This window comes from Brienomyrus brachyistius, chromosome 14 (assembly GCF_023856365.1).
Source record: "Brienomyrus brachyistius isolate T26 chromosome 14, BBRACH_0.4, whole genome shotgun sequence".
NCBI lineage: Eukaryota > Metazoa > Chordata > Actinopteri > Osteoglossiformes > Mormyridae > Brienomyrus > Brienomyrus brachyistius.
Genome location: NC_064546.1, coordinates 25,346,204 through 25,418,292, shown reverse-complemented (window position 1 = coordinate 25,418,292; position 72,089 = coordinate 25,346,204). Strand labels below are relative to the sequence as shown.

The 72,089-nt window shown below is 41.3% G+C and overlaps 2 protein-coding genes and 1 long non-coding RNA gene across 8 annotated transcripts; 2 read left to right on the top strand and 1 right to left on the bottom strand.

Moving 5' to 3' along the window:
• Window positions 1-23,045: 23,045 nt before the first annotated feature.
• Window positions 23,046-30,992, top strand: nkx2.2a (NK2 homeobox 2a). Of its 4 annotated transcripts, none has more exons than XM_048974827.1 (3): window positions 23,046-23,120; window positions 28,911-29,216; window positions 29,848-30,992. In XM_048974827.1, the coding sequence occupies exons 2-3, from the start codon at window positions 28,961-28,963 to the stop codon at window positions 30,402-30,404; spliced, it is 813 nt and encodes a 270-aa protein (XP_048830784.1). In that variant the 5' UTR covers window positions 23,046-23,120; window positions 28,911-28,960; the 3' UTR covers window positions 30,405-30,992. The 4 variants fall into 4 exon arrangements, with proteins under 4 accessions (XP_048830784.1, XP_048830783.1, XP_048830785.1 ...); XM_048974826.1 differs by lacking the exon at window positions 23,046-23,120 and adding an exon at window positions 23,138-23,171; XM_048974828.1 differs by lacking the exon at window positions 23,046-23,120 and adding an exon at window positions 23,639-23,654.
• Window positions 30,993-64,600: 33,608 nt separating this feature from the next.
• nkx2.4a (NK2 homeobox 4a) lies at window positions 64,601-66,181 on the top strand. 3 transcript variants are annotated; one of them, XM_048974972.1, is made up of 3 exons: window positions 64,601-64,970; window positions 65,356-65,810; window positions 65,880-66,181. In XM_048974972.1, exons 1-3 carry the CDS (start codon window positions 64,601-64,603, stop codon window positions 66,018-66,020), a joined length of 966 nt encoding a protein of 321 aa, XP_048830929.1. In that variant the 3' UTR covers window positions 66,021-66,181. The 3 variants fall into 3 exon arrangements, with proteins under 3 accessions (XP_048830929.1, XP_048830928.1, XP_048830927.1); XM_048974971.1 differs by having other exon boundaries at window positions 65,383-66,181; XM_048974970.1 differs by having other exon boundaries at window positions 65,356-66,181.
• Window positions 66,182-68,628: 2,447 nt separating this feature from the next.
• Window positions 68,629-71,224, bottom strand: LOC125707872 (uncharacterized). The gene is made up of 3 exons (XR_007382385.1): window positions 71,093-71,224; window positions 69,534-69,734; window positions 68,629-68,655 (listed from the first exon to the last, which is right to left on the bottom strand). It is a non-coding gene; the product is annotated as an uncharacterized LOC125707872 (long non-coding RNA).
• Window positions 71,225-72,089: the final 865 nt, after the last annotated feature.

The window sequence follows — 72,089 nt, the reverse complement described above, 5'->3', positions numbered from 1 at the left end:
CCGGGGAGGCCATGTGCGTCTTCCCTGGCAGGGTTCCTTGGGGTCAGTGTGGTGAGGGAGCCAAATACAAGCCTACGCTTAATGGTGGGTGGTCAGCGCTGGAGACAGGCAGGGCACGCTTCGGCCGATTCTAAGCAGATTATAGCCCGGATGAAAGGAATGTGAACGTAGCCCAAACGCAGAGCTCGGGTAAGACACCCACAGGGGGATGCCAGAAAGCTGGCTTTTCATTAAAATCCAAGCGTGCAACTCACCACCAGGCTGGCCTGTCACTGACAGCTCATATTGTTTCATCTTCGTTCTCCCCAAGCGACGGTGGTTTTGCTGTAAGCCTTCTTTATGTAACCAGTATTGTTATTCTCTACCCACCCCCCCCGTATTATTTAAAACATGGAGGCACCGTTGGTAAATTTAAAGATTTGGGGGTTTTTTTTGTGATTACAAATCTCCTGATGTCTAAGGTAAAAGGTCTCGCAACCTTTTAAAAAATATTTGCAGGCGTATTTTTTAGCAGGGAAGTTGAAGGAAACCCTGCCCTAATATTTTTATTTCTGCATAAGTCACGGTCAAAAAGGTCATTGATGCTTAGTGTATTCCAGATCCCGTGTCCACCCGTGGCCGGGAAGGACTAAGGTAGCTTTCTTGGGGGGGGGGGGGGTTGTGTGTGGACCCTTGGGATAAGCTGATCTAAGAATGACCTGGAAGCGATTAGGGATCCAGGAAATTTGTCCAGGGAGTACAAACCTCCAGGGATGCTGTGGACGTTCGCTAAATGTCAGTGCCATGCTGACTGTCGGCACCGGGAACATCGCTGGACGTGTGGAATCATTCCCGTGAATCTGGTGCACGGTTTAGTGGAATGTGGTAACCCTCAGTGCGACCTGGAGTCGTGCGGTGGTGACCCTCCTCTCGCACCATCAGACGCATGATCACACCTTTCCACAAACTTGCGTTGCTCATTTTTCTTGCATCCCTCAAATAAATAGGCTCAGTAATCGCAAGAGTAGCTTTGTTTTATCATGCAATAGCTTTGTCTGAATGTGTTTTGGTTTCGCATACGAGTCGATTTATCGCCCGGCGGATAAAAGACACTGGTTTACTGTGAATTCCCTCACTGGCTTTTCCTTCGGAAAACTCATCGGACGTGCTTTGGAAATCCAGAAAACGTTCCTGGATGAATCGCAGCTCAGTTGCCGCCGGTGCTCTGCTGTGTATGATCCAGACTGCTCCCATATGCCGCGACGTACGTATCCAAAGAAACGCGCACAAATGGAATTTCACGACCTCGCCGCGACCTTCCCTCCATGCAGAGGGGGAAATTGGAACATCAAATGAAGGGAACTGGAGCGAAGGTGTCATGGTCAGCTAATGGGACCCATGCTGCCTGGATTGGAGATGGCAGCCAAGCAGACCGCCGACATTAATTTAATTTTCGTCTGTGTGTGTGTGTGCGTGTGTGTGTGTGGGTTATGTATTATATATTACATTGTCTGAACTAAATGTCCCCACAATGTGATATAAACCTGTTATTTTGATGTTGTGGGGACCATTTATTTGGTCCCCACAAGGAGACCAAATTTATAAACTCAAACTTATAAAAATCTGTGACTGCAAAAAAATGCCAAGAGTCTCGTATTTTGTTTGGTGAGGGTAGGGTTAGTGGTTAAGGGTGTCATTTTGAGGATGAGGGTTTTTCTTACTGAGAAATGGGAATTGATGGTCCCCAGAATGATATGAATATAAACGTGTGTGTGTGTGCACGCACATGCGAGAGCGCGTACAGTCAGCTTGCAAGCTGAATAATCAGACCGTGCCATTCCATCGTCACCCCCCCCCCATCCTTCCACGTTTTGCAAAATAGATTTAAATATACCCTGAATTAGGTTCCGTTCGGCAAATTACGTCATGCGTGTCACTGAGTGCCGGTGCTGCTGCATTCACAGGCGTGTGCGTGTGGAATTAAATGGGGCCAAACAGCACTGAAGTGGCAGTGCAGAAACTCAGCATCAGTCAAACACCACTGACATCCAAAGCATGTTGTGTTTTCAAGGGCAGAATCTACAGCCACTGAATACCTAAGAAATCCACACGTGTTTTATTGATAAGCCGGTGGCTTTTATCCTTGCTTGCATTGGCAATAAAGCAGTGATTGATTGTGCAATAAAATCAGGCCTGTTTCATTGTAAATTGTCTTACTGGCCTTCCCAAACAGTAATAAAAAGGAATGCATCATTTTAAGGGGATGGAGGAGGGCAGTGTGTAAACGACAAGGAGCGCAAGCTGCGAGGTTTGACCCGAAGCCAAACCCCCGACCAGACAGACCACCGCTTTCTGGCGAAGTTGGAGCCGCCGATTTCAAAAGACCGCAGAGTCCGGGAGAATTTGCTCTCTACCCCTGCAGCAGAACCGAGGTCTTTTCCCAGCATGTGAGAAGCTTCTTGCCTACGATTCCCATAATGCAACTTCCTGCTGATCAAAGAGGCAGCCTAATTAACCTTCAAAACAAGTCAGATTTTCCTTCACCCTGGAGTGTGTGTGTTGGGTCTTCCCACCCCTCCCCTCCCCTCCCTCCTTCCTGTACCTCCAAACAGTGGTTTAAATCACCTTTTTTCAGTCATTCTTTACTCTTTACTGTGCCCAAAGAAAAGCAGATGGTCCTGAACTTTTATTCTATATTCGATCAAATTAATGCCATTCCAAATGTTTTATTAAAGCAGCACTATTTACTGTTTATTCATTTCAGTTCCAAAATGTTATACATCAAGTTCAACTTTTTCCAGTAGAAACACTTATGAACTTGGAGGCTTTACAATTTACCGTGCTTCCCCTCATTCTTAATCTTTTTCCATATGTACGACGGAGAAAAATATTTTCAGACGTAAGCGTTATAAAACGAGATGTACTAGCGTGTTATATCTGTTCAGTATTTGTTGACATAAAAGTGATTTATTCCTTCACCAGTACGACTCGTAATACAGGAGGCCCACTGTATTTATGCATATATAAAGCACACATCTCAAATTTGCTTCACTATAGACAAAAATGCAGATCTCTTTAAGAGGGAGAGTGACTTTTCCACCCATTCTTGACTTATCTATGCACATGCGTCATGCGTAATGGGTCAAAGGCACTTTTTGTAATTTCTAACACCTGTGGGAGGTCATCTAAGTTCAAAAAGAAATTACACAAGTTGGAGATATTTTTTTTACAAAGCTGAGTTTAATTAGGGTTAATTATTAGGCCAGATCTCCTGGGCTTTGAGGGTATTCCACAACTCAGACTCTACTTTGTGCTTTGCTTTGCGTGCCTGACTGGTCTATTGCTGTAAGAATGTGTTGCGCTACAGTCCGTGTGTGATCCATCTTCCAACCATTAATCCTGGTGTGGATCTTTGGAAAGGGGGGAGCCCGAGGCCTACAGGCGTACACCCTGGATGGGATGTCAGTCCAGTGCCCTACTGACACTATTGCAGGATCGGTGTCATGGGGAGGCATGTGTGAGCCACGCCCCCCACCCGCAAATGAGCTACTCTGCCTCACTAAACGCCACCCACCTGGGATGTTGTATTTTATATTATTTTAATTTTATTTGTTACATGTATTCGTCCTAAAACAAATAAGCCGGTCTTTGCCGGGGGCATGGCAACATATGATTGTCTGCTTTCCCAAGGCCCCGCCCCCTACCCCTGATTGACAGCTTTTTCCACAGCATTATTGGTGATTTAGATGCCAGTTAGTGAAGGAAACTGAAGCAGCTGGGAAACCCACATAAAATAAGGAAATAAAACAGCACAACTCACAGACCACATGGATTCAAAGGATTCAAAGCCCCAGCACTGCAAAACTGCACCAGTGCAATCCAGCGATGCTCACTGATAATAATGTGCAACAAGACCCTTGTTCTGTACTGCTTTACAGAGTACAGATCATTTGCTGAATTGCTGCATTTCTCTTGCAATTGTTTTATGCAATTTCATAATGTGAGGAAAAAGCACCACGTTTTCACCGCATATGTTTAAATACCTTAATATACCGCCGCATTGTTTTAAGGCTGCATTTGAACTCGGAGGGGCGTTTTATCGCTGTCTGGTTAGGCCCGGGCAAAATGGCGTCTTCGTGCAAAGAGAAACTGGACGAACAGGTTGAAAGCGATACACGTGGACTTGAGGGCCCCTGCTACTAAATGAAGCGTGATATTATTAGCATTCTAGGCTAAAATGTTTGAGTTAAACCAAAAATGGATTTGTCACTGTCTCTCTTTGTCTGCAGATGATTCATTCTTCCAGTAGCTGTTTTTCTTTCACTTTTTCAAAACTGGAGCCAAGGCAAGCACAAGCAGGGCCCGAGGAACGCATTTGATTGGCTGGATTTAATAGTTTTTTTTTTTTCCTTTTCTTCCTACACTCAGGACAAGAAAAGATGATTCTTAGATCCTAAGAGCTGTAGTGGGGGAAGGGCATGCATGCGATTTTTCAGGGTGTAGAAAAAAGGCATTGATTGTGTGACTTAAGTGGAAGTGTGATGTTTTAATGTCTTCTGCTGCGTGTCATGGGGGGATCTGAGGGAACCAGTAATCTCGAAAGTTCCCTCAAGTTTTCGCAGGGCTCTGCGGGCTGCGAAACAGGACTGTGGGAAGCTCGGCCTTGGAACGAAGCCTTTAAATTGGCACCTTGGCCAACATACAATTCTCTACCCTCCCCCATTTTTCCTTTTGCTGAGCTGTGGGTCATATCAAGTTCTTGAGGTGAACTCGGATAGATAGCCGAGATCCTCTCGATAAGGGGGCGCGAAGTGATGACAGGATTGCAAAATCAGCCCCCTAAACAGGGCGGGGCACGCGGGTGAGTTGGGACCTGTCTCCCGGCGCAGGGAGCTCAGCAGTGGTGAGGCCTCGAGGCCAGTGCGACAGGCTGCAGAGTCACTGCCCCACTCCCCCGAGCTTTCAGAATCAAATTTAAAAAGAAACGCATGCGATTTAATCGACCTCCACACCACCCGCTCTCATTTTCACGTGTCGAGTCTGTTTTGCGTTTCCACCACCGTGCCTCTGAAGGCCTGTCTCTGTGTGTCTGAAGGCCTGTCTCCGTGCCTCTGAAGGCCTGTCTCCGTGCCTCTGAAGGCCTGTCTCCGTGCCTCTAAAGGCCTGTCTCTGTGTGTCTGAAGGCCTGTCTCCGTGCCTCTGAAGGCCTGTCTCCGTGTGTCTGAAGGCCTGTCTCCGTGCCTCTGAAGGCCTGTCTCCGTGTGTCTAAAGGCCTGTCTCTGTGTGTCTGAAGGCCTGTCTCTGTGTGTCTGAAGGCCTGTCTCCGTGCCTCTGAAGGCCTGTCTCCGTGTGTCTGAAGGCCTGTCTCCGTGCCTCTGAAGGCCTGTCTCCGTGCCTCTGAAGGCCTGTCTCCGTGCCTCTAAAGGCCTGTCTCCGTGTGTCTCTCAAATGCCTCGGCGGTTGTTCGCTCTGCTAGAGAAGCTGCGAAGCTAAAACCATTAACGGCCAGACTCGTATGCCGTCCGGCTGTGCCTCCACCATGCCGAGACATCGGCTCAGAGATCCGTAACTTGGACTTCAGTGTCGTAACTTACCACGTCCAGCGCTGGGGTTTTGAATCCTGCCCCCGGTTGCTGTGTGCATGTGAAAGTCCCCCCCGCGTTTGTCTGAGTTTCATCCAGGTGTGTATCTATGTATATGTTTTACATATGAAGAATTTACAACAAGCTGTGCAGTGAATGACAGAACTCAGACTTTCAAACTTGTTGAAAATAAAACTGCTGTATAACCTGCATGCGACTTTTTACTGAAGCCTAACATACGAACTCAGGATCACATACTGGGCCGAGCGAAGCTGCTTTCATTTTCTGGAAAATTCCCCATTTGTTATTGCTTCACACCTCTGAGATGTCAGGAGAAGGCATGACCGAAACGTGGCCCCTGATCGACATCAAATGAGTCCCACAGAGATAGATACCATCCTTTAAGTTTATGCATAAACACACTAAACATGCAGGTGGAAATAAGGGTCCAGAGACGTAAATAATTCTAATACTGGTCATCAAATGATATATATGGATGCAAAAAAAGGTTCCACAAAACGTCTTGCATGATTTCTTTTTGCACCCCTTTGCACAATTTTTGTGTGCTTATCTTTGATTAAAAATCACTTACTGCACGATATTTTGACTACAAATTCAATATAAAATGTGGAGGAAACAAACAGAACTTTGACTTAACATATAACACATTTATGTGTTGTTTTGAATGAAAGGAAACTGCTTATTTCACAGACATGTCCTTCGGTTAAACTACTGTAGCTGCTGATGTAGTAATATTGTAGTGAAGCTTAATGTGATTTTCCAAGAGCCTCTCCAAACAAAGTACTGGTTTAAGGACGAATCCTGAACGAAAAGATAAATATTACTTCACACTGTGTGAGTTTCATGTTGGAGACGACAAACTCCGTTTACTCTTACTCAGACTTTTGAAATTCACCCAAAAGTCATTTTGTCTGCCGATGACAAAATAGGCGCCCAGTACGAACTGCGGCATGCGGACACGCTTACATCACCTGTGATGAACAGGCACGTCGGGTGCCAGTCTGGGTGTGACCAAGGAAATATGAGAGCGCCCTTATCTGACTCGCTTATTACTGTAATTATTATTACGTTCTAGGCAAACGGCTCATAGGCACCACCTTCTGGACAGAAATAGAAATTACAGCTAATAATCAAGGGGCTTTTCCCTTCTGCCCTTTGTCTAAATCTATGCTTGAGTCTTAGCCGAATTTGGATGGAACTAAATTCTTTTTGAATAGGTTTTGAACAGAGACTGAAGTGTGGCTTCATTACGCATTTTTATTTGTTTACCTTTCTAGCAGGACGTCCTGACTGTTTAATAAGACTCAACTGGATCCTTCTCAAGTGATAAAAGGAAACGGAGATGTAGTTAATATTAGGATACTGCGTTGTGAATGTGCAATGATGCATAAAGCTAACTGAAAGTTGTTTTAAAGTTTGATAAATTTAATATAGTAAAATAATTCCAAATAATGTTATTAAAATTGCTTCAGTTCGCCCCACTACATAAATGAACTCTCTACCGAAGAAAGTAACTCAAATAATTGCGTTAATAACTCAATCCCAGAGTTTCAGTTCCGCATTTTGCTAAAAAGAAAGAAGAGCCAACACATGTTGCTTTACTTTGCATTCACGGAGACCGTATACATCACTTCCTGGAGACGGCTGGGCTGTTCTTCATTCTTTCATTCTCCAGAACACGCCAGCGGCAGCCCTGACAGAATGGAAGGGACCTGACCCGCTGTTGGCGGGGTGCAGCGTAGCATCTGTGCGCCGCGCCTGTCTGTGATGGGAGGTGCTCTCGGTGTCAGAGACGGCAGGCTGAACACACAACTGCCAGAATATGGTAGGTTAGCTTATAGCCTGTGCTGAGGGAATAGCTCTGAATTAGGCCGTGACGGTCCACCGGAGAAGCTTTCTGAGCGCGTGAAAGACCACAGGAGATACGGCAGGTTTTGTCATCATTCCTATTATTATTATTAGTAGTAGTAGTAGTAATAATAATGCGTTTCAGGTGTCTCCTGACATTCTTATAACTGAGCATCTTGAAATCGTGCCTAATGTCAGTTCTTTAACATCATCAGCCGTATATATAGACAAAGCAATATATTAAGTAATATAACGTTTTTTTTTTTTTGGTGGAAAGTGGTCACAGGCACTGTTGCCGTGATGTTGTTTTTCCACTGCTGCCATGGTGTTAGTTGACCAGTAGATGGTAGTATAGGCTAAAGTGTGGGCCTCTTTGGTTAACTGACATCCGTAAGTGCATGTGTCAGTGATCGGCTGCAGTGAGTGTGGAGCCTTCTCAGGCATAGAGCAGGAGGCGATGTACAACTCCTTGTTCCTGGAATAGATTTACCACGAGCTTGCACTGGAAAAGAGCGTATAGATATTTGATTGGTAGATGGATTACACGATCCCTTCTGCATTATATAGCTAAAGCATATTGAGTGCAATATGCTCATCTGATTTCCCGAGTTTTCCTTCGTTTATCTTGGCTAATTTAAGGACCATTAGTCAATTTGAATGGAATTGTTATATTTACTGATAAGAAATTTCAAGCACCACTTAACTGAGAGTGTCTCGTCTTTACTGTTGTTTTTTTGTCTTAATTTCCTAGGTATTGGTCAAAGGGCTTATAATTAATAAAAATTCACATTTCACCAGAAGGGGGCAGTCTCCCTTGCAATTCCTGGTGTGCTGCCTAAAAGGCATATTACTGACAGCAGAGCACGGGAGTGAGCAGCTGCTTCTCGAGAACGTTTCACTACAACTCAAACCAAGGGAAATTGCAGAGAAGAAAGTCTGCGTCGCGTGCTTTTTATAAAAATCAACTTACAAATCATCACACACAGGTACAGGAGGATGCACTTAGGACTACATCGCGCTACCAATCAACTCTCCTCATCATGCTCATCAGTACAAGGGTATAGGGTTATTAAGAGCCTCACTGCACATCCATTTTTAACCTGCCTGAAGATAACAAATAAACTGAATGTTAATATAAGGGGCAGACTAACCTGATAACGATTACTTGGCCAGTCTGCAGGATAAATGGAACGTTCTAGTACTCGTACAACATGATACAGATGTTCATGAAACTTGCTGGGTTAAGTGAAAGCCACAGTAATACCTGATCAGATGTTTATGTTGCACATACATATTGCACGCAACTCCACCTAACTCTACCACGATGTGCGTATTTCGGTGTACATTACATATAACGTGTCGACAAATAAGAATAAAGAATTGGTGGTTAAACATTTAATAACTACAGGAATTGACCTACAGTTCAGGAATGCTACTGGTCTGCAAAGAAAATACTACCACGTACTGGATGTGTACGACCAGACATTATGTGTCATTATAATTAAGAATATATTAATGTAACAGCACCGGTGTGGTCTGATATGTCCAAATTTCCCTGTGTAAACATTTTACTCTAAATTAGTTACTAATACGGCTTTAGAGGACAAACGACGGGCTTGTACTGGTTTCCGTCATCGCGACCATTCGCTGCATGATGTCCGCTGTCACCTGAAGGGTATAAATCGGGCATGAAATCTGGAAATCGACTCGAATATGCGCAAACACACAAACAAAAGAGGGAGAGAATGAAAGAAAATTTAGCTCCCTTCTGGCAGCAGTTTTCGAGCCGGAGTCACGCGTCGTCCCATTCACGCTGCAGTTTCCATTCCCATCCCCTTCACTTTGAAAGCCGAACAAATGTCACGACATTGATCCCACCCCCCTCACGCCGGCTAATTTCATCTCGCGTGCTGAGCATATCTCTGCCATCCTGACAGACATTTGTATTTACTATTTTCTTTTCACAAGCTAATAAAAGGGGAGCAGTTATTGCATCAGATTATATGAAAAACTGTTTAATGATTCCAATTTATAACCCTACACTGAATAATGATACGTTTAACAGCTGACAGCTGATGATGAATGGAAACTCATATAAAGCCGATCTTCGCTGAAGAACGGCACCAGATGAATTGCACGCTGATACAAACCCGCGATAAAATAGAATAAGAGCCACTAGAAGACTTAATAATATGCTATTCATTTTGAAGTGATTATTGGTGGTTAATAAAAGATCACAAATTAAAAATATATATATAGTACAAAAGACGTTTGGAGGGTAATCTGACCTCCCCCCTCCCATTCTAAGGCTTTCAGTTAAAAATGAAGTTCTCAGTCTCCTGGTTTTCTTCCCCTGAACGTTAACGCTTAGCACTGACGGATCTGCTTTGGATGAATTGAGGGGGCAGAAATCTCCGCCCGGTCCCTGCTGTTTTCTCGTCGGACTCAAGGCTGTCCAAAGTTCAGTGGACAATAGGTTGCAGAGCTGCCATAAAGACCAATAAGGCTGCACTGCGGACTGACCTATGACTTGTGTGCCTTTGGTTTTGGTGACAGGTTATGGCCTGACTGCTGCCGGATGGTGTTGCATTGTCAGCCTCCTAGGTTTTGCAGTGTCACAGCAACCTTGATCATTCAGGCAGGTACTTCCACGTAGGTGGCTGCAGACTCGAGCGCCACACTGCAGGCCTCGTCTCTTTGTTGTTTGCAGGAAAAGGGGCAATAATGTGGAATTTGAATGATAAAAGTGTCCAGCTAATGAGAAAATGCTAATGAACAGAGAGCACAAGCAGGAATTAGCCTCCATTTGGTAAAGAAACGAGGAAAAATTTGAACCAGGATGACGATTCGTCGGACACCTGGGCAGTGGATAAGGACAAAGCTGTGGGGGGGGGGAGCTGGAGGCTGCAGATGGTGTGGGAGCGGTCCCAGGGGATCGCCCTGTCAGGTGACCCCACCTGCAATGGAGGAGACACAAGGTGTCTGAAGTGACCACCGCCGGTTTCTCCACACCCTGAGCGACGGATTCTTCCCCCTGTACGCGATTGTCACTTTGGACGCTTAAATATCTCTTCTGTTTGGCATAGAAAGAAAAACAAATGCAGTTTAAAATGCAGCTCCTGACATACATGCCGACAAACGCTGTCAGAAGGCGGGTTATTGACGGCCGGATTAGCTGTTTTGTGGGAGCAGTGATGTACGCCTTGCTAAAGTGAACTCAAGCTGGCAGGGGTATAGCTAGAAATTCTGCCCCCCTGGCAAAATTCAAAATTTAATCTATTTCAGGGCCTCGATAAAGTGCAGCCCCGCCTGAATGTGCCAAGGTTCTTATCCCCCTACTACACCACTACACCATATTATCTGTTGTTGCCTCGTTCCCCCACCTCAAAGATCTCTGAGAAAACTAGAAAAGCTAAAACCCATCTGTAAATTTTCACCTCTCAGTTGTGGCCACATGGGTGAAGAAGAAAGTAACTCGCCGGTTGTTAACCTGTCCGCAAAGCAACATTCAGAATCCAGCTGCGGTGAGAGAAGTGGAAGCACAAGCCCCCCCACCCCCGCCCCCCAACCAAGGGGGAAAAACACTTCCCTTGTGAAACAGATACACTTGCGTAGCTGCGAAGTCCTTGTTCGGTGCCGCGATGGCCCCACATGACCAGAGCAGACGTAATTTGGAAGTGTGCCCTTTCTATCTGCAGATCCGTGATCTTTCCTGTACGGCTCCTCAAAAACCTTTTGTCAGGATTCAGCGCAGGGGTTGAAAGTGGGCAGGTAATTTATAACTTACCTGTGCACAGTAGAGTGCGTACTTTCTCAGAGGGCATATCGGTCAGAGACCTCAGCTGATCTATAAAACACCATAGTGTTTGACCTCTGTGACGCCCATATCCCAGTGTGTTACATTACAATTACGATGTGAAGAAAAACGCTTCACTCATATATACATATAAAACAGAACAAGGTGAATGTTTATGTGGATATACAGGCTGTAAGTTCATCAGTATTTGCTGTCATTCACTCCTGTCCTTTTCACTACAGACTGGCTTCTTACTGAAGATCCAGATATCAGATGATATATTATCATGTCTGCTATAGGTAAACTATACTGTGATTCAGCCTTCCTGAAATAAACGGATTTCCAGACCTCTTACATTACTTGAGTGTACTGCTACATTCGTACACACACAGACTTGTTGCTTAATGTAAAAAAAAAAAAATCGTTATTATCTCCAGAAATGATCAGACTGGTATTTCATCAGTGTCTTTAGCTATTTATCAGGTACTGGGTGTCGGGGATCCCTTTGCTGGTTTTCTTGGGCAAAATTGCCGACTTTATTATTAACACTGAGCTTTTTGAGTATAATGTTATGGCCATATAGCTACTCAGGCACGAAAGCTACGTCTTTGGGTCGTAATGCGCGAACCCCACGCTTCCAGGCACCGATGCCGTTAGGTCTTCTATTGTCCATCTGCTTCTCCTCTCCCACTCCAGAAGCAGCCCCCTGACCCACCCACTGGCCTCAGTCTGGCAGAGAGGATCGCAAGGCTGCACATCGCGGCCCCGGGTCATTCCCTTGACATGTCTTGCTCAGTAATTACCTGACACCCGGGCTTTGTCTCTGAATAAGGTCCTCGGCCCTCGGCAGTTACTCAGAGGGACATGCTCACCACACTAGAGTGTCCTCTTCCCTGGACATGCTGCCCTACCCCCACGAGACCTTGGGCCAAGCCTGAAGAACAAGGTCCTGAATGGGATGTGCCCTGTCCATTGTACCTTCTTGCCGCTGCATCTCTTCATACAGACAGCCTTTACTCCACATGTGATTCAGTTCTCCCCTTAATTTGCCCGGCCCTTGGGTTCTCCCGGCCTGATCAATACGGCCTGCGCTGACATTAGCACTCTCTTTTCAGGGGACGCTCCCAACGGTGGGAAAAACCTCTTCAAGTGACCCGCTCCTGAATGGCAAATGAACGGTTTTGGGAATTGCAAAGGGCACGCTACGAAAAACAAAGCAAAAAAAAACCTTCAACAATTGGTCAGTTAAGAGCTCCGCTGACAATCATTGTGGTACAAAACCCTTTGCTCCTACAAGGCTGAATATTTGTGGAACAGTTCCTGACTGTTATACCTTGTTACATTCAGTGTGAGGTTTCTTACTGGGATGCTTTGGATGTGCATAGTCTTTGCAGTAAAAATCATTTGACATACTTCGTAGGAGTGCTATTGGGGTGGCTCAGGAGATTGTAAGAAATCCTACAGCTCAAAGCCCCCCCCCCCCCTTCCATTCACCAACAGCGCCATCTTTGATTCCATGAAATACACACACCTGAGGCTCAAGGATAAAGCACCGAGCCTAACATGGCAAGCATGCAGTATTCCAAGCGTGGCAGGTAGACATTTTTGTCTTGCAGTTTTTCTGCAAAGCAACATCGATGGCATTCACCTTAAACTTTTTCAGTAAGTAGTGCATGTATGAGAAGGCCTGCATTGTGTTTTTTTTTCCGGAAAAAGTCAACACAAATCTCATATGGTTTACTTTTGATGGTATTTATTTACGTATACGAAAGAGGACCTGAGTGAAACAGGCTACAGCATTCTGGTAGCTAGAGAGGATCCCTGCTTGGATGTAGGGGACATCTCTAGCCCGGCCTGGTTCTCACTCATCCCTGATGGCTCACCAAAGAGTGACTACCCCACTGCCTCCCCCTCCAGCCCATCTCTAACGATTACCGTAGCACTAAGCGCCGTCAAAACAATTTTCATGAACTCTGACCGCCGACAGAAAGGAAAGAGGGGCTTTCGGCTGTCAGGAAGGCTACAGTGCACACAGTGACTGATCGCATTATTTATCAAGGGCTTTTCCTCTCTTCAGCCATGAGTTCCGAAGCAACAGTGTGCAATGTTTAGATAGGAGAACACATAATTACCTCTTTGTTTGCTTTAACCCTTGTAATGCTGCGCAATTAAAACATTAATAATTAATTGCTCCTAACTAACGTACCTGGTATGCAAATCGGTGATTCAGTTAGTTGCTCGACACACGGATTTTCCACCAAGGCCATTTAAAGTTAACCTCTGGAAATGTTATTTTGAATGCGATGTGATGGTGCTGTTTAATTTGAAGAGGTACTTATCTCAAAGTCAACATCTTACTTCTGTTTTCCCGATACATGCTCCGTTACCTTTATTAGTTTGTAGCCTGGCAACCACAAGAGCAAAGCTTCGGCAAATGGACATATTTGCAGTAAAACAAGCGCAGTATGGCTCTCCAGCCATGACCCTGCCAACCATCTTTTTCTATGAAGGTGTCAGTAATAGACGCTACCTTTTCTCGGCAGGTGTGCCAGGGACTGAGAGCCTCGGCACACAGCAGGGTCGCAACCCACTGCTTTTACCCCCATTTATTTAAATAACAGGCCATTAAGAGGGTGGGTATCGAATGAAAAAGTAGCGATTTGTGGTTCTGGGATAAAGGAACTAATTACTTGGTGTGGTGCCACTCTTTCTGTGCCGGGTCTGGAACGTGACTGCCAGAAGCGCCACTAGGTGGAGACAGAGAGGTGAGAAGGCAGGAGGCCAGTCCAAGCTGAACTGGCTCTCCGCAGCACAATTCAGCCAAAACCCCTTTGTCTTTTCGTTGTGCTGTGATCCAGAGACCCAATCTATGGCTTAGGAGCAAATTCTTTTTTCGGCACAGTTGATTGTTTGTTTTTTTTTTTTTTTTCCATGGTCTTGGATGCGTGTGTCACCAAGAGAATATCATCTACCATCAAAGTCTGATTGGCTTAGCCGGATGGAAATGTTTAGCCGGATGGTCGTATAGGAGGACTCTGAGTCTCTGGATACTTCAGTACCCTCCGTACGTAGGCGTGACATCTGGATTTACTTGTATGTACTTTGAACACTATTTGACAATCTGAAACGATCCACCAGTAAGTAGCCAGTTTGAGCTCTGAATCAGCGAATCTGTGAAGTGCCTGTGAATGAAGTTAGAGACGACTTCTTACTCATTCAGAGGTGCACTTGTGGTCTGATACTCGTACCTGTGGTCTGATACTCGTACCCGTGGTCTGATACTCGTACCCGTGGTCTGATACTCATGGTGAGCAAGACTTATTTCACGTAACGGGGCTGTGGCTCACCTGTGAGGGATGACAACAGAGCAGATAGCTTGCTTGGTATGAAGCAATGATAAGTAATGGAATAATTGAGAGGCCACTTGTGGGATTTGGGGTCTCACAAGTGGCTGAGATGGTGTCTCCTATGGGGAGCGTTGATAATGCTGAAGTAGCCCCGGGTGCTGTACCCATTTCTGAGCTCCTGTTTAACCCCTCCTACACGCTCCACAAGTCTGCACTCTCAGCATCCTCCTCTTACCCAGCTTAACCTTAAGCACGCTGAGATGAACTCTCCCAGGCAGAACTATTCCCTCAAGCTCGAAACGCTCCCTGTCGTCCACAAATTCTCACGTAACCAAATGATAATGAGCCTCGTCTCATCGAGATATGACTTTTGAGGAGGCCGTGAGAGCAGATCCATCGTTCGAAACAGCTTTACCCAGCAGTCCGTAAGGAGCTTGTATGAGCCTCACGCAAAGCAGGTGCGTTACACGGACGGCGTGAGTCTTGGCACGGACAAAGAGAAGAGAGGGAGCATGCAAACCGCGTCACGAATGTACGGTGGAGATCGAATTCTGCTCCTGGGCGTTTTAGCGAGAGAGAAGGCGATGGCAATGGAGCGAGGAGGTGGCCGACCTCCTGAGGGTCTTCATCAGCATGCAAGTGTTTTCCGAACTTCTGGACAAATAAACTGGCCATCTTCAACGCCGGGATGCTGCCAGACCTTTGAGGAAAAGAACTGCCAAGCTGACGAATGGAGAATCATAAAGACGAGCAAACATTCTGCGGAGAAGCTGCACCGTGGAGCCTTTAGATCCCTGCAGGTCCTTCTCGTTTGGATTGATATCGTCATTATAGTTTGCGACTGTGGTTTTTACTCTAAAAAAACTGCCTCCTGGCAAATAGATGAATTGGAGGCATTTTCATCTTCTTTTTCATGATGTTTTATTTATATTCATCAGAATCAATTGCCAATTAAAGCTACTTTAAGATGAATTCAAAGTCATTAGTTTGCCCTTGGTGTTTTTTGCTTCTATTCATATCACCTTATAAAAGCATCCTTTCAACATCTAAGAATAGAAAACACATTTTATTCTGTCTTTTTTAATAGGTTTCTGTCAAATACAAAAAAATTGTGTTCTTGACCAGCGCTGAGAAAAGTTCTCACCTTTCACAGAACATGTTAATTGCCATTATGGACTCCTTATAAAGACTATATTTACAATTTAATTATCCAGATTTTTGGCTAACCATCTGTAGAACTCACATTTAATTTTTAAATTGCATTTCCCCTCTCGTGCCCTTTATTTTCCACACATTGTTCATTAAAAAGCTTCTGAACTGTGCAGATGGGTAATGTTCAGTTCTTCAAGGAGCCATGGAGTTCAAGGTGAGGGTGTCATCCATGTCGTCAGTGCTAATCCACCCCATTGTGTGGGCCGCCATACCTGGGTACAGCACGCATCTTTCACAGGAGCCGAAAGGGGCAGCTTGACTGGGCAACGAAACCACGCTCTGTTATTCAAAGAGTAAGAAAATTACTTCTCGATATTGCGCTATATTTATGAAATAAATAATCAAAGAATTATTGGTGGGACCCCAACATGAAGGTGATTGATACAGTAACAACCTCAGAGGACTAACCTATGTCAAAGACCTTTTCCCTGAAAAAGAAAGGAATGAAATTTTCCTGTGTGGGGCGTGATTATTAAGCTGAAGGTCCATTTTCAAAGTTAGTCATTCATTTCTGTGATTGACTATAACCCCAGACACATCCTCAGAGATTCTGTTGCATGCTGCAAAAGACTCCAGAGAAAGGCTTGTGAAAGCTCTTTGTAAAATTTGTGGCACTCTGTGATGCGTGTTTACATGTACAACTGAAAGTATGGCAACGATTTATTTGCATTTCAGATGTTGTCCTTTTACATACTTCCTAACTCAACTTTTTTTAAAAAAGACGAAAAAAAAAAATCTGATTTACTGGGTGCTCCTTCTGTGTCTAAGTTGTAAATTTCTAGGATGCTGTTCAATGAACTGGGCAAGTGGTTGAAAAAAATGATCCATCAATGAGTGTGTGGTTTTAAACGAAATGATTTGTATGTGTAATAGTTTGTTTGATCTGTATTGTTATGTAGTTTTGCCTGACATGGTCCGTCAAGAGTGAAAAATCGCACAGTCTTGCAACGATTTGACCAACAGACACAAATCGTTTTGGCTGCATCTCAATTTACGTCACTGTTTGTATACTGTAATGTAATACAAGTTAGTTATAGACTCTGAGTCATTATATGGTTGGTACCACTTGCACTTCCTTCAGCACCTGTTACACTAAACAACGCCCTCGCTAATGTCCTACTACATCTGCTTTCAGGCTCCTCTCCATCAGTGTGTCTTATTTACTGCGAGCCTCGACGCAAAATACCTTTCAACGTGAGTCGATCGGGCGTAACGGCACGAGGCTGTAAGTTTATCTACGTCAGTTAAGAAAGCAACAGGCTGCCTGAACGTTCAAAATGATACATGCGTCGTTCGTAAGCCTCCGCGTGCAGATTGTGAAAAGTGCTCTACACATTAAGGGCACGTTCCAACATTCAAGTGTTTCTGTTCCGCGAAAACGCTTCTGAAAATCTAGTACGGCAACAATTTGAAAGACACAATGAAAAAAAGAAAAATGATCAAACCTTTGTACTTTTGGCTGGTCCTCGTCATTCTTGTTGCCTACTGCCCTGCTTGTTGTCTCTGACTTTCAGACAATCATTCATCCGCAGCTTACTAAGGCTGTGCATAAGGTTTATTGCGAGGCAAACTGTTTCGATTCCCGGTAGCACCCATCACAAGAGGCTCGGAGAGCAGGTGAGCCTTGCTTCTGCCATCAGAGACCCTAATGCTAAACCTCTTCAAATCACTCAGCATGAAATGTGGTGAGTTTTGGCTGCTGCTGTTGAATGGCAGCCAGTTCTCTTAGGCATAATTTGGTCAAACCAATCCAACCACATGGACTTTACATCACACCAATGAAAGCAACATGTACAGCTGTACAGCAATGCTTTGTGGGTAATGTGCACAGGTGTTAATATTTGGGGTAACCCATAGATTGTTCTCTTCTTTTATTTTCTTGAGCCAATTCTCATTTAGGCCATGACTCTTTAACTGTCCAATCTAGCCCAAACTAGCCTGAAAAGCCCCCAGGATTGGACACCCTACTAGGAAAAACATCATATTTTCACTCCAGTTCAGTTACAGCAGCTGGACGAGCTATCGTTCACATTTCCGATATTTTCGAGACGTTTGTAACCTAAGGGTCTTGTTTATATGGGAGCAGCTGCCACTCGACAGTTAGTTCCTCTTGTTGATGTCACATTCCACTTCTGGGTTGAAAATTGCATTTGAACATGCTTGACTTTTGACTCTGGAAGACACTCCGCAACGAAAGTACTGGTGTATAATGGACCGTAGCCAGGCATTGTTGGGGAAAAAAGGATACCCATGGACTCCCTGTAATCCTCAAGTCTGGATCATTGTGCCAGTCCGATGTATTTGTCTGAGCTCCTTGTATGATTCTCATTCATATATATTGATTTTTGTCTACCTTGGGCGAAATCTACAGACCTCGCCTAAGGATTCTGGAGCTGTTCTTCAAGAAGTTGTTGAGTCATTGAATTTCAAGGTAAAACAGCAATTGTAAGCTTCTTATAACGGTCATAGCTGGCCTTGGATTTTTTAAAAAAAAAGATCATTTCTTTTGATTTCAGTCTGAAAACTCATTGTCTTCTCCACATTCATAGGAGTCTATTTATGAATTGTCTTCGACGATTGTATTTGATTGTGAATGTCAGTGTCTCTGGTTCTTAAAAAAGCTTGCACACATGCACACACATACACACACACACACACACACACACACACACACACACACACACATACACACGCACACACACATACATACACACGCACAGATTTGCAGTTATATCATAGAAATTAATTTCTATGGGGAAAACTTTAATCCCAGCATGACGACCTTAACCCCCAACCCACCCCTGACCTTAACCATAAGTAACCAAACAAAATACAAGACTTCTGGCATTTTTAGTTTTTTAATCGCAGTCACGGATCTTTGTGGGGACCTAAAAAATGGTCCCAACAAGGTCAAAATGTTGTCACTATGTAATATAAACATACTCCACACACACACACATACACACATGCAAACATAATATCCACATAAGGCATGTGTGTATCCATGAGCTAAAAACATTTCCTACTTATGAAATATCGTTGAGTATTGCTGCTGTGGTTATTACACTAGTACCTTCCACTGTGTTTGTTGTTTCTGCAGAACGTTTGATGTTCATACACAGATATTTCCTGCAAAGCACTCGAGTACTTTACTTGCATTTTTTATTGACTATTGGTGCATCAACAAACTCTAATAAGCTCTAAATTAGGGTTCCCCCGACTGCAGTCCTGGATCAGCAAATGAACAGGATACGTAGGTGTGTCTGTGCAAAGTGTTGCACACTGGCCTTCCAGGACTGGAATTAGGGTGGCCTGCTTTAAGGTCTACAAGAAAAAATGTATATGAGCCTAGGCATAGCGGGACATTTTCGGGGATGGCCCTCCAGCTACATAGGGTTGCTTAATGCGTTTGGTATTCTGTAATATTTCAGAGTCGCAGTTTTTATGTACATGCCTGCCTGTTGTGCACATGGAGCAAACACCATCATTCATGGTGTGTGTGTCTGTGTGTGTGCGTACCACACATACACGTGGATGTGTGCGCGTGTCACCAGCAATTGTGCAAACGACCTGAGTAGATGCTGCTGTTATTTTTTGATACCGTAGCACGGGGCTCTATCTGGGTGGCGTAATGGGACTCATTTTGTATAATAGGCCCATTACTGATTCTGACATCACCTCGTCCCACTGGAATCCGTAACACCCCAGGGAGACCGTTGTGTCACACACTTTGATATTTTGCCACTGCTGGTCGGGGGGGGGGGGGGGGGACTGTCTCTCCGTACGTTTTCTGCTGCTTGTGGCGTGGCAAAGCCTTCACGTTCTGTCTGAGCCAGACAAGCAGCATTCTAGGATGGCATGGACCCCTCCCTCCCCAATGAAGAAGTACTTTTCTTTGATGGGGGGGGTGGGGGTAATTCTACTGAAACTAGAGTCTGAGAAAGAACATATTAGGGTGAAGTTCGGGGTTAGATTGTCCCCGCCTGCATGTGCATGGCACCCAAGTCTGTGGAAAGCGAGATTTTATGAAGGCCTTCACCCTGCAACCCAGTCCAACATCGTCGCCCCTCATCCTCAAACTCATGCTTGGAAGTCCATCAGCGTCTGGCCCCCATTAAGCCGGTGAGTGGCCTTCGAGAAGCAGCAGGAATAGGGGCAGTGCGGCCACACAGAAGCCGACCGTCGCCTCATCCACCCACGCCTTGCTCACTCGGGATGGATGAGATCGGACCTTTCTAATTCTCGGCGAGGCAAAGACCCCAATTCATCAAGGCTGCCATGCGAGCTCAGTCAATGCCTGTCTTGTAAATGGAAGTTTTGGGGGGAGGCAAAAATCGGTGTGGCTTTCAGCGCGTGAGAGTCTCCGTTATGTGTGTATTAACAGCTTGAGAATCAGGAATCCTGCCACTTCACCTAGCCCTACACAACGTCTGCAAGTGCGCCCTCGTGTTAATTAAACATTTTTTGGAAAAAGTGCATCTTCCATGAAAATCATCTCTTTGATTTTTTTTTTTTTTTAATCGTTGTTTGCCGCTTATTTGTGGAGGATCCTGCTCTCGGCAGGCTTCTTGAGGCAGAGACGCATTAAATCTTGAACTGATTGATTTGAGAACGTTGTATCATTGGTGTCCCTTATTAGGTGTGGACTGTGATGAAGTGGCTCAGTCATCAGACTCAAGGCCTTGATGGATAATAGGCCGAGTGGCGGCCTGTCCTACACATCCTCGTTCAGGAGGTCTCTCAGGGTCCCTACAATGAGATTCAAACACAGCGTGCAGATTCACAGAGCATCTAAGTAAAGGGTATTCCTTTCTCGCCGATGAATGCGTTGGGAACAAACTGCTTTGGGTTAACACTGGATTCTGAAAGGGCGATGTGACCACTTTATTTATTTGTGTTCCCTAAATCTCAGTAAAACCCTTCAACACTGGAGAAACTGTGGTGCATTGCTGTGTTCTTTCATCAGTAAAGTGGTTCCCCAAATTACTATAAGCAACATATTCTGTGTTGATTGATGGTTTCACAGTCCTCTGAAACATCATTACTATTATGCAGAGATTCCCAGCTGGCCACAATAAAATCATTGTGCTTTGATTTGAGTTCCCCTAGCCCGCATTTCACTAACATTGATACATATTTATGTAATATTAATTTATATTCTACAATCTTTATCTTTTGGGTCTTATTTAATGATGGAAAACTTCGCAAAGAAAAATGTATTCTTTTCCAAAGGAGTATACACACAATTGAAAAAATGAAATCTGTAGGTATTACATTCTACTTTCTGAAGAAAGTGTATAGAATATAGTGAGTTCTCAATTTTAGAACTATTTAAGGTCATTAAAATGACTTTGGTATGTCTAGGTATGGGATCTTTCAGGAGTATTCCAGTTCCTACTAATCATGACGCATTCATCTTTCCTTTCTTGAAACCCAGTATCACCAGTGAAACTGGTCTGTGGAGGTTTCTTACGTGCAAAACCACACAGTTCTTTCCAGTGGTTAACTGCAGTTCTTAATGGCGCTCTAATGAATGACGGTTTGGTCTTGTGCTTTCGCTTTATAGAGTAATGCTGAAATCAAACGAGAAACAAAGCTGTATTGATGGTAAGTGTCATGCAGACCATCCGTCAATTTATATTTCAGATCCGAAATGCGATCGTCTGTCTCATTCACATACCGTAATTTCTTCGGGGGGGAAAAAGCTGAACATCTCTAAATATGACATCAAACGCCTTTTAAAACTTAATCAGCCTAAACAATAAAATCCTGTCCAATAGACAGCTTCATTACGTTACATCGCACATTACATTCACCATATTGATATCATATATAAAATTTTTGAAATTTTTGTCCCCGCCTGCATGTGCATGGTACATGGCATTTTTGAAAATGAACTATATATGAATTACAGGCTTTAATTAAATGATTTTATATTTATTACCTATAAAACCAATAGCGTTCATGTTTTTAACGTAAAACTGCATTGAGAGTCATGTGTATTGATGGACTGTAAAAACAGGGCACTTATTAAGGTATAAGTCTCACGCCGATTAACTAGGTAGCGGAAGTGGTAGTTAGGATTAATACGCGTCATTTTGCACGAGATGCGTAAGATGCGGTATATGCAATAAAACAAGGCGCTCTCCGTATTCAAGAGATATCAAAACCCAGCCTTGATAAATGTCTCAGAATTTGCTGAGCTTGATTAGGATTTCTGGCATTACTTAAAGTATAGATGACTTCACGTAAAGTGAATTTTAAATGAGGTGAATGTTATTCTGCTATTAATTTTAAATTTTGTGCCCGTCATTTCCAAACAGGTATAAGATCTGAAAACCTCCATAATTTAGGTCGCCCTTTGCAAATTTATGTTATAATCTATGCCTCCACTTGTGCCAGTCATCCAAATTCTTCCTGGGCTGTCATATTATGACTGGAACTGCTGATTTGCTGTTATAGACCTTTTAAAAACGAGGATCGTGTAAGTAATTTAATAAATGCATGATTCAACATTCTTTTTTTGGAGGGGGGGGGCGTACACTGGTAACAAAGAAAGGCTGTGACAATTAAATGAACAATTCTAGCCGGAGCTATCAACAGTTATATCGGTTTATCTTGTGTAAACGGGGGATTCTCGCATAAATAACATGCCACATCTGGTGTCTCTGCTTTGCAGCTTCTTAGTTACCGAACGATTTATTACTTTTATTCTTCTCCACGGCGAGACAAGAACGATTGAATCAAAGGGGCCCTTATTTCTTATACAATCTGCCGTAGGACTGGTTCTCAGTCTATTTTGGTCCGAAATGTTACTGTTGCAATATTAAAGACACATATTCATCCATAACGATTTGAAAACGAACACTACGTTCAAAACCAAACGCACATACACACAAAACACATAAGAGTGTAAATGAGTGTGTATGCTATATATACACATACACACGTATATTGTGTTTTTGTTTCTTTTACTGACAACAACCTGTATAAGAAACTTGCGATGAACCAGCTAAAAGCACCGAGAAGAGGGGCCGTGTTTGCGCTTGTGACCAGTTTATTGCTGATGAACATATGGCCAATATTTTGCCTCGCGTCATAGCTGGGGAAAACAAACATCATGCAATGTTAGCGAGAGAGCAAGAGCAGAGCCACTTGGACAGCTATGCAAACGCACTTGGACAATATCAGAAGAGGAGCACTTGCTTTCTGGGTATATAAAGCACATCAAGCTTATCTCTGCACGCACTCCTGACTTCCATTTGGAGATATTTCATTAACTCCAAGCTGTCTTAACGCTGGCTTCACCACTTAGCCCCTTTCATCAGTCACCAGGTGAGCACAATATATGGCTTTATTATTTAACCCCTTCGAATGCGATATAAGGTAGGTTGTGCGCGGAATAGTCAAGCGAAATCACTTGTGAATTAATTTAGTTCGTGGTGACTTCCAATATCGCCGCTTGGCTGTGTAGCTATTGCAATAACCCGCTTTTAATCGAGTTATGATACATTTGTAGATCGATAATTAAAATATTTAAAACTTTGTATGCCCGATTGATTAATATCAGACATTTGTTTCCTTGCTGTTTCCGAATACGTTTTGTTGTTGCCGTACGGTGGTCTTCCATCCGCGACGATAGTATTTGATATATTTATTGCGAATTTATACACAAACACTGCTTAGATAGCAGGTTTATCCCTTTGCATTAGTGATTAGAGTAATTTGAGATAATTAAATTAACGCGCTGATACTCTTAACCGTGCCGAAGTTAAAGTTTCACCAAACCGGATTCAAACAAACGTCACTTCACTTCTTTTTCAAGTTATCAGAGGGGAAATTCACTTCTCTTCATATCTTCTAGAATAAGTATTGCACTCGGAAACACTCGTTACTGCCGTAATTGCTTGTCACTTCGCTGACAATTTCACTTTTTCAAATAATTATTTTTTACGTCTCTCTAGTTTTATGCCATACAAATAAAAAATGCACGTTTTATAAATATGTTCGGGGTTGCTATAAGAAGTGGAGCTGGCGCTGAACAGTCGTGATCTTATTTCGAATTATCTTAAAATGAACTAACAAATGATATGCCCTTATGGGTTTCCTTAATATAATGTTTACATGCAAAACGAAGCAGCAGTAAGAAAATATACATGTAGCATATATGTGATTTGTCTTACGTTCCGTTTGTATTTATAAACTCGTTATTTCTAGGAGAATTCATTCCCCATTATTACGATTTAGATGTATAGTTTATAGTTTAAACTCTCTCGCTCGTCGTAATCCCCTCCTTTGTGATGGCATAAAAATCCGTGTTCCGGAGAACAAACTGATGTGATTTTTCGCTCGGCAGTTCACCGCTATGTCAGTAGAGTTCGCTATAGTATTAGAAATGTCTATTGCTGGCTTTTGGTTCCTAGTTGTATGTGACTAGTCAGTGTGAGATCGGAAAACACCTTTTATGTCCTGTTACAGTTTCTGTTCCAGTATGAGTTTAAAAAAGAAACCACAGTGATCTATTTCTCGTACTTTTTAAACCAGTTATTTAAATCATTGGCAGAAGAATCCCCTTTTAATTATCACCGTGATTGAATAGCCTACATGCATATAAATTGCTCAGTGGTTCCTTGTATAATTAATTTCAAGCAGGTCGCTACAACATGTACCAACGACTCCTTCGTCTCTCTGATGTATTACATTAGAAGTGATTAAAAATAATAAGCTATTCGGCAATTTGTTTCAGAAAAGCCGATAAAGGAGCAGAGCGCGGAATTTAACATACTGCTGCATGAAATTCACCGTTACAAATAAACTCGTAGTTTAACAAATAAAGGCATCTCTTCGGGGCAAAAGCGCGGCGCTAATCTCGTTGTGACATGTTTAATCATTAGGGGAAGGAAAACGAATAAAAGCGTAGTGTTTGCCTTGGAGGGAAAAAAGGCCAGATTTCTGGAATCAAAACGCTGAAAAAAGATTTGTGCCGCAAGGGAACTCCCGCAGGCAACCAGTAAGACGCACAAATGAAACGGACATACTTTTACCTGAATATAATACATAGACTTATGGTAATTAAAAATCTTCCTTGTCAGTTTATACATTTTATCACGAACCCCGCGAGGAAAAGCAGGTTACCTTTATCAAAACCGAGCAGCTAGCCCCGGGCGTCGGAACACTGAAATTCGGCGATTACAAAAGCAAAGATCAATGCTATTATATATCTTCCGCTGGCATTCCCAATATGTTAGATAGGATTATTACTTCATTTGGTGGTTTGAATAAAAAATCATTTGTCTTTGAATTCCAAACAATGATGTTTTCACAGACGGAATATCTATTATTGTTTTTTGCCTGCGCCATCTTCCCAAAAAGGTACAATAAAATTACGCAAGGTGTCAAATTGTCGTTCTTTCTATTTACCAGTGTATTTATATTTGAAACGTTGGCAGACTTCTTCGAAAACTTGATACTTATGTGCGCATACACATGTAATTGCCATCATTACAAATGATTTGTAATTTGCGTGCAGCATAGTAACTAATATATGTATGTATATACAACATATATGTATTTTTTCTATTAATAGGAATTATAAAATTGTCATTTTACTCGTACCCTGCCATACGGCAATACCAGGTCCCGGTATTCTCCCGTACATCGTCAGGGACACTTGCGCTAAAATAATGAGCAAATTCAATTTACTCACAATAAAAAAGCATAATATTATCCTGTGTTATGTGCCGTACTAAAACACTGCAAAAGTAGCATGGTTTGGGTTGACGGTTATTCATTTTTCAGGCTGTTATATGATAAATACGGTGATTACGCTATATTTTTACGCGATGCTTTCTCTGTTGGTTCAGCACATTTGCCATGCACACGGGCCAACAGGAACACAGATGTATTAATGTTTTATACTTTGTTATTGCACCAGTGTCAATATCTGAGATATTAATACTCCAATGATACCAAAACACTGCTACTACATTCTGCTACTACTACTACTAATAATAATAATACCACATCGTTTTATTAATTGTGCGTAATAATTTGCGTGGTAATCAGGTCTCGTTAGATAAAATGCTTATTATATACTTCTTCTTTTATTCTGTGCGCCCTGCATATTCATATTATATTCTGTTTTCCTAACTGTTCACCGGCATGCCTCTCTGATACACTGAATGGTGCTCACAGTGTGTTTCTATATCTGTCCTATGTATCTTATTCCAGTGGCACTTACATTGTAGAAAGTCTGAATCAGGCAACGCAGACTGAACGTGCGTTGCGCACGTCGGATATATTCGACGTCTGAATGGAAACGCAGTCGATCTGTTTCAGCTACCTGTGAAAGTAAACAGGTAAACACAAGGAGAGGGCTCTTGAAGTGAAGTACAGCCACTTACTCTGTGTACATTTACCTCTTCTTTCCAAACCCCTTTAGTTCAATTGTTCAAATACATCCCCAATAAGCCACACTTGCATAGTCTCTCCTATTTCGAGTGGGAAAGCATAGCTATATGGAAGGTTTGACATTTGCCTCCAAGATGTTTGACAAAGACGATCACTTTATAAGTAATACATGGCCGTGCGCATTCCTGAAGAATCTATCTGGACACAAATATGCTATAATATATGCGAATGCACGCCTTTTTTGTCACCGAAACTATTATTTTCCCTGGTTGATTCTTTCCACACGCTAGCACGCATTTCAGAAAATGTGCTTCTATAAGTGCCACTAGTAAATATCAGTTACGAAGCATTGCGTGACGGAGAAGGTCAGGCCCTACCCTTGCGAAAGCTTTAACAGCAACCGACTGCGTTCGCTCCCTGATCACTTCAATGGGCCCATTGTGGTCTTAGTATAGATTGCACCATGATTAATTCGACGGCCAAAACCCTCAGTCCAGACTGAGTAAAAAATTTACCTATCGGTTGACTCTCCTCAGTAGTGCGTGCCCCAAATAAGGGACCCAACTTACGCACCTACTTAATACCTATCCACAGTGGATTATTATTATTATTATTATTATTATTGTTAATAATAATTTTTTTATTGTAGTTATTTTGCTAGTTATTTTGCTGTGTGTTTGTTCATTTTATCTATTAACATTCGACTGACTTTATATAGTGCAGTTATACAATATTTAAGAAATTCGTTTAAATATGTATTTCGATGTCGTTTATTTTTCGAAACTTTGACAGTATGTACATTTGGCAAAATTCTGTTGATTCTACTCAGTAATATAATCGGCCTTGTTTTAGGGAAAGAAAAACGATTTTGGCACAATTTATATATGTGGCTGATGTCGGAAAGGGGGAGTGTGTGTGCGTGTGTGCGCGCGCACGCGTGTGTGTGTGTGTATGTGCGTGCGCGCGCGCCCGCTAAGATGAAGGACTTTCCTTAATATTGTGGAAGGATTCAGAAATGAATGAAGAGATAGTCCATTGAAAGCAGCTGAATGCCATGACAACTAGGAACAACCTCAGATTTATTCCAAACAGTTAGAACGCATTGTACAAGGGCGTCAATCATCTATTATTTCACCCCTGAAATAAATGCAAAAACTGAGCCCGGACAAAGGCTTCCAACGGGAGCCGGACATTTGTCTACATCTTTGCCATTGTGCGCAGCTTAGCAATCGGTTTGTATTTGTGTTAGCCCGGGTCCGACCACCCAGGATGAGCCGAGGGCTCGCTAAAAACGTGAAACATTGTCACCCACATCACATACTAGATAGGAGGCAGGGAGGCTAAGAGAAAAAGAAAGGGGGGCAAAGTCCTGAGAAGGAAATAAACTGATGACAATAATACATCGTTTTCTTATTTGCCAGAGATGGGAATGAATTTTATTTAAAAAGCTACAAAGTAACATTTTTTAATTAAATGGAAGCCCGGTGTCCTAAAAGATTAGAAATCTAACGAATCTAGCCAAGCAAACGAAATTAAGTAAATATTGATATTTATTCCACAATTTCATTATATTGAGTTTTATTTATTAATTAAAATTATATCCATTCATTATTTCTGTGCTGAGTGCGCCTTTACGTGAGGAAAATCTTGCGGGTTCTTTTACAATATGAAAGGTGTTTTCTGACGTTTCATATACTGCTGTACTCATCGGTTTTGATAATGCATATAATAGAATCTTCTGTCTTACTTTTTTACATGTATTTTTCAAAGTTATTAGATCTGTTTCCAGCAAAATTGAAACATTTGTCGGCAGCATTAAGTTTACAGTCCGCGGCAGACAGAGGAAGAAGCGGTGTAAAAAAATTTTACAACCCGCTTGTACATTTCGAAATAAACAAGAGTCGATGACTTAATGTTTAATGTATGCTCCTTGTCTTTAAGCCCGAACCAAAATATTGACCCAAAAGGTTTACATAAATTGGTCTCTTGCCATTTTAAACAAACGCATCTCGTGCAGATGAGAAACGATTATTGAAATTAATACACTTTTAAACGAGCGTTCAGACCACAGTTTAGCCCCTGTTGGCAACAAGCAATTTTCCAGGTTATTGCTTTTATATTTTTACATACGCGGAGAGTATTAACGCAAACGCTTTTCATGAGCAATTTGTTAAAACGCGCTTTCGAGTATGCGGAGGATGAAGCTACTTGGAGGTCCTTTGTATGTAAATAGGGTGTAAAAAAAGGCCCTCCCAATCTTTGTAATTAATTGACACGTTATACCACTCATCATGTTCTGAAGCACCAATAGTAGAGGCTCGGATCTTCCCAAAACCCACAATTTCACATCTGCAAACACTGTCTTCATCCACTTGACTCCCAAGACCCGCCCACACGTGGCCAACCTTTTGCGTTTTTAATGCTTTTTTCACTGCAGGTTCATGTGTTGAGACCAACCTTATATGGACTGATCAGACCGGTAATGGCTTATTTCCCCCTAGCACTCAGCAGTAGCGCAGTATCCATGAGCCAGATATAGTGCTTCAGCCACTTTGGCATTCTTCCTGGACTTACAGAAGTGATTCCTCTACTACTGTGATAGCCAATGATTATCAGCCGCGCTTCATTATTTGCTTTGACTGTAGTTAAATCTCAAACGGCACTAACCGGTCCCTTTTCAAAACTTCGATTCTCTTTTGTGTGTTTTTGAAACAGCGGATTGCCAAACTGGTGCAGCAACTTTCCTGCATAAATTTCCTCAGAATATGTCGTTGACCAACACAAAGACGGGCTTTTCTGTAAAGGACATTTTGGATCTCCCTGACACGAACGATGAGGACGGATCTATTACAGGAGTTGAGGAAGACACGGAGGGGACGGAAGCCACGAAAACGACTGGGGTTTTGGTGCAGAGTCCCTTAGAAAATGTTCAAAATCTGCCCTTAAAGAATCCATTTTACGATAATAGTGATAATCCCTACACAAGATGGCTTGCCGCTACAGACAGCATTCAATATTCATGTAAGTACCGTTTGAGAAACCAAAGTTGCTCATCTACTAATATGAGCGAGAAAAAAAATATTTCTGTTATTTGCAAGATCGCCTTCTGTGTGTTTAAATTATTTTGTTGAGTATTCATACGTTTGAGGACATTGGCTAGTTGCTCTTGAATAATATCTGCCTTTCATTTTTAATTATGACGTCTCCATGTATAACTACGGTAGAAGCATTCAGGTTTAGTGAGATGAAATGTCTAAAATGACCTTCAGTATTTAGAATGTGAAGCAAAATTAATGTAACCAAAATCTTATGCACACATACGAAGCTCCAAGATCTTTATGTAATAAGAAAAACGTGAACGTCATGTATTTTTTACACGATGCAATTGTATACCCACCTTGGTATACTGTTTAAGTATTTCATTTCAATATCAGCAAGTATTTCATTCAATATCAGGCAAACGCGATGTGATATGTGTTATGGAGTGATCCCGCTGATCGATAAAAAATTCACGTTTGTACGTTAAAATGTTTATTCGGTTTTTAAAGTTAGGCAGAAGATCGGTATATGAAAGTCAGGCTTTAAATGCCTGTCAATATGCACACAACGAACGCAACTTTTTTCGTAACTATCTGGCCGTTTTCCCATGCAGTGCAAGGTCTCTCGGCTAATTCCCAGCAAGACTCCTCTGCCAAATCTCCTGAGCCTTCCGCGGACGAATCGCAAGACAATGACAAGGAAACTTCTAGCAACGGCAGCGACTCCGGTAAGAAGAGAAAACGGAGAGTTTTGTTTTCCAAGGCTCAGACTTACGAACTGGAACGGCGATTCAGACAGCAAAGGTACCTATCGGCGCCTGAGAGGGAACACCTTGCCAGTCTAATTCGCCTGACACCTACCCAAGTGAAAATCTGGTTCCAGAACCATCGGTACAAAATGAAGAGAGCTCGAGCAGAGAAAGGTATGGAAGTGACCCATCTCCCCTCTCCTCGAAGGGTGGCTGTACCTGTTTTAGTCAGAGACGGCAAGCCCTGCCACACACTAAAAGCTCAGGACTTGGCGGCCACTTTCCAGGCTGGAATCCCGTTCTCGGCGTACAGTGCCCAGTCTCTTCAGCATATGCAATATAATGCTCAGTACAGCGCTGCCGCCACGCCGCAGTTCCCAACCGCGCATCATTTGGTTCAGACGCAACAGTGGACTTGGTGAACATATAGAGACTGGCGGGAGCGGCGCTTTCACGTGATAGGGAGCAAAGAAAAAACAATAAAACAAAAAATAAAGACTTTGCATTTTTTTTGCAGCTTGACCCATATCTACCATTTTTAATTTGGGGCTGATATGTGCGTCACGTTTACAAGGTTTCGTCACGAGAATCGAGTCCAGCCTCTCCCTCGATCTAAGAATGTCAATGCGCTTGTGAAATTTTGTAAAGTATGTTTGTGTGTTGTAGAGATGTTTTTTTTTCTCTTCTTGTCACCCGTGTAACAAGCACGTACAGAAACCACTTTAAAATTATATAGACCTTTATTTCCAGCTGCTTTTACACTGGACCTAAATATTTATGGCCTTGAATAAAACCTTGGCAAGTTTTAGCTTATTTTATTTTTTCTTCTTTCGTTTTTTGTAAATATTTAGTGGTAATTGTTTGCAATGCAGTTCACTTTCCAGGATATTTAGCTGGAAACGTGTATTTCCCAATTTCAAAGAAAAAAAGACACAACATTGTGAATAAGCTGTCAAAAGAATTCGTTTAGCTCTATTGTAATTATGTGAATAACCGTTTAAACGCGCTGGTGGGGCAAAGTCCCGATTTTTATAAGAATTTTAATAAAATGCTGTGTTTCCGAACTTAAGATTAAGCGTGTCTTAAATCCGTATATTGGACAATTCATTTTTAAATCATCTTCCAGACGATCGTGCTCTTGAATATGTTTTCTCATCTGTGGTGGAGTTTGTGAGAATCGTAGACCATTTCACTAAATACGATAAGACAAATGGAATGTTTTAAATATGTTTGGCCGGATTTTGTTTCTGCAACGATTCAATGGTGTCAGCGGTGCGCACTGGGAATATTGAACGCAAATTAATCCGTGTATATATTTATACATATATAAAAACGTGTTTTGCTACTTAAATAGTTGAAAAGGACAAAGTCACTTGTGAAATGCGTTAAACATCCACTCGTCGCGTAAGAGGACTTCTTCAGCTCAGAACCTTCTGATTGTATGAGTATTACAAAGACTCTCTTTTTCATGATCTTGAGGCGCTTAACCATTTTGTTTATCCTGTTCCACAAATTTTAATTAATTGGAGAGTACATGTGTTGTCGTTTGCTTTCTTATGCCTTTTTAATGAAGGAAAAATGTAACGATCCATTATGTGGACAATGTGCAAAAGGCAAAACAATTTAATCTAAATAACTAAATAACTGAATTTAAATAAGGTTTTGCGCCTATTTTTAATATAGCGAGTATGGTATACCGGCGTTGGCATGTCGTTGCTATTTTTCGGGTTATAGTAATGGTTTAAGCAACAAATATGAGAAGATGTTTGATTTTGTTAAACATATTACAGATTAACTTTTCAGTATCAAAAGTACAAAATCTTAACACTTAGTAGGCCTGTAATCCAGTGCGGAAACCATAACAGATGTTAGCCGGCGACCTCGCTATCACTGAGCAAACTGCTAAATTGACACACATTGATAATTATTTACAGAATTTTGAGGGACCATTTGTTAGGTTCCGAACGTACTAGAGAGAAACCGAAAGGCGCCTGCACATGAAGCTCGACGCGAAACATTTTATGTATAGTTATCTAGGTAAAATTAGGTAAAGGTCTGTTTTAGCACCAATGTTACATTAATTCTACCTTATACTTTCTGTGCTCCCCGATCCCATAATAAAGTTTTAGACCTATTACAGTAGGCCTATTTTATTCAATTTACGTGGCGTGGCTATTGTTACAGGTAAAAAAAATAATTGAGATTATTTGGGGAATTTATTTAATAATAAAACATTTGCAGTTAAAAAATATTTTTGTTGTGTTAACTTGTCCTTGTTTTCCTCGTTTCGAATTTAATTCTACCTATATTAATGTACAAGTGGCCTCCATGTTAGTGTGAACGTGGTATATAGGCCGTGTCATCCGAATTATGTTTTGCATATACCGTTGACTTCATAGTTTCAAGTATGAAATTCTGTACAAAGTGTAGATCTACAGGTTTTGCTTTTTATTTAGTTTCATTAGTGTTTGTTTCTAAAGGTGCAGAGCCGGCATTCCTCTCTCCATCAGCGGTGCTGTTTGGCTCCTGCTCACGTCAGTAGGACGCGTTGATTTCTCCGCGTTGCCAACCCCGCCGCCCGTGCATTTAACAATCTGTCGGAAGAGTTTTGTGCAGTCTATCGTTGCACAATATACAGTACACGGCACAGAAAGGCGCCAAAGGCCAGAGGCCGGTAGTTGTGGATGTTAGAGGCGTGCATATTAACGAGGCTCAGAATGAAACTGTGGACAGTGCAGGGAGAGGAGACTATCAGAGTTTCTTGGTGCTATTCAGCTCCTTTATCTGAGGTCGTGCATCCCCGGGTAAGGGAGAAGTATCCTTGGGTTTTGTCTTGCCTGTCAGTTGGTGTCATTGTGATCCTTGTTCTGCACGTTGTATTCCATATGGACAGCTGGCCTTAGGGAGGGAGAAAAGGATTTCTCACAAAAACCAAATTGTGTCCAGCTTTCAAATACAGCATTGTTGTCTCTCAAAGAAAAACGAATTAAAAATTCGCGCTATATCTTTCCTGGAAAAAGAAAACCCATTCACAGATAACAGGGAGTCCTTCTTCCTTGATATGGCTGTGTTAACAACAGTTACTCTCTGTCCCTCTTTCCTCTCCCCGGGTGAAAGAGAATGATTATTGTCTGTTCGCAAAAGTCTCCGTCCATTGTGGCACAAACTGTTTTAGAACTGTTAATTTTATCTCATCTTATTTCCTGTTTTCATTGTCTCGATATCACATTGACGGCATACTTGTTATCTCCATGGAAAAGAAAAAAATAATAATAATTTCCGCGCAGTACGCCAAGTAATCATGTAGAATAAAATTTATTCGGATGTTGGAAGTCGTATTGTGTTTCGGGAAATATACTAAATTAAGGTTGACATATCTATAAATTTTGGGAATCGGTAATATATGTTTTTTTTAAAGTGCATGATTAACAAAAACATCTAATTGCACTTATGCGCATTTGTTAGTTAACAGTTTTGTTTACGAATCGTTGTGTTTGGCCGTTGAGGTTTTATTAACCGAAATAACCCATCCTATCCGTTCGAGAAGCAGAAAACACAAATGAAGTTAAAATACTGCCATGAACACCGACGTGGGTATAATATATAGGCTTATACAGATGTCAGATCTTGTGTCAACAGCAGTAATCATACCGTGTAATTCATAAAAATGATCAGCCGTATAATTAGAACAATCTCGTGCTCGGTGTTCCAGAGTTGACGCGGCATACTACAAATATATTGCAGCTATTCCGTTATAGATAAACGACATGAAAACCTACAACTTTTATCGCTAGATATACGTAATTTTGTTATTCTTTACTCGAATTATTCACTAACGAATTTCATATCTTATGTTTGCTAGTGAGTTTGTTTTCCCGTGACGAATTAAAATACCCGTTACATAAAATAACCCCAAATGTTGCGTTATTTAACTATAATAATAATTTGGCAGGTGATTCAAATGTAAATTTGAGAGGCCGAATGTTATACTCTGTAGTTGCTACCGGGTACGACTGAGCCTTCAGCAACTTGCAGTGAAAAAATTACCAACAGCATAAATGCTGGCATTTGATTCCAACTTAATATCGGTTAGAAGCACTTGTGAGGTTGGCGATTACTCATGCTTAAAGTGCAGAAATGTGTCTCCATCTTTTGCGGTATAATGCAAGGAGAATGCGACGACTGCGTCGCGCGCTTATATTTATACAATCCATTTCCATAGTCCTGTGTTACTGTAACAGCCACACGATTTTCTGAGATTGTTTTGAAGAATTTATTTAAAAATGAATGAATAGGCTTAAAGTATATTCCTGAGAAATGGTCTGACATGCCTTAAAATTGCATAGTTCAGGAAATATGCACTTATGACTCATCGGAGCTCCGATGTGGTGACCCTACCAACCTTTGCATAAATCATACCTTATCGGGGTAAATCTCCACACAAACGAGCATTTCTAAACTTTAATAACCAATGCTTTCATTTAAAGGAAACAATCTATCTTTCATTGCCTTATATAAGATCCAGATTAGATTCGCTTACCATTTCGTCACAAATATCACACTTCAGTGTTATGAGAAAAGACGTTTGTAAAGTCCTTGCGTGCTTCTACCACAAGATGGAGACAGAAGACTTCAAATGAGAACAACACGTCTCCACTAAAATTGTTTGGTTTCAGTTCTTCCAGATAAACACCTCTTTGGCATCTTATATATATATTACCGATGCAATTAGTCTATAATTTTATATATAATGTAATCAAGCCCACTTAAAATGTATTGAATATATAAGATTTTTCTTGCTGAATTATTTTTTTGTACGTCTTTCCAAACGTTGTTAAACACTTCTTTTGAAAGGTTATGTTTTCTTGCGTACATTGCACCATTTCTATCGTTCCATTTAGTAGCGATGACATTTAAAACAAGTTTAAATATCCCATATCAATAGATTCACTGAACATTATATCGGTTCAGTCCTAGTAACTGCTTCTAAACGTGACAGGGAAGTAATTCAGTTTGCTGAAATCTAACCTAAATGTCGAATAAAAAATAACGTACGATTGGAACTTGCGAATCCGCAGAGGGGCGCAATTGCCTAATAGAAGAATTGCGAGGGAGCCTTAGCGCGTTTCAACAACATCTCATGTGATGATTTGTATTGAGCTTAAGTCGACATGATTTTATGTGTACCTATATATTTGGTGGTGAAATGCATATATATACATATATAAACACACACATACACACACTATTTGCGTGTCTTTTTAAACTACGTGATATTTCAGTGTCAGTCTTAATTTACACGTCTATACGTAGATTGCTTTATACTTAATTACACTGTTATAAATATTGCTGGAATGTATCAAAACAAATCCGATGAGATGCTAGACCTGTGGTGATAAGAGTAACAATAATCCATCATCATCATCATCATTATTAGGCTTTTGTGTACAGAAGTACAAATGTTATTTGAATATATAATGAGGTTCGGAGTCATTATCACCTCGACACACTGACCTTTTAAAACGATAGACAATATCGGCAAAACCACGATGGTCGGAGTTATAAAGTTGCTTGATGTATTGCAGCAGCTTAAACATCACACGACTAAAGAGAGGTGGCGCCCTGTCCACGCGGATCGTGGGACGTGTCCCTCTACAGCAACAATTACTGCGACACAAGCGACTTTTCCACTACAGGTCGTTCTTCTATAGAACGCCAATACCGAAAACGACGTCACACGCCTTTATACTTGGCGCCTTCGCTAACTCCATTATGTTCTGTGGCATAAAGCCCACGATTTGCTGCTGTGAACAGGGTGGGTAATCTTACAATACAGCGCAGGAGTCATGGACAGTAAAAGAAAATGGTGTTTAAATGATCTTCACGTTGGTGTAAAACTATTATATTATGTATGTAAACATTCTAACCATTTCAAAACCTCTCCTAAAGTCACCCAAGTATTTGCAGCGGCTATGCAATGCACCCATGTATTTTTTTACTTTAGCAGTAGCCTACCGCATATAGCTAATGCATACCTCTTGCCCTTTTAAGCTAATTGATTAAATGAGTCGGTGGTGAAAATTTAGCGAAACACGGAATGGCGGCAATGAGTAGAGGTTTGGAATCTGAAGCGATGTTCAACTATCCACGCAACAAGTTATCAATAGCGTTTTGGAGACCAAAAGAAATTCTTGCTAGTTTTTGTGTTACTCTTAATTTGCCTATGCTCTAATGTTAAATTGTACTGCTTTTTTTTCGTCTGGAAAAAGATACGCTTTGTACCCAGAAAAACAGCTTTAAACATTTTCTGTCACTGCCTAAGAATTTTTGAGAGACTGTGTCTCTCAGTAGATGATGTCAAGTTATAGTTAAGTTATGCAGGCAGCGGGGTAAAGCTGACAAAAATAACACAATGTAATTACAAGGCAAAAGCCAGTTTAAATTATATCAAGACCTGACATATCCCACCTCCTCATGAGATAAGAGATGTAAGACATTACAGATGTCAACTGCAAAAAAAAAAAAACCGATGACATTTTCTTATGAATGATAAGGTGTGGTTGAAGTCAGAGAATTTGTGTATGAGATTTTAATGTGAGATTTAATTTTCAGTCAAAACACAGAAATAAAAAGCTCAGCGACGCGTTTCAGATCACAGATGTAAACATAAAGGGAGGGGGGCGGTATCTGGAATGTCTTTCACTGGCTGATAAATGTTCAGAGTGCCATCATAAGCCAGCATGAGATGTTTATGCTGTCGATGAAATCGTGGCCAGCCAATGGCATGGATGCTGAGGACGGCCACGCCCACTAGCCCGATCTGCTGAAGGCCCTGCAAGCAAGAGGCCGACGGGCACCAGACTTGCTTTCTCAAGTGTCATCACTCACGAGAATCACTGTGGCGAGCTTGGCCATGTGTCAGCTGTTGGGGGCCGTGGTGGCCGCTACATGCTGCATGTATGTCTGGGGTTTTGCCTTGGAGGTAAGTGGTACTAGAACGTTCTTCCACTTCAGACAAGCTAAGGATTATTCAGTGCCTTGTTTTGGGTTCCTTTGGGTCATGAGCTCTGCCTGCCACGTGCTGGATGTCCATTTCGTGTTGGATGTAAGAAATCCCTGTTTTTGCAGGTAAAGGCATCAATAGGTACAACAAATACAAATGATGGAGAATCAGATGATGTTTTAAATGATGAGTATAAACCTCTAGGGGAAAAGCCAATAGAATCTGAGGTGTTTCATAACATATTGCCTCCAGACACCCACGCTACCTAGAGCCAGTCTTGTTGTGCGCCCCCTGCAGGTCGCCGCGCACATGACATAGAGTGGCCCTCAGCTTGTGGCTGCAGGATTGGCTCCCAGGTACTCCCCAGGTCTAGCGTGGCCTCAGCTCTGTCGAGTGCTCCTTTGTCCCATCGTAGACATTCTGGAGACTTCTGTCCATGGACACACCTGGCTGGCCTCCTCTGCTTCCTTAAGGGTCCTTCACAGTGTGAGCTGGCTGAGCACAGTGTGCCCTGCCACTTAACTAATGGGCTTTTCAGAAGACTGTCATTCTGTCCAATTTCCCAAAGTGAGCCTATATCAATGTATCAGTGACAAAATCTGTATATGCAAGAAGGCTCTTATCATTGTGCATGATTATATGCATTTTTCCGCTGTCTTTTTAAATACACTGGCATGTGTTTATTATATAACTAATAGTCTTGAAATTTGTGGTTGTTAATTTATAGTGTTTTTTTTCTGACCAATGTGTTGCCATGGCTGTTCTGATGTACAGGTGACCAATGTGCATTGGTTGACTGCTGAACGTGTTTTATTGCTAATGAAGGACAGAAGCCCTCCTTTCTTCCCAGGAAAATGACGCTACAGTTTACAGGATCTTCACACCTTTGGTCACCCTCCCACGGGACCCTGCTAGCTTCTGTCACACCGATTCAGTGTCTTCAGCATCATGCTTGTGTTTTGACTGTTGCTGCTTTGCTTCTCTCTCCAAAAATGTCCCCTTTAAATTTCCGCTGTGTGTGTGTGTGTGTGGGGGGGGGGAGGGGGAGGGGGGGGTTGTGTACATTCTCAATAAAACCAGGATAACATCACAGCTTCATTACAAACACTAAGCGTTTTGGCGACTGTGTTGGACTTGTCTCATCAGATCTGCTTCCTTTGTGTTTGGGATATAATTCAATAATTTCTGATGATTTTTTTGTGACGTACAAATAGTCAAATGTGTTTCATGGTTCAGCTCAAGGTATCGGCGCTCTGATTACACCACCCTGAAGGTACTGTAATGCAGTGTAGACGTTCCTTATTCAGTCTGAGTTGCTGTCACACGCAGCAGACTAATAGAAAAACAAAGCAGGAACCTAAATCCACAGCTGAAGTGGCTCCTGGGATCAGTCACTCTTTGTATATCTGTTTGCAATGCTAAGCTATAAGCTGTCATAACCAATACTTACTGTATAATTGACATGATGCTGTTAAACTTATAAATACAATCATCTAATGGATAATTGTGTGGATATATTGCTGACACAGCATTTAGGAGATTTGTGAGTTTGGATCAACAATAAAGTATTTGTAGGTCATATTTTATTAAGCCAAATTTGTCTCCACCCACTTGACCAGAAAAATGGACATTTTCAGCAAGCAGAAATCTGAAGAATGTTTTAATTTCTTTTCATATATGAGCATCTAAAATCGGATGTAGTTGGAGCGTGGAGTCAAACCCACATTCCTGGAAGTAACGGCTGGTCAGGACTGCATATATCAGACCAGGACTCGAACCCTGAACCCCCTGGGGAAATGCTGATGGTGGTTAGGATTAGGGTCTTTAGGTAAACAGGAAGCTGTTCCTCTGGAAACCTGGAAAGGGAATATTAGTATGAATGTGCTAGGCCTGGGTGTGGGCAGGGAACCCAACCACATACTGGTTATAAAATCTAGTAACAGAACTAGTAATAGTAACTTCATTTTGTTCCATACCATGACCACATGTCTAGACCTTGTCGGGTGACCCCAGACTTTATTGTCACCCCCAAGACCCGATGCCCATTTTTGTTTTGCTATGTGTTTTCCCAACAACTGAATCCAAAGGTTTTTGCTATTTGCTACCCTGTCACACTCACGCCAATAAAGCACCCATTTCCTGCACCCATCCCTGTGTCATGTTTGGATTTGTTACACAGCATTTGTATGACATGTGCATTGACTGGTAGCTGGAGAAAGGCTGTTGTTTAGCTATGCGTTTTATCCAAAGCGTCATTCTCAGTTATGTACATAGCTATTCATTTTACTTGAGCAATTTGAGTTACTTACCCTCTTGAAGATCCTTTTGTAAGACTTCAACCAGTTGCAATCTTTGGGATTTGACTTCATGACCACTACTCTACACTACTGCTCAATTTGTATTATAAAATAATACTCTGTACACTTTAGACTAACATATCTAAAGGCACATTAGCTAAGAGCGTCTTGGCATGCTTTGAACGGCTGACATATAAAATGTCACGCATATATTTTCATTACTTGAAATACCCCAGCAACAGAGGGTCACGGACTTTATCTGATCGTGGGCTATGGCGGTATACTTGAGGAAAGTAAGTAAATGGAAATGGTTTAGGAGAATGGCTGGCTTTTTAAGTGAGCATTGAGACAGACGTAACTCCCAGTGAATGAGGTTACCTCCGTTAAACACACAAACTAATCTCACGTTCAGCCTTGTCTGAAGAGAGCTAGCGGAAGGAGAAGGCGTCATCCTAGCTGTGCAAGCCTCCGTTTGTGTTTCCGTTGTTTGGTGCATTGGGTAGACACCTTGTTTGTGGGTTTGTGTTGTTGTAGCTATTTTTAAGGTGATAAAACTGTATTAATAAACAGGGGTAGCAGGAGTTAGCGGCCCATTCATACCTGCTAGAAACCGGCTCAGTTAAATGACATGCTGCTAAGCGTAAGCGATTCACCCAACTTAGAGGTTTCAGACAATTTAGTCTCTTCGGAGGATCGGACCCATTATCACTCGCTTATCTTGTGTTCTCTGGATGGGTATGGAGGAATCATTTTGGTATCGGAATCCAAAACAAAAATCAGGTTGTTGCCACTGCGTTTAGCGCTTACAGCTTAATCTGCTCTGAGACAATGCTCCAACAATCTACCTGAGTGTGCCTCTGCAGAAGGATGGAAACTCCATCCTTTGCATTGCAGAAGTGAAGTGCTTCATGTGGTTTAGTAAATGGACTGTGAGACATTCCGGCGATGGGTAGCGACATCGCAAAAACGTTCAGCGACAGCTTATCAGCAAGTGCATCTGTGTCATATTCAGTAAGAACAACAGGAAAGTAACCTGGAGTTATGGAGGTAAATAAATAACTTGCAACAAAGAATTAAAATTCAAATATGAATGTTCGAGATTGTGAGATGTCATTTGACACATAGGCTAAAGTTTCGAAGCAACACGGTTCTGTGGCAAACCAATTAGCCTGAAACTGCATACACTACAGCTGTGGGCTGGTTAAGGCTACAAGTCTCAGGGTGCGATGTAGCGTTACTGAAGGCAGCAAAGCAGCTGTCGTTACCTAGAACGACAGACATCAGATTGAGAGAGTTGCTTTTTCGTGGGTGCGGGAATTTATGGGTTTCGAACATTTCTTATAAAGGGTGCAAGAATTTTTATTGGGGGGGAGGGGTGTACTCAATTCAAACATGTTAATGCATGCAGACAAAGCCTCTCGGCCTTAACGGTTAAACATTACAAATGTATCATTTTACCTTTGTGAAATATCTTTAATTGTACACAATATCTGTCAGGCAAACACAGACCCAGAGATGCGGGACAAAGTGATCTTTATTTGATCGGAAAGGTGAAGGGCTTTCAGAGGGCTAGGCAAAGAGAGTGGTCGTTGTCTGAAGGCAGGCTCGGAAGCCAGGGTGGTCAGTCCTACAGGCAGGCATGGGACACAGAGACGAGGGGAAGGGAAGACGAGGTCCCGGGTGTGGCAGGGGAGGCAGGACAGGAGGTTCAGGAATGAGGGCTGGTCTGGGGAAGGAAGGCAGGCAGGGTGAGGAGCACACAAAAGGTAGACAAGAAGCAGCAAGGAATGAGGGTGACAGTACCCCCCCCCGACGGCAACCTCCTGGATGCCGTCGGTGCTGAGGGGGGCCGACCCCGAGGCCGCAGCCCCAGTTTGGTGGGGTGAGCCAGGTGGAACTCTGAGGGAATGGTCCTTGACATCCCGGGCCGGGATCCAGGTGCGTTCTTCAGGGCTACAGCCCTGAACCTGACTGAAATTCCGGATGAATCTCTGATAGAAGTTGGTAAACCCCAAGAAGTGCTGCAGCTTCACGGCCGTGGCCAGTTTTGGATGGCGGTCACCTTTTGGACGTCCATGGCCACGGCCCCAAGTCGGATGACATAGCCCAGGAACTTCACACTAGACTTGTGGAACTCACACTTCTCGTCTTTTGTGTAGAGTCGATGTTCGCGCAGTCGCTGTAGCACCTGCTTGACATGGTGGACATGCTCGCGTTTGGAGCGAGAGTAAATGAGAATGTCATCGATGTACACAATAACATTTACCCAACATGTCCTGGAAGACGTGGTTCATGAAACTCTGGAAAATTCAGGGGCTGTTAGCTAATCCATAGGGCATCACCTGATACTCATATTGCCCCCGCTGGTGATGAAGGCAGTTTTCCACTCATCCCCTTTCCGAATTCAGATCAAATTATAGGCACTACGAAGGTCCGATTTCATGAACATGGTGGCCTCCCTGAGCTGTTCGAGGGACGAGGGGATAAGGTGGAGCAGCTCTTGCCGCTTGACCGACACCACATTCAAGGCACGGTAATCTATACAAGGACGGAGTCCTCCATCCTTCTTCTTTATAAAAAAGAAACCGGCGGTTACTGGAGAAGTAGAAGGCTGGATGATGCCTTGCTCTAGTCCCTTGGTTGATGTAGGCTTCGAGGGACTCCTCCTCCCGGAGTGACACAGGATAGAGTCGTCCTTGCGGCAAGGCCGCTCCTTCTAGGAGGTCGATAGTGCACTCCCTGTGAGGTGGCAGCTGGAAAGTTTTCATTTTGCCGACCACGTCCTGGAACTCTTCGTACTCGGGCGGAATAGGGTTCCCCTTCTCTAGCTCAGAGCTCTCAATCCTGGTGGCCATGCAGGGGATAGACATGCAAGAAGTGAAGCAACTAGGAGACCAGAAGGTCAGCTCACCGGTTCTCCAATTGATCTGTGGGTTTGCTGTCGGAGCCAGGGGATAACAGGTACTGGAGTTCCTGCAGCGAAATGCCCAGCTGGTGCACTAGGGAGAGATCGATAAAACTGCCTGCTGGTCCACTATCGATCAGTGCTCTGGTAGTGATCTGCTGGCCCCCGCTTCTCATCATCACTGGGACTGTGAGTTGAGCGTGCACAGCAGTATGGAAAGACGAGACACCTACCGGCAGGCTGGGTGCTTCTCGCTCCGATCGGACGGGGCAGCTGCGAAGTGCGTGTCCGGACTCACCGCAGTACAAGCACAGCCCTCCCTGGGCTCATCTATGTCGCTCGTTGGTTGTCAGGGCGGATCGACCAAGCTGTATCGGCTCCGGGTGGTCGGCGGCTGGTGATGGTGCTATCCTGGGCGCTGCAGAAGGATGGCGGCAGCGGCGCCTATCCCTGATTGTGTTATCGAGGCGGACAGCGAGCCTGACGAACTCGTCGAAGGTGCCGGTCTCTCCTCGAGAAACGAGTTCCTCCTGTAGCTCCTGGTTTAAAGCCCTCCGAAAGATTGTCCGAGGGCAATCCTCTGTCCACCGAAGCTCGGCAGCGATAGTCTGGAACTCCAGTGAAAACTCTGCAGCTGACTGGGCTCCCTGTCGGCACTCCAACAGGCGATCCCCCAGGTTTCTTCCAACCGCGGGGTGATCGAACACCTCTAGAACTACCTGGTTGAAGTTCCGAGCCAAGTTCGGTAGGGGGCTTTGGTCAGCCCACAGTGCGGTGGCCCAATCTCTGGCTCTTCCTGTCAGGAGATAGATCACGAACCTGACTTCGGCCGTAGGATCTCCGAACATCTCAAGATGCTCCTAGATGTACGTGCTGCACTGCATAAGGAACCCCTTGCAGTGATCCGGGTTGCTGTCATACCACTCTGGGAGCACGATCTGGAGAGCTGCTGGGCGGCGAGGGGGAGAGACGGGCAGAGGGATGCGGGTGGCTTGTGCTGCGATGAGCTGTTCCATGGCAGCGACCTGTTGCTCCAAGGGGGCTGGTCCTGCTGAGTCCATCTCTTTACGGCGAAGTATTCTGTCAGGCAAACCCAGGCAGGGAAACACGGACCCAGAGATGCGGGACAAAGTGATCTTTATTTGATCGGAAAGGCGAAGGGCTTTCAGAGGGCTAGGCAAAGAGAGTGGTCGTTGTCTGAAGGCAGGGTCGGAAGCTGGGGTGGTCAGTCCTACAAGCAGGGATGGGACACGGAGACGAGGGGAAGGGAAGACGAGGTCCCAGGGCTGGCAGGGGAGGCAGGACGGGAGGTTCAGGAACGAGGGCTGATCTGGGGAAGGAAGGCAGGCAGGGTGAGGAGCACACAAAAGGTAGACAGAAGCGGCAAGGAACAAGGGTACGACATCAGACAAGAAAGCGCTCGGTATTGCTAGAAATCATAGGCAAATATTTCGCAAACTTTGTTAAATGCATCTTCCTTTTGTAGTATCCCTCATTAATTATCCCTAATTATTTGCATCCGCTGGTCCCCATCCAAGGGGCACGACAATATTAACTTTAATATCCCTGTCATATAGAAAGAAAAATTTTAAATCAGATACTTTCACGAGACAGATTTGCCAACCAGGTAAAGGGTATATATACATATTTGGTTTGGTTTCTGGTTTCTCATTTGATTCCTCCAAATCATTCTGTGGATCCACCCAGTTTTCAAACTTACCGTGTCTATTCCTCCTAGCATTCAGGAATTCCCTGATTTCAAATATAACTTCAGTATATAATGGTGGCTATATTTTATGCCCTTTCATCATCTTACTGGGGGATAGAACATGGGGCGGTACGTTTTAGTCTGGGCCTTAAGACAGTTTTTCTCGGTTGCTTTGGACAATTTTTCGACAAAAATAAACTGGCCTATTATTCAAGAATGTACGAATGGGCTCGAAATGTAATGTGCCTTCCTTGTAAAAAAGAACAAAGGTGAGTAGTGACTGGAAATCTTAGACCCTCCGAGGACTTATGCAGGCACTGAAATCGCATCTTCCCCATGTCCAGAGCCCTACAACAATGTGTGTTCTTCGGTGTGTGATGTTATACCTCCCCTCAGTCAAGGATTCGGGATTCAACACTGGAAGCAGCAGGTATTGGCTAAGAGGATACCCGCTGTCTCCCAATAACCAGCCACTGGCAAACGCACCATCCTTTGCCATCTGACACACTCCAAAGCCGGACCAGATATAAGCATCATGTGGACACCCAGGCCACTTGGTCACAATGTCTGTGAAATGTCCTCGATGGTTGCATATCACCTGGACATTTAGGCCTAGTGCTGAGGCACAGATGGAATTCCAGAATCTGGCAGCATGAATAGAGATGAACTCACCTTCCACTGCACCTATAATGCAAGGTACGTATGTCTGCAATGGCATGAAAACCAATTTGTGTGTCCTGCAAGGCATCCCCTCTTGCTTGAAATTGTGTGTAGTGGCATGCATGGCATAAGAGCTCCTCACTGCATGCACAGATTGGGACACTGCATCCTCGCTGAGGCCATGTGCAATACTGACAGTTTACAGCAGGGGGCCTCAAATCTTTTTGATCAATGGTGTGCATCAGTAGTCCACAACAGTTGTCAATAACAAACCAGCATTTCATGAACCGTAATGAATTAAGAATAACCTTTAATGTAGATATCAATATATAACAAAAATGGTGAGTTTTAACGCTCGCTGATTGTTTAGACTCTGTGTCATTGTGTGTGTGTGTGTGTGTGGGTTGGGTAGTTCTACATAGTATATTTGTGCTTAAACCTTGTTAAGCCTTTTTACAGTAACAATACTGATTCATAAGTTGCATTATCCACTGGGTCTGGATGAACGGATCGGGCTGCGTTCGGATGGCAGTCTGTGAACCACTGGTCTACAAAAATTTACCGGTGGAGTCAAAATGGGCAAGTCTCACTGTGGGAATGAGGGTGAAATTCCTGCCTGTTCCGGCTTTTCAGTTCATCCTGCAACTGACCAAGGAGACTCATTATTGCACCCCAGGGCAGCCTGTATTGCTCTATTAAGATGAGATAGTCTAAGAGGTTCATGTCTGCCCGCAAAACAGCATTCAGGCCGGCAGCTTGGCTTGCTGGACAAGGCTGTCTCAACCTCTGTCTCTGGATGAGTTGCACATTCGCCTTTGTCATTGCTGCTAATAAGAGGTGATTCACCTTCCCACTTTAAAGGATGTGACGGAATACACAGCGAGTTTCACTGGTTAGCTCATTATGTGGCAGGAGTGCAGGATATTCTGAATTTATGAATTGTGCCCCATTCCATTCACGAGCCGGAATTAGAATTGAAATGGCCACACCCCAATCACACGACACCGGAATGTCACGTTGTAACTAGGCTCTCTTTGTGGTATGGCTTGGGTACGGCCTGGTTCCTGTACGCCAGTGGAAAAGCACCAGTAGAGTCAGTAGAGTCTGTTGAGACCAATACACAACTAAGTTGAACGAGTACAGCCTGGTAATAAGCTTACGATGTCTCCTTGCTGACATCATGCCTAGGAACATTGGAGATGACACGTTTGACCCAGCAGAGGTAATATGGGCATGTTCTTCCCTTCCTGCTTCAACGCGAGGAGACTGTACTTTAACACCATGATGCTTGTCCTCGTGCAGCCCGACTTACACAAGAGTATCTGCGGCAGGGTGTCCAAACAATGCTGTGGGTGTCATACTCACCAGACCTGGATCCATTTGAACACCTATGGGATGGTCTAGGCTGACACACGGCCTCCAGGGTACCATGTCCCACTAACAGACAGGTCTTGGTACAAGTGCTGCAAGAAGATGGGCGCATGGTACCACAGGCTGGCCAAGGTAACCTTAAGCAGAGTATGAGATCAGGAAGCACTGCTTGACTGCAAATGGAGGTCATGCCAGATACTGAGGGCAGCAGTGATGTCTGTATTGCAACTTCTAGTTGCCGTTGTTGTCAGTTAAAATACTATTACAAACATTCTCTTTGTTGTCGATTAATAACTGTTTTTTTTTTCTGTCAGATGTTTCTTTTGATGCTCAGTATATAAGAGCACAATTGCAAGAAAACAATTGTAAGTAACTTTTATTTTTTTATTTTTGAGGAGTCTGAACGGTAGGACAGAAGGTAACCTGGACATTAAGCCACATATCTATATTATTAGAATTACTACGCATTCTAAGAATGGAACGTCAGTATGTTTTTCAGGCAACCTCCATGTCTGTGTGACCGGATAGCAGGAAATCGTTCAAATAAAGAATGACCTTGCAAATAACAAATGGGCCAGATATCTTGTTAATTTACGAATAAGACTACAAACTACTTTAGATACGAAGGAGTTAGAGAATCACTCTCTAAGTAACAAATAACCATAAGTATGAGAAAACTAACAAGCCTATTTAGGATTACGAAGCTTCCAGGAAACACACCCTAGGTCATGTGTCAGGTAACTTACTATTGTGAATAGTTTAAGTTAGCCCACAGTTATGCATGTGGGATATGTCAGGATGATTTTCTCTGACCTTTATAAGTTTGAAAAAGTGGGATTAGAGCACAGTCTGGGACAGATGGCAGAGAGAGCTAGTCAACACATAATATGCTTCATTATGTTTATGTTATTTGGGTTTATTAGCCATCAGTGAATCAAGTGTGATAGTGAATGGTCATGATGAAAGGGAAAATATTCAAACATTTTTTTATGGAAGGGTCTTGTTTAAGAAATTTTGTAAGCAATGCATGGGCTTTTCATAAACTGACATTAATGCGTGTTGTTATGGCCCGTGATGTCACATGACTTCAACAGGTTATTTTAAAATGGCCTCCAAAGTCACATGACGGAAGACCTCACAAGGCTGCTTAGGTAAAGCAGTGTGACCACAGAGGAAGCTCCTGTAAGCTGTATTTGCGGATAGTAATGCATATTTACTCAGTGTAACTTACAGCTGCTGTGTCATAGATAAAAAGTAGGGCTGGGACTTTAACGCGTCAATTTCGATTAATTAATTGCGGGAAAAATAACGAATTAAAAGGATTAACGCATTTTACTCACTCTATTTTGTCCTTGCTAATGTGAGTGCGCAGATTTTAGCTTGACAGATAGCTAACAGGTTCCTCCAGTAAACATCTGGAAATCAAATCTTGCAGTTTGACATGTTTACTAAAATAGGCATTGTGGAACTGAACAGATAATATATCACAACTCAAACAATATACAATAAATACTTTGCACTTACAAGCGGTTAAATTAACTAACGACTAGCGGGATGTTAATATAACATTGTAAATCCCATTGGCGCACTCGCGCGATTAGCACTTCAATGTTTGTATTACCTTTTTCACAGATCGCGATCCACTTAACAGCTTACCAGATAAATATTTAAGGTAAATAATTGTACCATTTTAGATGGTAGACATAGCACTTTAACTCGTTGGTCAATTTATTTTTGGCCAGGGATACTTGAGGGAGTGTTTGACTGAATTGGAATTGTTTGGTTTTTCTTGTTTTTCGTACACGATGTTTGGAAAATGGGAGCAATTGTCAATCAGTACTTCGGCATTTTTGGTTAAAATTTACAGTGTTCATTCATCAACCAAACTTAAATTTCTTATTTCTCTTGTCAAATATTATGATTAAAATTTGATTAATTTCGATTAATTACAGAGCTTTTAATTAGATTTTTTAAATCAAGTCCCACCCCTAATAAAAAGCATAAAATGTACTACAGACATGTATTTGATACATTATAATGAGCATAAGTGTTTCAATAACATATTAAAGAGTTGACACATTCTGTCTCAAAGGTAGGACCACTTAATGTACAAGGCTAAAAATTACATCTATTTAGTGAGGGATTTCCCTAATTAATTTGTAGTTATTTAATTATGTTCATTTAGCTCATCCATTTGTAGCGTTCATATTTTATATTTTTATATTTTTTTCTATCCTTGCTACTCGCTCATCATGTTCTGTGCCTCTCATACAACTTACTCTCACCAAGGCCATCTGACCCCCTGGCTTCAGGAGTCTGTACGAAGACCATAGATAAAGGGCCTGCTCCCCTCAGTGGGGGCAGACAGACACAGACAGACACTGAACCCGCCGTGTGAAACATCTTTCTGTAACATCTTCATTCTGTCTTAATAAGCTGCTTAAGCTTAAGGAACCTGCCTCATCATTCAAGTAAAAGAACCTGAGGTTTCACTGAAGAAATCTGTCATTAGCTAAATGTGTGATTCCTCTTTCATTACACAGAAAACTCTCTTACCCTGTAATGCTTTACAGGTATGTGGGGTCAAGACTGCAACACTAGTGACAGAAGGTCCTGATCTTAAAACCAGAATAAATGTTAAGTAGCATATTCATGAGGCAAAGAAAATGTTACATCCGCCACCCACAGCAATGGACATGCAGGAGATGGACATTCAGATTGTTGACACCTATACGTATCTGGGTGTTCATGTGAACAATAAACCGGACTGGATCCATAAAACAAACGCTAATTAGAATAAAGGTCAGAGCAGGTAGTATCTGCTACGCAGACTGAGGTCCTTCGGAGTGCTGGGGCCGCTCCTGAAGACATTTTATGATTCTGTGATGGCATCAGCCATCTTCTGCGATGTGGTCTGTTGGGGCAGCAGCATCTCTATAGGGAGAGGAAAAAAAACTGAACAGGCTGATTAAAAAGGCCCATTGACTCAGGGTGTCCCATTGACTCAGGGTGTCCCACTGACTCAGGGTGTCCCATTGACTCAGGGTGTCCCACTGACTCAGGGTGTCCCATTGACTCAGTGGAGGTGGCGAGCGACAGGAGAACGTTGGCTAAGCTACATTCCCTGTTGGAGGACATCTCCCACCCCTTACAGGACACACTATCAGTACTGAGCAGCTCCATCAGCGACAGACTGCTGCACCCAAGCTGTGCGACAGAGAGAAATCTGCAGGTCTTTTCTTCCCTCTGCCATCACAGTTTACAACAAACAATAAGCACATACCTAATCCCATGCTTATATACTCCCACACATATACTGAGACTGTTCTTATGTTACAGTACTCCATTTTTGCTACTGTTAACATGGGTACATACATATACATATTTATTTATTAATCAATATAATCATTACATTTATACTTTATTTTCCTTCATATTGTACAGTTTTTGATTGTCGTATTGTATATATTTTTCTATTGTTTAATATTACTGCTATTGCTCCAGGACATTCTGCTTATTTCCGTTGCGCTATCCAATTTGCTGCTGTAAAATGCAAATTTCCCACCTCAGATCATTAATGAGGGACATACATACCTGTAAATGCATCGGCCCATTGTGCATTCGCAATGTATCCTTTTTAAGGAGGTTTAATAGAAACAAATCTATTTTGCGAGTCTTTTGCACCACCTATTCCCTGACTACATGCCTTTATTCTGAGTGCTAATGTGAGAACCCATTTAGATGAAAACAAAACACACGGGGCTGTTATATCGTCGCAAACAGTTTTGCTCACATCTGTCCTCCACGTTCTTGGAAATTCTGGATCAGATCAGCTTCTTGGAAATCAGTGACCTATTAACTTAAGTGAATTGTAGCTATAATAGAATTTTATTGTACTTCTTAAAACATCATTCATCTACATGATCTCTCTCATATATATATATATTGGGTTACATATATATATGTGTGTGTGTGTGTGTGTGTGTGTGTGTGTGTGTATGCATGTATGTATATGTAACCCAAATAAGCACACAAGTGGTCTGTTTCCGGTGATTGTCATCCAACATTGTTGCCCGTCGTACCACTGTAGCCTTCTGTTGCTTAATACCAGACAGAACAGCCTTCATTCATATCCCACAGCGATGGGTCCCGACCACCTTGCAGTTCATGGTTATTCCAGGGGTGGCACCAGAGAGGGGCTTGGGTGTGCTGTAGCTACCCCAAGAAATTTCTGTGGTTTATTTACAATTTTTTTTTTTATTGTAGGTTTTTTTTATTGCATTTTTTTTTTTTTTTTTGTGTGAATACTGTCATTTATACTTTGGAATATAAATACTTTAATACAACATGTATTTGTGTCGGGCATTAACTGCAATCCCTAAATTTCAGAGTACCCCCGCCGAAAAGTAAAGCAGCCCCCCATAGCAAAAGAAAATGTCTGGCATGGATTATTCCCTCCTCGGACTCACTCACCTGGCCATAATGATTTGACGCTTGTCAGTTACTCAGATCTTTCTCCCTGTATGTTGCTTATGCATTCAACAGGTTGACTACAAGTACTAAATGTTATCTTGCCCTGATGTATCCCAGCATTGACACGCACCGGTGTTACTAGATAATCAGCATTATTTGCTCCACATGGGTGGGGCCATAATGTTCTGGCTCATCAGTGCATATCTAATATACTGCATTGAATCCTGGATGTAAATTATATTCTCCAAAAAGTGACTAATATCTTGTTAGATGGCTAGATGTTCATCCCTTGATATGTGATATTTCTTCGTTGCCCTATCATCTCTTGAGTTAGGTTAAAACATCAGCATCCCTTTCATTCCAGAGTATACTGCTGTATAATAACATACAGTGTATGTTAATACCGTATTAAATGCTGGTAATGTCTTGTGTGTAATTTATCAGCTACCATAAGTATACAAAAATCACGTTAAATATGGGGTCTAGCGGAGGGCACACCGTTATCCGCAGTGGGTCTTAGAACGTATCACCCATGGATATGTGGGGACCACTGTGTGGAAATTTGACCAGCAGCTCAATTGATCAATAAATGAAATTTGTTAAATAACCTTATAAGGTAATGATTAGCCAAACAGGGTGTACGGTTAAGCCAAACACAGGGATGATTTTACACATGGCCAAACTGGTTTGTGTGATTTAGTACATCACAAAGAGTCGCGATATCTCTGGGTAAGGAACCTCTGTGGCAGTAAAGCCCGTATCTTGGCCTGAGAATCTCGGCTGGGCGTTTAAAGAAGACGTCGCTGTTATATCTGTATGGCCGGGCTGCTTTGTCACAGGGGGGTGCTGCTAAAAGCCTCTTTGATGAGGCTCCCCATCCAGGGGGCCCGTCGAGAGGAACAAAGCCGGCCCTGCGACTGCGAGGGGCCGAGTCCCGGGTTCACGGCGACAATAGGAGAGTAACGAGGCCTCAGCAGACAGACGCCACACAGGCTCCTCACCTCTGCTCGCTCCGGCCGTCCATTCTGCCCCGGGGTGGAGGCGTCCCCAAAAAACGGCATTTCAAAGGATATTTGGGTGGTGCCAGCTGAATGTTAATCGCCTGATGGAGGGGACACCTCTCAACCACTGGATTTTTAACAAATTTTGTAACAGTCCCCTCTCTGGGAGTTCATTTGATACATTTATGTTTTGCTCCATACTTACATAAATGTACAACTGGTTCTAGCAATTTTGCTCTAGTGGCTTAGATTCCAAACTGCATGTCTTTTGAGTCCTTGTAATTACAATGAATATGAAGTTATGTCTAATATGATCTAATCTAATAAACGGTCTTAACATTCAGCTCTTTGAATGAAACAAACTGGCATTACAGGATGAACAGATTTCAGTGTTTCTGGAAAGCTGCCTTGTCATTCACGTCACTTACAATACAAGGCTTCAGCAGGCAGACATGCAGACAACTGGGCCAGGACAGCAAAGTGCCTGAAACACAGGGCATTCTGTACACCTGACGCAGGTGCAGGAAAAGGGCCAAATATGGAGGGAATTAATCTGAAATCCAGGAAGCTGCTTCTAATCACTGAAATATGAAGGTAATCCAGATACAAACTGCTTCACCTTTGGCACAAAGGAAATCTTAAGGGGATTTTTTTTATGTGTGTGTGTGTAAAGCGACTTTGGGATTGTGAAAGGCGCTATATAAATGGAACTTATTATTATTATTGTTGTTGTTATGACAGAGCTGTTCAGAAATTCCATTGTCTTATTCAACAGTTGGGAAGGTGGATGTGGACTTTCCTTACTGCTCTGTCCAGCTGCAACCTCATCAAAACGATACAACTGGGGAAGTAAATGATGCTGGATGACGGTTATTAGCTGGAGTCCTTTCAAATGCTGAGAGACATGATCAGATCCTAGGCTGATAAATGTTACCTCTCGCAGCAAAATTCAGGTAATTAAATTACATATAACTCCCATAATAGAATAATAGCAGCAACAACAATAATAAAAATAATGATGGTGATTATTGTTGCTGCTGTTATTGTTAGGAGCAACCATAATAATAATGAATTATTATTATTAATAAATAATTATGCTGTTACCCAAAGGAAAACAAATCCAGAAGATAGGACAGTCGACTGATGGAAATGAAGCTATTTTTTCTCTTAATTCAACTCGCCGTTTCGAAATACGTTTTTTCGAACACTTATGTCGCTTACTGTATTCATTTTCAATTATATCTTCCTTTTGTCTCGATTAAATTTTTCATATTTGTGTGCAGTCAGGTGATTCATTTGGAACAGTATCGTTTTGCGTCTGGAAAAAAATTACAAGGCTCAGTATGCAAAATAATAAACATCCCTGACCTCCTGTCTGGACATTAAAGATGTCAATTAAATGAAAATTTGCTCCTGGAATGCATGGGGCTTCTATATTCACAAGAACGCGTTGTGTGAGTAGGTGATGCACATTCCATTTTAAAGACAGCCGCTCATGTTCTCTTATCATAGTAGCTCCACATGATCCCGTGGGTATCTCAAAGCAATCTCAGAATGTGAAACACTGAAATATACCAATTTCCCTTCAAAAAATGTATTTTGATCATTATTTAATCAACAAATATGATAATGCAACCAGACAGTATCACATTAACAGAGGTTAACGCGCTGAAGTTCTCTCCCATTGTGTTCTGCAATTATATCGGCTAACCTTTGATTCCTTGAAATAATGCTATGATACATAGTTTACCTCATAAAAGCTACATTGGAAGCTGCAGCCTGAATAAATAATATCCAGGTAAAAACATCTCATTGAAATTCATGAATTGTTCCCCTTCATTGTATCGCTGTCATTCCATTTAAAAGTTTTCTTCATCTCGGCATAATGTGTGAGTCCAGGCACCGAAAGTACTTGGAAATTCTCGATTAGGTTTACATCTCCAGCCCTGGTGCGTGAAAACAAGCAAAATTGAGTTCCTGGCATTCGGCGGATGTGACACTGACATCAGAAGGCACTTGTTTTCAGATAACATCTATTTGCCGGCATTCCATGAGTGAATCCATTCTGATGAAGTTTCGTTATTTATTTATTTTCGACCATTGTCGTGAGACCAGTTCGAAAATGGAATATTTAAGGCTGCCTGCATTTGGCATACGCCCGGGGAAACGTTTGCTGCAAAAGCCTGAAATCGGGAACTGAAAATATCGGCAGACTGGCTGTGCAGAACGGCAGGCATGTGTCGCATTTTAAAGGCGGCGCTCAATGATATCATTTCTTGATTCGTTTCCACTGACATGTTGGCCAGATTGAGATGCTAGTTTGTAAACATGTCCCACGAACTGTACAGTACATTAACTTGTCTTCTTAATTGAATGTCTCTTTCAATTTTTGTTATCTTTAATAAACTAGGAAGTGACTGAATTCATTATTTGCTAGTAAGGAAAACAGTCTACAAGTTTCTCAACGTCCAAGATAAACAAAACCATTTCCAGGTGCCTAAAATCTCAGATCTTTGCAGAAGGACATACAAAGATGGAGGACATGCTCTCTATGCTGTTTTCTTCTTACATGTTTGCTGTAGCATTTTACTTTTATTTTCTTTTGACACCCTTCTAGACAGAGGTCACTCCTGGCATCTGTTATAAATGCTGACTGGGAAAGCTCGCCAAACGATCCTTATTTTCTACTGCAAAGGGTCCTTGATCGCTGATCTGAGCTTCAACGAAGAACAAGTTCACATGAGGAAACACTGGAGTTGTAATTATCTGCGTCAGTTTGAAAAACTAGACAAATTATTGCTAACAAACAGGCACTTTTCAGGGCTCTCAATGCTATGTCACCCTGAGGTAAAGAAAAAAAAAAAGGTTTATCAAATCAACTCCTTGAAGTTATTCTGCACAATGATTCAAATCTGCTGATACTTCTCAGATTTAACTCAACCTAAAAGAGACATTAATGTTTTATTTTTTTCTGTACTTACCCAACAACCCATCTGTTAACAAGCAAAACATGTCAAGCTCCCACAAATCAAAACATGTTATCTGAAGGTCATCAAATAAAAATAAGCAAACAAAATAGAGTTGTTTATCTTGTGAGATATTGTCATTTTTGCCAGTGATCCTTAAAGGTACTTATTAAGTGGTACATGTGTGCTGTTAGTAGCCAAGAAGACAGCGAAATACTCGAGTTGGACAGGAGATCCAATGGGCTATTTTCCCCTCGGTACCTGCCTACAAAATGACTGCCAATGCCAAGACTAACTATAACTGGACGGCTCATGTATGATGGTATTTATACATTGTGTCAGTATCGACCTTTGACCCCATACACATACAACTAACTGTCAAACAAGCCTGACTGTTGATTCACGTTTTCAACTCAGGCAAGAGGGGAAACGTGCAGGCATAACAATCAGCCTTTCACACTGAAATATCATGTACATGGCGGTGTCATGCACACGGCGGTATCGTGTGCACGGTCATGTCATGCACACGGTGGTATCGTGTGCACGGTCATGTCATGCACACGGCGGTGTCGTGTGCACGGTGATGTCATCTACACGGCGGTATTGTGTGCACGGTGATGTCATGCACATGGCAGTGTCATACACACGGCGGTATCGTGTGCACGGTGATGTCATCTACACGGCGGTATTGTGTGCACGGTGATGTCATGCACATGGCAGTGTCATACACACGCCGGTATCGTGTGCACGGTGATGTCATCTACACGGCGGTATTGTGTGCACGGTGATGTCATGCACATGGCAGTGTCATACACACGGCGGTATTGTGTGCACGGTGATGTCATGCACACGGCGGTGTTGTGTGCACGGTGATGTCATGCACACGGCGGTGTCGTGTGCACGGTGATGTCATGTACATGGTGGTATCGTGTGCAGGGTGATGTCATGCATACGACAGTATATTGACAACAGCTAAATTTACATATTTCATTGCAATCATTCCCTTCCATCAAAAGTCTATAAAAAGGGAAACAAAGAGATGTGATGTTCATTAATTCTAACTATTTTTATTTTGTCTAAATCTACAAGTTACATTTTTGGACAAGTCACTGAAACTAATAATTAATTAAAATATTAAATAATGAAATAGGAGAATAAACTGATTAATTTTTTTAATGAAGGGGCTAAGTCATAGGTATTGTGAGTGTTTTGTTTATATTTATTATTATTATTATTATTATTATTATGGGTTGGCCCCTCATCCTGGGTTGTTCCCTGCCTCATGCCCATAGATTCTGGGACAGGCTCCGGACCCCCCGCAACCCGAAAGGATAAGCGGTTTGGAAAATGGATGGATTATTATTATTATTGTTGTTATTATTATTATTATTATTATTATTATTATTATTATTATTATAACAATCATAATATCATCATAATCTGTTTTTGTTTTTGGAGAAGCATGAGTTCTGACAGTCTGCAGGAGTGGTGTACTTCATCATAGCATCACAGTAAATTTCCTTAGTAAATATCAAGCTGTATGAATAATGGTATACAATAAAAAAAAAACCTTTTGTTCGACACTTCAGATAAACACACTATATAGGAAATACTAGCCTTAACTGCTTTGAAACTTGACTATTCCAATGACATGTTTACTGTAGAACACTGATATGTGAAAGTCAATAAGCATTCCATAAAACTTTCAAATTGAGAGAATGAGGAATTATTCTAATCTCAGCAGAGCTGGTTTCCCTAAGTGTGGGGTCATTATTTGGTCCTTCACAAGATGCAAAGTAAAATTAAGTACATTCAACTCTACTCAGCTCAACTATGCATTTCTGTTTTGTGACCTTCCCAACACGGATGGCCTGCAGAGCAGAACATCCAGCCATGGCTCGAAATTGTGCCAGAACAAATCACATTGTCACTGTGAAAAATATACATCACGCAAAGGTGAATTAACTAGTGTATTAGCCGCTTAAGTTACTGCTACTTTGTGTATCGTTTTCCATGGGAGAGAAAAGAAAATATACCATTTATAAGTATGTCCTTTGATGACCTATTAAAGGGCACGGAATGTTCTTTATCCACTGTTAGAATCATCAAAAAATGAAACAGTTACCAGCAACGTAATTAGACGCAGTAAGAGACATATTGTCACTGCTGTGCTTCCATGACATGGGTAAAGACTGAAACCCAAGCAGGTCACAAGCAAAAATTCATCAGCAACTTTGTTTACGTGGCCCAGCCGCTGAAGCGATTAATTACACTCAGCATTTTTACCTCCACGCGGCCGCTTCCAGTGGAGAAGTACATCACTTTTTACCCTCAGTTTTTTTTTGTGATTTTTTTTTTTGTTTTGTTTTAATTGTCATCACAAAGAATAAACACCCGAGAGCAAAATGTAAGGGTGAAGCAAAACAATTATATTTGGAGGAAAGTGATGCACTGTACACTGCGAAACGAATCACCCCACAAACGAATCGCCCCACAACACAAATTTCCTGAGAAACATGTATAACAATATAGGATATATAACCACAGGTCAGTTATAAAGACTAATTACGTACTTCTGTTTAGCTTTTACTTTTTAAAATTTCAACAAGGGGAATGAAAATAACAGTTGCAAACAGGTTCCAAAAGTATAACGTACAGAACGCTGGAAATGTGATTTATGATGAATTCTTACCCTTGGCTAACATATATAGCTCAGTGTACAAAAACACATTCAGTTTCTGAAACACCCATAACTTAATGACTGCTGAATTTGCAAAGGGTTTAGCTTGACATTTGTCTCCCGAAAATTATCTGCTCAAATTTAAAATAGTCATTTAAGACGATATACAATTATTTAGATGTATGTATATTACTGTAATGAACATCCTTCTTACCACACAAACACACACACACATTCCTCTGCTGAATTTAATTATCTATGATGTAAACACACGCTCAAATGTACGTTTTCATGAATTTCTATATCTGTATATTTAATATATGTTTAAATACTTTTGTATTGCTACTAAATTGATAATTGCATATTCAACAGGACAATTTTAATAAACAGTTGCAAAAAAACGTATGTGTTTGACATGTATAATACAATCTGAGGCTCCAGATTACTTTTACCTGAGGAAGTGAATTTTTTTTTACATTTAAAAATTACCATTAAAATAAATTTCTGATACTATACTAACTACATATTTGTTGAGACGGTTTTGGTACTTACATTATTTAAGCCATTTAATTATCCACAGACCATTATCCATGACGCCTCATTTTCCTCCCTTTCCCGAATCATTGATCACGTTTAGGCTGATTTTCATACTTCGCTAAATATATCAATGATTGATTAATTTAAAAGTCCAGCCTCAGCAAACCCAGATTAAGTTTGCGGCATTTGCTATTCCATTTCTTAACTAAACCCTAAGTTATACTAGTTGGCAAATGCAGCTAATTTTAACAGGCTTTCACCATGCACTTTGCACCATTTCTGCCCAAGTCCAACTTTAGAGCTAGTTTAATGACCGTTTCTGGGACTGTTCTACGTGTTTTCCCCCCCCATAACTATTAGCGTCATTTCGTCCATTAAGCTACATTAATTGTGGGTGAATGAAAACTTGCAAGGAAGAAAAAAAGGTCTTTAAGAGCCCAATCACGTGCCCGGGGCACTTGCGGTCACCTCTGACCTCCTCAGTGGAAAGTAGGCAGAGTTTCAAGTACTGCGACTAAGATACGCAGCAGGATCCGGTTCGCGATAAATAGCATTAAGGCAGAATAAGCATATACATTCTGAGTTAAACACCCGATGTTAAAACTACACATATTTATCAACAGTTTGTTGATGCTACAGTCAAATAATAATTGTTTTAGGGGGAAAAGTATTAATGCAATGGTACATATGCTTGGTAGTTGCTTGCCTTGCATTCCGATTTATTGTCAAAAAATGTTTTGTTGTTATTTGATATCTTTAGAACAAACTTTAAAATCTTAAATCCGCATCCAAGGAAACCACCCAACAGGAATCGATTACATTTCCATATTCCTCTTGCTGAAAAGTAGCTCTAGTAAAGACGTATTATCAGGCAACAATTAGAAATGTTGTAATATTTTAAAAAATAATAATAATATTTAATTTTTTATATATATATATATATATATATATATATATATATATATATATATATATATATATATATATATATATATATAATATGTTTCAACTCTATTCAAACAACGGGATATATCCTTATAACCAACATACGAATGGCTAATTTTTATTGAATATTTCTATAGATGGCTAAACAAAAAACGGCTGAATTGCAGTCATATGTAATTTGAAAAGCTTAGTGTTGTATTTTTCCACCTTGTTTTCATTTTAAATGTTATTACTATACTGCAATTTTTTATATTTTGTGATGGTTTTAAATCTTTGAATCAGTATTCGATATTCAGCCTCGCTTTCATGCATGCGAAAAAAATTGCATTTTGACAACGAAACCGCATGAGCCATTGAACTTAATTATTAAATTAGTCTTTTTTGGAAGCGTCTTTTATGTTAAACATTGAGGCGCTATTTGATATGCCTTTCATGGAAGAAGTGACATAGTATATAGGGCTGATCCACATTTTCGTCATATACATTAAAGTGTAAGTTAAAAAGGTAAAGAATTTCGTCAGTTATCTTCCCACGTGTGTTTTAAAAACAATAATTCTATGTTGGCGGGAAAATACTGATACATCTAATATTGCGTCATTAATGCATTAGTCACATTAGGATTCCTTTCATAAGACCCCCGGGTTTCTTTTGTTTTGATTTTTATCAATAATCCGTTCCCAAGAAGCATCATAAGATTTTGAAACATAAAAATAACGAAAATAAATAAACTTTGTCTTAGGTGTGACTGAAATGCAATAATTATACTTCATATTCACTGAACGGAAACAATGTTGGAGTTGCCGCTGCAGAACTTAAGCATTTCCAATAGATTGTTTATTGTGGTTTAATTAACACCGTGTGCGTTTCATTGATTAAACAAAATGCTACAAATAAAAACACAATCATAAGCAATCACAACGAATGCGGACAGAGCAAAACACAGCCTTGTCCTGCTGTTACTGGTCCTCTAAACGAGTCGCGTCCCAGTCACTCTTGGTCTTGTGACGCATCTTAGTAAATCAAATCGTTCACTTCCGTCCAAGAGTCGGCGCTTATCTAGTTACATGCATTATTGTGTCTAATATGGGAGATGAGGTGAGCCAGGTGCAGGCTAGAACTTCATCCCCCAAAGGACCCCTGGCGTTCCCATATTTCTTGCAATTTCGGACCTATTTAACGCAGCATTTTAACGCTGCGCTCTTAATTTATGCAAATAATCTTTATGCTGCGGTCGATCTTGGCGCGTGCTGCGCGATTCCAGCACGATCACAGGCATCTAGCTCAACAGACACTGAAGGTCCCTGCAAACGATGAACAATGTGGCACATCGCAAGATGTCAGATTTGGCTTGTTACTTTACCACAGCTGCAAGCCTTCGGATCAATGAGCTGGATTAGTCAGGTGCTTTGTCTCGGCGTGAAATTTAGTTAAAAAATACCTGTTCAGAAAAAAAAAACTCCCGTCTGGTATCCCAAAGAACAGTATGCAACTGGTTCAAACCGGGCTAATCTCTAAGAAGTGGTCAAATGTCCCTTACTTGATTGAATTCGCACTGTTCGTCTGTTTTGCTGTTTCATAAAGGTCCTGCAGCAGACGTAGTCGGTCCTTTGGCTTGTCGTTATATGCACTGACCCAACGCGCCGAAACCAGCTAATTTGTTTCACTTACATCTGTGGTGTACGTTTGAGATGCCGGTTCAGGACCCCGACTCTTACTCCAAGCGTCTGGGCCCTTCACTGACCTCTCCAAATCTCTCTCAGGTCATTGAACCGGCATGCCTGGATGCATGGAGTGCTCCAGTGACCACAGTGTGTGCGCGTGTGCGGAGAGAGAGGAGGCCTGGAGAATCGATGCGTCCTTTACAAAATAAAAACGCATCAAATAATTACGGTTAACACAACATGATGAAGTAACACTCAGAAGTTCAAACTGAACAGGTAAATCATTACCAAATAAAACGAATGCTCGTTAGCCGTAATAACGGTTGGTACGCGTTATTTAGTGAGGTATGCGGCGCAACATCTCCACGACATACACATGGTATTGTAATAAATGTTAATCTTAAGGTACCTATAAGGAACCGTAATTATATAAGCCACTATACTATGTCCTGTATCTGGCAGAATAATTACATCAATAGCAAAGAAGCTTTAACTGATATGTAAACATTTAAACTGAGTCTGTAAACATGCGTGAGCTTAGCGTAATCCGTGAAGCACTATTAAATGTAATACACTCAGTCGCACACGGTAGCTAATTTTCTAAATTATGAAGAGGGGAGTTTAAGCACGCGTTGTAAGAAAAGAAATCGCAATTTAATTTAGCACTCTTTGTTGTCTAGGTTATAACAGACGTTTTCTAATTAAAACGGTCACATATGCCAAATAAATCAAGGCAGACCTATTTCGATCCGTCAAAAACAACACTGACTGAAAATGAAGTAAGACAAAATATGTTTGGAAACAGCTCATAAATTCCAGTCAAAATAGGCCTACAAAGTTAAACTATTTTAATAATCCTGACTTATTATGAAATCACGTAGGCATAATTGTAATATTAGTTTTTTCTTTAAGTAAAGATAATATTTAAAACTAGCTTAGTCATAAACACATGGCGCTGTCATATAGACTATAGCAGTGCAATCTCTGAAAATGAATTTGAAGATTTACGGCGGGATGCACTTCAACTGCAATATCTCCAGATATCAGAAACGCAGAGGCTAGGCCTACTACGAATACCCTAATGTTGTGCCGTTGTTATACCTCACATTCACTACCCTCCGTCGAATTGTTTCAGTGGATTCCTTATTTGATTACATCGATTAACCAATTAATCGATAACATTTACTGATTTTTAATGAACCGCATGTTTGGTTGCAGCTTCCAACGTAAATTTGTGGCCCGTGTGACAAATGAACATATTTATCAACTGCCAAAACAATTAGTAAAATATAAGAAAATCAAACATAAAAAAACATTTTTACAAACCTCCAGTGTCATACCCAGTATTAGGCCGCTCTCCACATGTTATTTCCTCCTATGAAAATTGTGCCGTAAAGCTTAAGTCTAACTTCTTTTCGTAAAAATATTAAATAATAAACGTATGCAAATACATTCTTGCTTGTCATAGTTACCTGTAGCTATCAAAGTAGCTTCAACTGAACTCGCTCCGTGGCCTCTGGTCACGGTCTCTGATTGAATATTTGGTAGGATTGAGACATTTGACTCATTTACATAGCTTAAAACAATTCATAGAATGCCCAAGGTGCAACGACTCTGGGTACATACGGCATACTCATAGTCCCAATACGAGTGACGCAACCAGGCCATGTCAACCATTCGAATCGGTACAGGATTTAGACCTTCCAGGCTGACGATTTTTAAAAGTTTTAATACTACGGGTCAGTGTAATTACGATAAGTCCACATTTAAGACCGATATGAATGATGAGTCATATGAACAATGAAGACCAGGTGATTGATTTCTTAGATCAGAGGTTAATTGCGGAATGTATAGATAAACAAGCCGTCCGCACACTACGTGGCGACACGACCGGTATAGTGACCAGCAGTAGAAAGCAACCAACTGCACAAGAAAATAATGGAAACTGAGTGACACCATTGGTCTGATGCATATAGTTTATCTGAACTTTGCTTCAATTTTGCATAGCCTGACCACGTTTGGGTCCCTTAATTATGCCTGTAAACAACTGGAAACAGAAATCCACCCACTCTATTTCGATAAACACGATAGGAAACATTATCATACAACCAAAGGACGCGACTAAGCACGCAAATGCCTATTGAATTTAAGTGCATTAGAACAATGCTTTATTAATACAATAAGGGTACAAGAAAGGGATGTTTCCCTTGGGTTATTGCATTGTTTATGAGGCAAAGGCTAGTAAAGGCCACGTCTTCCGCATTATCAAAGCGTTACTGTTGCTGCACTGTTAGCATAATTCGATTTATCTGCTAAACATCTTTCCTTCACTCTCACCCCCTGTCAGCATGAGAACCTGTTAGCAAAATATACTCATGCAGTGAAGTATTTTCTTCTCAACAGAATTGCGAAGAGCGTCATACTTTATGTGGAGGTTGTCCTTCAACGTAATTTAATACTTTGCGGAGCCCCTAGCGCGCTGTTTTTGGGTGATCGCTGGAAGGCGAAGCAAATTCCATAACGGTACTAAATTTTACGGCAACAAGCCGCATCTGTGCCACGAACACCCACTTTTATAATAACGAATTAGCGGAAAATCACTTTCTCACTCATATAACCTATCTTGGTTCTGACAGATCAAATTAAGGTTTACTCCAAAACATTTATTACTGAAACTTTGTTTACTCATAATGTAGATAATCTAATACAGTTATTTGGAAGTAATATTGCAAACAATCATAATAATAATAACAACAAGAAGTATATTATACATACATACATACATGTTATTTGTAATTAGAAATTCTAATTGGAAAATGTGTACATTTTACATAAAGTTGACTCATGCAATTTACTGCCTTGACCATAATCTCAAATCTCAAATTGTTTCCTTTGCGAAAAGAAATATATACGTTACGTTAGTAGAGAAAGACCAACTTTCGAAAGAAGACGGGGGAATTGTTCAAATCAATCGCTTACAATAGAATAATTCCATTTATTGTTTTAAATCATAAAAACACAAATTATTAAAACTAAGCTTTGTAAACAGAGTGGCATCATAATATACGTTACCACGATTGTTCTTGCGCTTCAATACATTGATGATAGTAATATTACCTATATTATTAATTATGGACTATACTACCTGAATAAAACACTGTATTTATTCATGCGCCAAACAGGGTACTACGACGAAAGTAAAAAGGACGCCATCATTATTTAAGATGTTTAATAATATTAATTACTGCAGCCGTGAAAGATCCTAAACTTCATAAAAGAAGGAAAATCATTCAACCTGCAGTCAAAATATTTTTGCATTTATGATTATATCGGCGGTGAGTCCGCATTATTGGATGGTCAATGTGTTTTCGATGAGAACTTTAAAGAATGTTGAAGGAAATATAACGTTACAATTAATATTTCGTTTTCCAGTTTAACGAAACAATTGTGTCTATTATGGGTGTGTATGTATGTACATATGTATATGTAATTTATATTTGTATGTGATTTTATTTAATAGGAAAATATGACACTTTTCGTGTTATGATGATTTAACATAATAAATAGGATTCATAATGCGCTGCAAGGGTCGAAGTCTCTTTGTATGTACGAAGGTATGCATTCATTTATTTACATATTTTTGTTATGAACAGATACAGATAAAAAAAAAAACTCCTGGAAATGACCGAAAAGCAATATACTCACAATTTAGGATCCCTATCCTGATTTCTTTCTCCTCACTGGAATTTGTTACCTTGAGCTAATTTGGAAGTGTCTTCCTCTGTTGGAAGAAAATGATGCTTAAGACGCATAAATTAGGCAGTTATACAATGCGGAAGAACCTTCATTGTGCCTCTTTGACGATGCTCGGTGCGCTCATGTATGGTCAAAGTGCTCTCAAAGTTTGCAGAAAGTATGGCATCCCTATTGAAGCTGAGCAGTAGCTCGAATGCCCCCCGAGTCCTGCGCTTAACAGTTATGTAAACCTCAAAGGATAAAATACAGGATATACACATGAAAATGTATTCCATCGTAAAGGCGTTTTATTGATCGAATAAAGATTAACTGCTACTACAAACAGGGCAAAATTCGGTTAATCAAACATTTCTGTTGTCATCATTCTTATCTTAATATGAAACTAACAACATTTTCCTCAATTATCTTGGTAAAATGTCAATGACCATTGTTTGCTCGTTTAGGACGATGCTCCGCCCACAAGTGTTTGTCGTAAACCTGGCGCCTGACTACAATATACCCGAGATAAGAGCGCCCAGGGCTCGCCTCCTTCTCCAAGGCGATCAATCGGATCTCAGGCGTACTACAAGCACTCTCTTACGTAGACATCCACAAGGAGAGAGCTGATACAACAACACGGTTGATCTGCTCAACAAATTTACCTGCTTTCTGAACCATGTCGTTGAGCCCAAAGCACACAACGCCTTTCTCTGTGACAGATATTTTGAGTCCAATCGAGGAGACCTACAAGAAGTTTAGTGCTATGGACGGCGCAGGGAATCTAACCTCTCCGCTTGGCGCTTACCGGCAACCTCAGGTCTCTCAACCCGGCATGCAACAGCACTCCGTGGGTCACAACGCCGCCGTGGCCACCACTTACCACATGTCACACGGCGTCTCGCAGTTTTCTCACGGTGCCATGGGAGGATATTGCAACGGAAGCATCGGCAACATGGGAGACCTCCCGTCATACCAAGAAAGCATGAGAAACAGCGGAGCGGCAACAGGGTGGTACGGGGCGAATCCCGACCCAAGATATTCAACAAGTAAGTTCAATTTAATTCCAAATACCTGGTATATAGACGCTTTGCGCCCGCAGGTGTGATGAAAATGAATACCAAATATGCCAAAATAATAAAGTGAGCATTTTAAGCAAGTAATGTAGCTGCCATGTGTAATAAACAATTATTAAATGTTAAATTAAATGTTCAATTAAGGAATACCATACAAAACAAAATATTTCAGATGAACAGTACAACATTTTACACAAATAGTAATATTTGTTTTTATTTAGTTAGCTTAATCAGTATATATATACGTTTCCTTTTTGCCATTTATAGGCTAAAAACAATATAGTTTTTAAATATATATACTTGTAAAATAACATTCTACTGATTATTGAATGCACGTATATGTATATATATTTTTAAGTTTCTAGATTCATGGGACCTTCCACAGGTATGAATATGACCGGCATGGGGACTCTGACAGGAATGGCGGACGCCGCCAAGACCATACCCCCTCTACACTCAGCCCCCAGGAGGAAAAGACGAGTCCTGTTCTCCCAGGCTCAAGTGTACGAACTCGAAAGGAGATTTAAGCAGCAGAAATATCTCTCGGCACCTGAAAGGGAACACCTGGCAAGCATGATACACCTAACTCCGACCCAGGTCAAGATCTGGTTCCAGAACCACAGATACAAGATGAAGCGTCAGGCCAAAGACAAAGCGGCCCAGCAGCTGCAGCAGGACAGCAGCGCCTGTCAGCAGCAGTCGCCAAGGCGTGTGGCCGTTCCCGTCCTCGTTAAGGACGGAAAACCGTGTCAGAACGGCTCTAACACGCCAACGCCGAGTCAGCAGCAGGTCCAGCAGCAAAACGGCTCCGGGGTCGTGATTCCAACTTCCAATAATGTTATTAATCAACATCAAAATCCGCAAGTCAACCCATTAGTACAGGCCCAAGACCTGGAGGAACTGTCCCCCAGCCCTCCATCGCTACACAGCCAAATCAGCACCATGGCGCAGATTGACACTTCGGCTGTAGATTACACTAATAACATGGTCAGTTCGAACCTGCTCTATGGCAGAACGTGGTAGGACTATTCACGCTTCGTTTCACTTTTTGATATACGACGCTGCGGATACGAGAACGCGTTGAAACCAAGATCAAGTGACACGTGTATCATGTTGATATACCCGACTTTGAGACGGTAGCCTGTGATGACCCAAAGGACTACATTCTGAAGTGAAGCAACTGTTTGGAGAATAGTTTCTTGGCATATCTGAGAGAGCAACTATTTTTGAACACTGTGCGGTTGCCGGTGAAAATGTTTGTGTTGTTCATTTTTGGGACTTCCCAATTATGTTAATATAGTAAAATGTTGTTAAAAGGAATGCTGCTCCACATTTGGTGATATTTGTGGGTTTGGGGGTGGGGTGGGGTTGGTTGGGGTGGGGTGTGTGGGGGGTATGGTCTTAACTCCCAAAATGACTAAATTACAAATACACCGCAGTGTTTTACCTGATATTTTATTATATAAGTATTGTAAAATAATTTAGACATTTAGATTAATAAAAGTAGAAATTGCATATTTGACTAACACACAGGATTTGGTTTACATGTATTATAATTGTTACGGGATTATTTTGGTTTGTTTTCTTTCTTTCTTTTGTAAGTTAAAACACGTGAAGCCTGTATATGTTTCAAACCAATTGAACGTTAACAATAAATCACTTCAAGTGCAAGCTATTTCTGAGGAATTAATTTTTTATAAGGATCTAGAGTTGGAGTGCGTTTTCATTATAATATGATTGAGAACAAATTGGATTGAACGCAAGGTCGATTGGCATATTCAGCGCTATCCACGCGCCAATGGCGAAGAACTAGAAATGACTAGCGCTACTTTCTGGAATGCCTTAATTTTCAAATACAGTTATATTCCAAAAGTAATCTCCAAGTACATTTAAAATAATGATATCAAACAAATTATGAACAAATCAAACAAAAACAAATTAACATTTTGGCCGTTATATGGCATACATAAAATGTATGGAAAATATATGCGCTCTTTCCTCGACATTTTTTGAGAATATATTCTTTTTTTAGTTATCAAGCACATTAGCTGTTAGTTGTAAATATAATAGCTAACCTATTTATTTTGCCAAGCAACATTTATGCGTGATTTCATTCTACACTGGATGTGCTTATGTAGGTATTTGAAAGTGGTACCTGAGTGAATGAAGAATCACAAGTTCGTAAGTTATTTTTTAAATGTAAAAATGTTACATGCATAATTTAAGTAGCCACGAGGAAACATATTTTCTCTGCAAACGTAATCTATTCATTGAGAATTTAGGGTTATATAATAATATTATTTAATTTGATTTATTATAATTATTTTGATGAATCCTTAATTTGTCGATTACCATTGACATAATCAATATAGGTAAATTATATTTCATGCTATTGTTTCGTCTCATATTTTTATTTTATTATTTATTATTATAGTATTATCATATTGTACTTTGGTGAAAGGAAAGTTTTTTTTCTCAAATAATTGGCCTAATTAGGTTGCATATTTCACCTGAAAAGGTTTATATTTAAAATGCCAGTTCTTACTGTTACGCGCCTTGCACGGTATTTGTAGAAATATTTTGGTAGGGATGTAAAGGTTTTCTGTTAGAAAAAATGTTTTAAAGTTCTAAAAGTTACCACACTAAGCATTCTGCGTACCGATATGTTTATGTAAATTGTAAAGAAGGTGGAAATAGCTTAATGAATGTATTAATTAACTCGTTGCATTCGTTTCATTGTCTTTTATATTTAGTTGTCCCCTTTTTCATGTAGAGGAGTCCAGACCAACGGCGAACTTGTCCCTTCCGGCGAACCGATGTGTGTTTCTGTCGAGCAGGTTTTTGTTGGTCAGTATATGCTTGCAGATATAGGCCTAACAGGCCTATTTTAACGCCGATACCTAAAGATGAAATGCAGCGAGATCCCATTCTCGTATGTAAATTATATGATGTTATACTAAACTAAACTAGACAAGCGTTAGATACAGGTGGCTGTTCGAGTACGGTAAAATCCTGGTGACAGAAAACTAGTATAAAATTTAGCAGGGATGGATTGTTTCCTTTATTTATTTGTTTTGCTTACGCTGTTGCGGGTAGTTTTGTTTTCAGACACGTATTATTTCATTTTTCCTCATATTCGAAGTTTTAGAATCTAGGATTCATTTCAAAGGCGCAATTTAAATAGGACTGGGGTGCTGTCATAGTCAGAATTCCAAGTGAAAGCAATTAAGCTTTTTTTTTTTTGCATGTGCCTATGTTAACATGCCAAATAAAAAATATTCAATACAAATCGTCGCAAGAGCTAGGGGGACTATATATCTTAAATATGCGGGAAAGAATTTGAATCAAAATCCCGTAATAATATATAGATTAAATTTACAGCGGGTTTGATTTAGTAGTATCATGAAGCGCTGCACAGTAAATATGTGTAAAGGAGATAAAATCAAGGTCAGTTAAACAGCAATGATGAAACGGATAACCACACAGCTACGACTTGTAAGTGACTTGTATTTTTTACAAGCACAGTTCAAATCTGTCAGTGAGAAGCACAACTAAATATGTATTTAAATTAATACAATCAAAAGGACATAATCTTTAACTTCAAATCGTACGGCGTGCAGCGGAGGGGGGGGGGGGGTCCATGTCCGAAATCCTGTCCCTGTAACACATGAATCAGCTAGTGATTTAGACCATCACGGCACATCACAAAGTAAATCAACCTTCCTGCATTATTTTTTTTTTCAGCCGTCGACTTCAATGGCGATAAGCGTTTACTGCATGCTCTACAATTTAGATGCAGAAGAGTCAATTTAAAAGTGGCTGAAAAATTTGACCCCTCTTTAGGATAATTTATTAGGAGGGTGGCATAAATCGACAACTGCTGTCACGCAAACTTAATTCTTTTTTATGCATCGCTAGAAAACACCGGTGTGATATTTGGATACTGCTCCCTTTGAGGCTATTAAAACTAAAGATCTCTCTTTAAAAATTCCAGCGTCCTCGATAGGTCCCATTTGAGAGTGTATATATAAAAATATGATGTTATTCGTAATGTATAATTATGTCACATGTTCCTCGTTTGTCCAATTTTGAAAATGCTCTACAGAAACTAGATAGCAGAGACAGTGGACGCGTAAGTGAACGTGATCACCCCACTCAGAAAAAAATCCTTTAAAACGTATTTAGACTCTAGAACCTTTTAGAAGTTACCATAACTCGTAAGTCCAATCAAATCCCTTCAAGGGCTGCAATGTTTTTTTCAGATTTTAATTAATATACGTGTGTTAATTTACTTTATTAAAATTCAACATAAAAAGTTACTTGTAAAATATATTCATTCTCTGCGTTGCGTCTTAGAAATACGAGATATGAGCTCTTCTTTGTACAATTACCTGTTGCAGATGCCCATAATTTCGGCAACCTGCAACATTGCGCCGTTGGTAGCTGTTTGTTTTTTTTTTTTTTTCGTTTTTGTAGCCGAGGTTGTTAGTCACTGTTTCTTAGCTGGCTGATGGGATTGTTAGTTACTGTTCATACCTGGACTTGTCAGCCATCGTCACTAGCAGCGTTCACCATCCACGTTTGGTATAGTTATATTTCTTAGCGACTCTGGCTCAGTTTCATGGATACTTTTGGATGGCGTGGCTAATTAGCCACTGTTGCTAACTTTGCTTGCTAGCCTGATAGGCATGGATGGGGGATAGGTAGGTCTGCTAAAGCTCTGGTCCCCAAGACAGCCTGAAAAACCAGAGAAAGCATTCGTTAGCACAGGTCTCAAAAACAGGTGCCGTCGGACAATAGTGCATTTAAACGGCTTAGCGGTGCGTTTTAGGGAGACTGACATCTGTACACTTCAAGACCAGATATACTATGCCAGGCCTGATCTACGCAGATCCTAAATACGAATAAAGTTAACGGCCACAAAAATAGTTATTTAGTAAAAGGGGAAGGTTTCTCAATACCGTGTCGAAGAAAATGTCTGAACTGAAGCAGAAAGATTTTGGGACATTATTGAAAGTAGTCTATTCTTTGAATTTTTTTTCTCATTAATTGCAGGTTACAAATGAATTCTTACCATCAGGCAATTGGAATCTAGGTTAGCAGCCTTGCCTGGATTTTCCCATCCTTTATTCCGCTTAATATGTCAGAAGGTCTGATCACAGAGAAACCTTTTCAAGTTCTATTGATGCGGTTTTCAATTGACCGTGGTGACCTAGCAACACACAAGTACTAATTGGCAAACACTGGCTGACATTGGAAGTGTAGTTTTTATGGAGGCGAAACCCAAGAAACTCATTTTCCAAACATTGCAAATTTTGTAAAAAGAAAAACAGTTTTTACATCCACATTCCTGTCCACATAAAGCAATGAAGCAATTTATATGAATCCCGTTTAATTCAGTTTATTGCAAATATGAAGTTAAAGAAACTAGAGTTTATACAATATGCGTGCTCTTGCCTTCGTAAAAGCGAGACAATTCTGAAGCATAATTACACAGCATACATACACCAGTGTCAACGTACATTTTACAGAAATTTGCAAAATAACACCCATGTATATGTAAATAGTTTGTCATGCATGTGTACATAACTCATTATTGACCCGGTAAGGGACTGAAATCACTAAAATTGTTAACAGCAAATCTGCCAGAAGCTTCTAGATAATCATAGTTATTGCCTGGAGTGGGACAGAAACAAATCCGTCTCAGAGGGTCTCCCCAAAGATGACACTGGGTACACACATGCTCCTTCCTAACCTGCGATTAAAAAAAGGTGCTATGTACATTCCACATTCTCCCTCCTCCCCCCTCCCCTCCACCCGCCATCCCCCCCCCCCCCCCCCCACACAGAAAATCCACTCACTCCCTTTTTTTTGTGAGATGCCAGACAAGAAAACTCCCTGAAACTCGCAACATGTACAGTGATTAAAAGACTAACCCAGCCTCTCTGCACGGATAGGAAAGATGCTGTGAGAGATTTTAATTAGTTTAATTAGATAGATAGATAGATAGATAGATAGACAGACAGATAGATAGACAGACAGATAGATAGACAGACGATTGTGTGAATGCATAAACCTGGATTATTGAGACATACCATTGTGAAGCGTTCAGATACGCAGAGGTAATGCAGCACTCGATTTATGTAGTTCTGGGAAAAGCCATTGGCTCCGGAGATCAAAGGAGACGCTGCTCCAGGAAGCAGAAACTTTTCTAATTCTGGTCATTTTAAACTGGAAAAATAGATGACAAATAATCATCCTCCAACAGAATGAAAACATTTCAAGGGGGTCACAGGACTCAGAAAGCAATTCCCACCCTAATAGATTTCCATGAAATTAAATAACTGCAGCCATGTTGTAAACCTTGCCTTTGGTTCCAAGATATTGCTGCCACACAGCAGCAATAACACCCTTTCCGGGGCTTAAACTGTGTAATTCTGCAACTTGCCATGAATACCATTTCAGCAATATGCGGCGTTATAAAAAATAAAAAAAAACCAGTTGCCTTTATGAAGTCCATTTTATTTCACTGGCACAGAAAGACAAGGAGGAACCATCCCTGATTAGGGAACCAGGTCACATCCCCACTAAGGCTTGCGGTTGCTGAGCGGTGGGGTCCGTAATCCCCCCCTTCAGGTTCCTTTTGCATTTAATTCAGTTCGGTCATAAGTAGTTAAAGAAACTGTTTTCAGTTGCCACTAATAACTACTGACCTAATGTGACACAGGTCCACAATAGGTTTGTCAAGCCTGAAAAGTTGGACCAAAGAAGCTGATTAGGACTTCAAGAGGTTTGAACCAGGAATCAATGGCTGGCTTGTACCGACGCTGTGGCGGCAGTGTGGAAATGGCAATACCAGAACATGATTAGTTATGCCTCATTAAGTTCTGTGCAACCCCTTAAGAGAACTTTGTTTAGCCTGTGCAAAATCTAATGAAGATTTAAGCCCTCTGTGTGAAATAGTATGGTTTATAAAATGCTAAAAAGCTAACAGGGAAATTAAACATACTGAAAATATGTTATACGGTTTGCCACGAAATGCATTTGTGGAAATATCTCGGAATTGTTTGCCGTCTGTGTCTTTAGTACAGT

Excerpts from the sequence above, each read along its gene's own strand:
- nkx2.4a (XM_048974970.1), top strand. The coding sequence starts at position 64,601 with ATGTCGTTGAGCCCAAAGCACACAACGCCTTTCTCTGTGACAGATATT. Across the intron at positions 64,971-65,355 it reads CGACCCAAGATATTCAACAA|TTTCTAGATTCATGGGACCT; the intron begins GTAAGTTCAATT and ends TATATTTTTAAG.
- nkx2.2a (XM_048974827.1), top strand. The coding sequence starts at position 28,961 with ATGTCGTTGACCAACACAAAGACGGGCTTTTCTGTAAAGGACATTTTG. Across the intron at positions 29,217-29,847 it reads AGACAGCATTCAATATTCAT|TGCAAGGTCTCTCGGCTAAT; the intron begins GTAAGTACCGTT and ends TTTCCCATGCAG.